The sequence below is a fragment of the Anarhichas minor genome, unplaced genomic scaffold (genome assembly GCF_050575085.1).
Source record: "Anarhichas minor isolate MPS153535 unplaced genomic scaffold, ASM5057508v1 ptg000017l, whole genome shotgun sequence".
Taxonomy (NCBI): Eukaryota; Metazoa; Chordata; class Actinopteri; order Perciformes; family Anarhichadidae; genus Anarhichas; species Anarhichas minor.
In genome coordinates, this window is record NW_027466463.1 from 8,205,111 (window position 1) to 8,277,199 (window position 72,089).

At 46.4% G+C, this 72,089-nt stretch overlaps 1 protein-coding gene and 4 long non-coding RNA genes across 5 annotated transcripts in view; all 5 read right to left on the reverse strand.

Annotated features, from left to right (window-relative positions):
* Positions 1 to 727: 727 nt before the first annotated feature.
* Positions 728 to 2,060, reverse strand: LOC142951232 (uncharacterized). The gene is made up of 3 exons (XR_012954556.1): positions 1,919 to 2,060; positions 1,447 to 1,799; positions 728 to 1,054 (listed from the first exon to the last, which is right to left on the reverse strand). It is a non-coding gene; the product is annotated as an uncharacterized LOC142951232 (long non-coding RNA).
* Positions 2,061 to 12,562: 10,502 nt separating this feature from the next.
* Positions 12,563 to 13,936, reverse strand: LOC142951242 (uncharacterized). The gene is made up of 3 exons (XR_012954561.1): positions 13,754 to 13,936; positions 13,282 to 13,634; positions 12,563 to 12,889 (listed from the first exon to the last, which is right to left on the reverse strand). It is a non-coding gene; the product is annotated as an uncharacterized LOC142951242 (long non-coding RNA).
* A 10,406-nt stretch (positions 13,937 to 24,342) lies between these two features.
* On the reverse strand, positions 24,343 to 25,675 carry LOC142951233 (uncharacterized). Its single transcript, XR_012954557.1, has 3 exons — positions 25,534 to 25,675; positions 25,062 to 25,414; positions 24,343 to 24,669 (listed from the first exon to the last, which is right to left on the reverse strand). It is a non-coding gene; the product is annotated as an uncharacterized LOC142951233 (long non-coding RNA).
* A 40,428-nt stretch (positions 25,676 to 66,103) lies between these two features.
* Positions 66,104 to 67,291, reverse strand: LOC142951245 (uncharacterized). The gene is made up of 3 exons (XR_012954564.1): positions 67,109 to 67,291; positions 66,637 to 66,989; positions 66,104 to 66,244 (listed from the first exon to the last, which is right to left on the reverse strand). It is a non-coding gene; the product is annotated as an uncharacterized LOC142951245 (long non-coding RNA).
* A 4,458-nt stretch (positions 67,292 to 71,749) lies between these two features.
* LOC142951263 (aconitate hydratase, mitochondrial-like) overlaps positions 71,750 to 72,089 on the reverse strand; it is a 10,564-nt gene continuing 10,224 nt past the window's right edge. The window contains exon 18 of the mRNA XM_076092758.1: positions 71,750 to 72,089. This exon is cut by the window's right edge and continues 1,277 nt beyond it. The gene's annotated coding sequence lies outside the window, so the exon portion shown is untranslated.

The window sequence follows — 72,089 nt, forward strand, 5'->3', positions numbered from 1 at the left end:
ACAGAATCAAATCCCAGGATGCACTTTGTCCGACCCCATTCGTCTTCCCTTCCCCAGAGACATAAGGAAACCAAAATATCATTAAAAAAAGTTTTATTCAATTGGGAGATGACTATAAAAGATGAACAGCTTCCAACCCAACACACTCTCAAGATTTTTTTACAAAAGTAAAAGTCTGGCCAAAACAATTTATTCTGATTTACAGTACTTCAAATTTTGCATTTTTACTCTACATGTATTCATCTGCTATAGTTACGAGTTACTTTTATGTCACAATAAAAAAGACTGTCTATCGCCATCAGCCACCGTCATTAGAATCAAATGTATCCTCTAAGGCTTCATAACAAGCCATCCTTATAGTTATTATAAAATAAAATAAATCATATAACATAGAATGCAATAAAATGTCATAGTATAGTGTGCCATAAAACTGCCAAAACATAATGAGTCATAAAAAATGTCAGTCATTATTAACATGGCTAGAGAAGACTCGTCAGTCCGTTGTTCTTGTTGAACCACACAAAGACTACAATACACATTGCATTCTTGCAGAGATCACACAAACCCAACAACAGCAAGGTTTAGTTTGGACCTGTCAGCATCTTATTCACAGAATTATCGTTATGTTAATTAAAAAGTGTTGACCAGCTGCGGCTAAAAGTGAAAAGCTACCTCAATGTTTAGTCCACTAATCCTTGTTAATAATCAAAAGACATGAAGAACAGTTTCACTTTGATGGAACATTGGAACATTTGCATTTATTGTTGAATAGAATACATAGAGCATAGTATTTGCATTTCAAAGTTTTATTGTTATTTTCAAATTTACATTTCAAACTTTATTTGTAAATTTGAACCAAACACACCAGATTAACTGGCATGTGTGGTCCGTGGGAGGAAACCCACGCAGACATGGAAGAACAGAGGTGTTGATTTACCTTCTATACCTTTGAGTTACTATGAACCCTAAAGCTATAGAGGCAGGTGTTCTCCATGTGTCCCCAGTTGCTGGTGATCTGTAGCTTCACATATCTGAAGACCCCTATGTCTGGATTCTGGTCAGAGACAAGAGAGAGAAATGGATAAAGGGAGTCAGGCAATGTAACAGAGACACAAATGAAAGGATAGGACATCAGCGATAAAGAAGACATTTTGTTTTAATTCCAGATGTTCCTGGCATCTGTGTTGACCACATGGTCTTTGCATGTTTGTAATCTATAGTATTAATAGCAGCTCCACCTCTATCTCTAATAGTTAGTTTAACTACAGCTTGCAGCCATTAACATGGCAGGACGAGGTTTCATCCTCAGAAGAACAATGAATAGTTAAAGCTAATCTCTGTTTATTAAGCTTGTTGTGGAGAAATCTGGTAACCTCACAATGTTTTTGAATGTGACCGAATAACACGTTCATGGATGCTGTTCTGTCTAACTTATATCATACTCACGGGCAGTTCAAAGGTCTGAAGTGCTGCGCTGTCCTGATCGTAAACCAGTGTCCCCAGGTAGGTGCCTTCCTCATCCGTGGTGCTCATTCCCTGGAAGAGACAGAAAAGAAACGGAGATGAGCGGAGCCTTTTGTTGTGTATGACATGTCGAGGATGATGACAGAAAATGTCTGACTTACGTAGATTGAAAATTCCCTCGGTGCTCTTGAAATGTGTCCATCGGGGGACTGGCTCTTTGGGATGTGGCCGAGTGTCACGTGAGTGATGGAGACTGGGTGCGACAGGGAGACGAATAAATGCCCTTGGCTGCCTGCAAAGGACCAGCATTGTCCTGGAAGCAACGGTGACTGTCCCTAAGGGGGAGAGAATTTCATTTTGCAACTGTTACCTCCATGTTCTTTGATATTAAATACCAGAAGTTTCAAAAGTGTAATTACAAGACACTGTAAAGCAATGTGGCTGTAACTCCTACCTGGATCACTCTTCGTTGTGCTTTGGATAAATAGCACCCGAAGAATAGTCGATCCAATATTCCAGCTCCTTTGTTGCAATATGTGTCCGACGATAAGTGACGTAAAACTCTGGCTCCTGCATGCACACAAGTAAAGGACACACGTACAAAGTTAGAAATCAACCTCCGAACAAGTTCCACAATAAAGCACATGTATGAATAGTGATGAGACGATGATGAAGATGATGACGATGGCTCACCTAGCGATTCTAAGGCAAAGTTTGCCATCGTGTCTGCCACGGGAACAAGCGTGTTCGTCCACTGTTTGAGCATCTGCACCTCCTGCTGGACCTCTTTCAGTTGAATACACGTGTGTGTGTACTGTGTGAATCCTGAGGGACACAAAGCACTAAGTTAAGAAATGTCAGTTTCAGTACTGGTGATACTTTGTGTCCTTTCAGTACTGGTGATACTTTGTGTCCTTTCAGTACTGGTGATACGGTGTGACCTGTATCTAGTGAAGATACTTCTTGTCCTTTCAGTACTGGTGATACTTTGTGTCCTTTCAGTACTGGTGATACTTTGTGTCCTTTCAGTACTGGTGATACTTTGTGACCTGTATCTAGTGAAGATACTTCTTGTCCTTTCAGTACTGGTGATACTTTGTGTCCTTTCAGTACTGGTGATACTTTGTGTCCTTTCAGTACTGGTGATACTTTGTGACCTGTATCTAGTGAAGATACTTCTTGTCCTTTCAGTACTGGTGATACTTTGTGTCCTTTCAGTACTGGTGATACTTTGTGTCCTTTCAGTACTGGTGATACTTTGTGACCTGTATCTAGTGAAGATACTTCTTGTCCTTTCAGTACTGGTGATACTTTGTGTCCTTTCAGTACTGGTGATACTTTGTGACCTGTATCTAGTGAAGACACTTGGTGTCCTGTCAGTAGTGTTGATACTCTGTGATCTTAGTTGGTTGGCAATAGACTCGTGGTGACCCGTTGATTCCTGGTCCATGGCAGTGTCTGTAGAGTCGTTCTCATTCATTGACTCAAGAGGATCTGCAGAGTCCATATGATATTGGCCCCTGCCGTGACCTTTCCTCCTCCGAAAGACCCTGAAAGATGCGACAGATGTTAGTAAGACTCATTCATGTGAAGATTTATACAATGCTAACTCCACAGCATACGTACAAGACACAATATGTGCACACAAACTTACCTGTACAAGTTCTCCCTGTAGGAAAGGGTTGGAGTTCCCTCCTCTGTGTAATAGCCAACCTCCTGCAGACGAACACTTTTCCTCAACACGGCTGGAAAAGGGTAGAAAGTGTGGTATATTTTCAGGCCTTGCATATTTTCAGGCCTTGAACGATACAGCGAAGACCCCAAGTAGAGTTGTCTTAGATGAAAACCAGATGTGCAGGAGACCAGGGGCAGAAGTGGGGATGTGTAGAATCAGGAGGCCACATACATTCTCTTACGTTCCGCCCAGATGTTGCATGACATGTACCCTATATAAAGATGAAGCGAGAGCCCTAAAGGCGGGGACTTTCGGATTCGACTTGAGACCTCCGGACGATCTAGACGTCCGTAATGGCATGTGTTGCTTGTTTGTAATAAACTTTATTATACCAGCAAGAACAGTGTCCACGGAGCATCCTTCCTCATCACTTCAACAGACCTGTCGCATGCAAGACACGACATAGATGGCGGCACGAACAGATCGGCAATGATCTGGCAGTTTCCCGACGACTTCACATACGGTGAGCTCTCTCGATTGAATGCTGGTCATTAATTGGGGCTGTTATGTGGAATTGTTAGGTGGAGTTGCTTGGACACACCGTAAATTAAGAACCTTCTTGTTATGGACATGTCCTGTTGATTTGATGTTTAAAGTGAGGCTCCGTGCTAAATTTAATGAAAAAAAAAAAAGGGGGAAGATGAAAAAGGAAAAAGGAAAATAAATAGTTTAGAATAGCTTCATGGTAACGAATAAGGTGGGCTAAATAGTATCGTGCAAGATTAATGAAGAGGGGCCCTCAACTTCTTAACGGTAAGACACATGCATATTAGTCACGGCGTAACGATGGCTCTGACATAGTCCGGAAGAGGATACTGACCTGATCCTATACACATGAAAGAATACATGCTCTAGGCAGATAGGAGAAATAAATAATTAAATAAATAAATAGAAAACTTGGCAACTGATTGACCAGTTAATGCATTTAATTAATTAATGGCATATGGTTGTTTGGTCTAACCTCTGCTGATAATTGCAGATGTCCATTTTTGTCATTGTGCGTTGTTTTGTTCTGATCTGTGCTGTGGTGTACATCAATATGGTGACTGTCTGATGATTTGAGCTGAATAGTGATTGATTGATTGATTGGATAATTGATTGATTTGTTGATTGATTGGTTTGTTAATTTGTTAATTGATTAATTTGTTAATTGGATAATTGGTTAATGTGTTAATTGTGCAATTGCTAATTGGCTACTTTGTAATTGGTTAATTGGTTAAGTGATACTTGGTTAATTGGTTAATTTGATAATTGGTTAATTGGATAATTGGTTAATTGAAGGGGGAAGTAATCTAAATAGCCTTGAGTAGTTTTAATTGTAGCAATTAATTCTTAAAGTACAAATAACGGAAAATAAGAGGAAGTCATTATAATGGGGAAAAAGAATACTAAAAATCCAAAGGTAATCACTCCTGTTGAAGTGGTACAGAAGAATAATCCTCTAATTAGAGGCATTGCAAACATTGCAAAAATATCGGAAAAATGGCATAAACGCTGGCCTGAAATTGACCAACCATGGCCAGTGGAGGGGACTCTTAACCCAGATGTAATTAAAATTGATTTAGACTTGTATCAACATACAAGGCAGAGCAAAAGAAGGAAAAAAAAAGAGAAAACGCAAGGAGAAGAGGCAAGTGGAGCTTGGCATTCTCCAGTTGTTTGAAAAAGAGAGGACAGAGAGCAAACGAAGAGGGAACGTACAGAGAAGGAGCAGAAAGAAAAGGAGAAGAGAGAGAAAGCACAAAAGACAGGGAGAGAAGAGAGTATGAGAAAGAGCGAAAAGAGAGAGAGCTGAAAGAGAGGGATAGAAGGAAAGAGAGAGCAAAGTGAAAAAGAGAAACAGGATAGAGAGAGCAAAGTGAAAGGGAGAAACAGGATAGAGAGAGCAAAGTGAAAGGGAGAGGGAGAAGGAGAGAACAGATAAAGAGAGAGAAAAGAGAGAAAGGGAGTGTATAAAGGATGAAATGCCAAACGAGAGTGTTCACCAATTATTGATGACAACAGAGACTGAAGCTTCTACAGTATGTTGGATCGGAAATCTTAATGAAGATTTTCTTGAGCCAGTTAAGTTGTGGGAAAAGTTTATCATCGTAAATATGCCCGACGCGAAGCTTCCAGAGTATCCATTTCACTGCACGCTCAAGTATTTCAAAAAAGATGCTCAAGGATACGCAGAAGAATGGTTGAGTCAACAACCAAAACAAGTTCAACTAAATTCGGGCTGTATAATTTTGGGACCACAAGGAGCAGCTATGAAGATACACAGAAATGACTATTTGGACAAAGAGTTTGATATCGAGAAGAGTGTGCCACATGTGACCTTGTGGGTGTGTGAAGAACATACGCCGAAGCAAGTGGGAGAAATGATGGCGGAGGCAGAAGAAGCTGTTTTTACACCCGTAACAGAGAATCTTGCCATCTGGAAGAGCGAGGATCAGAGGTTCATTAAGATCATGATCTCTGCTCAAGGACAAGGACAGCCACATGCTGTGCGAATGACACATGAGCCAGTCTGCAGTACTAAGATGGACTCAGACCCAATGAGAGAAGAGATGCTAAAACAAGTTCCAGGAGGTTTGTGGGCTCGGCATAGTACTGATATTGGACTTGTGAAGTCAGCTCAACCAGTAAGAGTTGAACTCCGACCAGGAGTCAAACCACCTTGGAAGAACCAGTATCCACTGAGTGAAGAGGCAATCCGAGGAATTGAACCACAGATTGAAGGACTTTTGAAGGCAGGTGTTTTAAGAATAACACAGGACCCGCAGAGCAACACGCCTTTGTTGCCAATAAAGAAGCCAGATAATTCATATCGCCTGACACATGACTTAAGAGCGGTCAATGAAGTGGTGGTTGATTTTCAAGCAGAAGTACCGGATCCACATACTTTGTTAGCCCAACTTCCGCCAAATGCGACACATTTCACAGTGTTAGATTTATGTGGTGCGTTTTTCAGTGTTCCACTTAGTAGGGAAAGCCAAAGCTTATTCGGGTTCACGTACAATGGACAATCTTATGAGTATGAGAGACTGCCACAAGGGTTCAAACATAGTCCTCACATTTTCAATAAAATAGTGAAAGATGATTTGGAGGGAATAGAGCAGGTATTAACAAGTAATGTAATTCAATATGTGGACGACATCATCATTTGTTCACCGGATGAGGAGACATGTCATAAGGACTCAACTAAATTGCTACAAATACTGGCAGAGAAGGGTCACAAGGCCTCTCTGAAGAAACTGCAGTATTGTAAGGAGAAGGTAACTTATTTGGGTCAAACAATAACGCAGGGACACAGAAGCATCTCTGAGAGTCATGTGGAGGCTATTCGCAAGGCTCCAAAACCCAGAACAGTTCGAGAGATGATGACATTTCTTGGTATTGCAGGATATTCTTCAGCATGGGTTGAGGATTATGCTAGCTTGACAGGGCCATTGAGAGCTATGATTAAAGATACTGGGAATGCTAAGCTACACTGTAATCTGTCCTTTACACGATGGCCTTTTGGCATTTGAAACGGAAAAAAAATAAAAAATAAAAAGCCAAGTTCTTATGTAGAGAGGTCATAAGCAGGTGGGGACTTCCAGATCGAATATCCTCAGACAATGGGAAAGAGTTTGTGGATAAGACGGTGAAATTGATTTTGAAAAAACTTGGAATTAAACAGCGTCTTGGTGCAATCTATCATCTGCAAAGTCAAGGGATGTGCGAAAGAATGAATGGTGTTCTGAAAAATCGTATTGTCAAAATATGCCAGCAAACGGGTTCCAGAAACAACTAAGAATATTCATACAACTACTCAGACTACTACTCTAGCTATGTGATGTTTTGTTTGTGTACGCTGTTGTTGACCTTTGCAAAGGCAATGATAATTAGGTGGGTTGGAGTTGTGCTACCCGGCGATCAAACTCTGATGCCATTATTACACGAAGCTGACACGGACATGGATGAGGATGACGCAATAAAGATCGAAGTGGTGGAGGAATATCCATTTTGAATATCTCATGATTATCATCCTATTATTTACCTCTGTTATTGCTTGCGTAGTTCGTAGTGTTGATTTTTTTTTGCTCTTTCGAGACTTTGTTTAGTCTCGAAGGGGGGGGGGGTATGGAAACAAATGAACAAAATGATTAATGGACATTATGAGTTATAATCTCACAGTTTACTTATAGAAGTGTTATTATTTGGTGTTTGATGTGTTAATGTGTATCTGTTCTGTATGCAAAAGATACTGGCCTTCTTTTCTTTCATTCTAGAACATATTGGGGGAAGACCACTGTGAGGGTGATGGATTGTCAGGGACTCCGATGGGCTGAATGGATTCAGACACTTCAAACATGAAAACATGAAACCGCAGGTCCTTCCTGCTGCTGTCAGGCTGCACAACCACCTGTGCTCCCAGTTGACCACACGAGAAAAATCTGTGCTGTATAAATATTCCGTGCAATAAAAAAAAAAAATGAGTCTGTATATATAATATTTTTAGTTATTGTGGATTTTTACTTGTTTAATATTAGTTACCATTTATACTTGTTTTTACTATGTCTCTTGTTTCCACCATTTACTATGCTGCTGTAATCCTGTACATTTTTCCACTGCGGGACTACAGTACATAATCAAATCCCAGGATACACTTTGTCAGACCCCACTCTTCTTCCCCTGCCCAGAGAAATAAGGAAACCAAAATATCATTAAAGTTTTATTCAAACGGATAGAAAAGTACGTACAAGCAGAAAGATGCTACTGTTTAGCTGAGGCTAAACGTTGCCCTTGGCCATCAGGCCGCCGTCGGCCAGGAGGGAGCCGTTGCCCTTGGACACCAGGCCGCCGCCGGCCAGGAGGGAGCCGTTGCCCTTGGACACCAGGCCGCCGCCGGCCAGGAGGGAGCCGTTGCCCTTGGACACCAGGCCGCCGTCGGCCAGGAGGGAGCCGTTGCCCTTGGACACCAGGCCGCCGTCGGCCAGGAGGGAGCCGTTGCCCTTGGACACCAGGCCGCCGTCGGCCAGGAGGGAGCCGTTGCCCTTGGACACCAGGCCGCCGTCGGCCAGGAGGGAGCCGTTGCCCTTGGACACCAGGCCGCCGTCGGCCAGGAGGGAGCCGTTGCCCTTGGACACCAGGCCGCCGTCGGCCAGGAGGGAGCCGTTGCCCTTGGACACCAGGCCGCCGTCGGCCAGGAGGGAGCCGTTGCCCTTGGACACCAGGCCGCCGTCGGCCAGGAGGGAGCCGTTGCCCTTGGACACCAGGCCGCCGTCGGCCAGGAGGGAGCCGTTGCCCTTGGACACCAGGCCGCCCTCGGCCAGGAGGGAGCCGTTGCCCTTGGACATCAGGCCGCCCTCGGCCAGGAGGGAGCCGTTGCCCTTGGACATCAGGCCGCCCTCGGCCAGCAGGGAGCCGTTGCCCTTGGACATCAGGCCGCCCTCGGCCAGCAGGGAGCCGTTGCCCTTGGACATCAGGCCGCCGCCGGCCAGGAGGGAGCCATTGCTTTCAACAATAACTTTTAGGTAGAGAGCTAATGCCTCAACATCCACTTCATTGGCTTCCACTGTCACTGAAATAAAGACATTGGATTAATAAATTAAAATCTAAGAAGTGATTTTCAACTTCTCTAGACTTTTACAGTGCTTTGAGAATTCTCAGTTCTTCAACTTAAAAACAAACGCTTGCTCTTAATATTTGGCTTTAAAATATACATGTTTTACTACAACACGACAGTACATACACCTCTCACGGTGTCCAATGATAAATACGCAGCAACTGTATAACTGAAATCTTATGGGCAATATAGCTTAGACATTTTTTTGGAATCCAAACACCAAAAGACAGACAAAGCATTAATGAAAACACCAGGAACCTGAGCCGTACACAAACTTGCATTTTTGCAATAGGGTCAAGCAGAACCTGCTCACCTTTTTTATACTTTCGCACAGACATGGCCTCATGTGAATAGTGAAGTGTAAGGGCCTTCTTTATGGAGAGGTCATTGGGAGGCAGATCTAAAGTACAAAAGAAATTTGGTGTCAGGAAGGAGCTCAGAAAATCTCAAATATTAAAATAGTCACCAATATTCTCACCCCTCATTCTCCTCTGTAGCCCATTAGCGCTGCTTTCAGTTGAGCCACCAACAGGCAAACAAGAGCCTATGGACACAGTGGTTTCTGTTAATCAAATGTTTTTGCTGTTTGATTGCACATAAGACAAACTTGTCACTGCTAAATGGCATTTCAGGAATTAAGAAATTAACATACTTTGCTATACTCAACAACCAATTTATTGAATACAAGCTTCAAACAGAACAAATATAAATACCTTTGGTAAGCCAGACAGTCAGCATACAAATAAACAAGGCCCAAAAAGCTCCCATCGCTTCAGTCACCAACAGAAAATGCTACCTGTGCCACATGGCAGGTTAAATAACCCCATTGTGCAGTTATCACAGCTGTTACTGATCAGCTCTAATTGGCTTTCTCTTCAGAGAGTCAGTGCTAGTTGAGATGCAGCCCTTTCCTGTGAAAAATATTATACAATCTATCAGATCATAAAACTCTGAGAATGTTGTATTTATGAATTTGATGAGTTTTTTGTTGTATGTTAAGGAGCAATCATCATTTTAAATACAATCTCGCTTTATGTCCACACTGACAATGCTCCATGAATGGGGAAAATGGAAGATTTCAAAGATACCCCTCATTTTCAGACAACTAATTGCAATGAAGGTTGTATTTGGGTGATAACTATAAAAGATGAACAGCTTCAAACCCAACACACTCAAGATGTTTTTACAAAAGGAAAAGTTTGGCCAAAACAATTTATTCTGATTTACAGTACTTCAAATTTTGCATTTTTACTCTACATGTATTCATCTGCTATAGTTACTAGTTACTTTTATGTCACAATTAATACAGGAAAATAAGACATTCCACAGCTGAAATTGAAAATATTCAGCTTCGCCTGGAAAAATGCACTTTCATTGATAAAAGGTTATTGTAATAATGTAGCTATCTCCCTAAAACTTTCCCAAGTCATAGCATAACTGATCAGTAGTTATTAAAAAAAGGTTAAAGTGGAATGAAGTGGAATAAAGTGAATAATAAGAGGTTTTAGTCAGGCGAGGTCATCATTTTCGAACCAGCTGTTGCTGCTCTTACATTGTACTTTTATACACTATATAACTATATATTTCACTTTCTTTATCACTCATATGATTCAATACATCCAAATACAGATAATAGGAATCATATTCATATTCATAACATCATCAGAGCCAGTTTTGGCTGTCATCTGTAGGATTTTCTCATTTCATGTGTGTGTATGTGGCTGCATGGCAGCCTATCCTCGGTCGATTTCCAAAAACAACCCCTCGTTCGACGCGTCATAGTCTCAGGAAGACCTGTGTCGAGTTTGGTGGCGATCGGCAAAAGTTTTCATACAATAAAGTTGCCAGAAGTGACGCGTGTACCCCGGCGGAAATTTCCGGTCGCAGGCAGTCTGACCACTCGCCCAAGCCTGCTTGACCGCTCTTATTCTGGAAACAAGTCGGAAGTCAACAGTATGCAGTTGGCAGCAATGACTACAGCTTTGGAACGGAAATTCGGCGACGTTATTATCCATATTTTCATAAAACTTGGGCGCATACCTACGATTTTTGTCGGCGGAGGGCAGCACGAAGGTACGTTTGATCACTCACAACTGTTTAGTGTTTCTACGGATCGTGAAACAGAAGTTAGTTACGTGTTCCGCCACGTGTGCTAATGCTAATAAATGCATTGCATGACTTGGTAGCCGTTAGCATGAGGGTACAAACATTGATTTACTGTACTCATAACGCCGATTTCGGGCCAGGATTTGGTGCTTTTATGCCACGGTATTTTTCTGCTTATGTGAGTACCCTATAGCTGTGTTGGTAGTGTGTCAGAAGTGACTTATATGATGTTTTTGCCCATACGTTGCTCTTTCATCGAAAAAAAAAAAATAATTAGCCACATACATGCTACTGGCTAATAATCATGCTATTTTCCGCATTTGAGTTTGAGGGGTTCTGAGCCCGAGAAGCCCAAATGGTCTCCCCTCGGGCTAAAAAGGTTAAAAAAAGACTATCACCATCAGCCACCGTCATTAGAATCAAATGTATCCTCTGGACATTGGATACATGTAGCTAATTCCATAGCAATCCACCTGATAGATGTTGAGAGGCACAATGCCGCTAGCGTTAAGCTATATGTGTTATCAACTTATAAAATATGATGTATTATAGATATTATAACCCTGCACACCCACGGAGGTGTTTGCAGTTATTGTGTCCGATTAGAGCTACAAATGTTGAAGGAGCACAAAGCTATTCTGGGATTCATGTGAGGTCACCAATCTCCATGTACAAGCTTTGGGGCTCTCTTTCTGTATGTGCTGAAGATAAGATTTGAAGCTGCAGGCCTTTAAGGTCAGTAAGCACAGTGACACCTGTGCTCCCAGTTGACCACACAAGAAAAATCTGTATATATAATATTTTTACTTGTTTAATACTAGTTACCATTTATAATTCTTTTTACTATGTCTCTTGTTTGCACCATTTACTATGCTGCTGTAATCCTGTACATTTTTCCACTGCGGGACTACAGTACAGAATCAAATCCCAGGATGCACTTTGTCCGACCCCATTCGTCTTCCCTTCCCCAGAGACATAAGGAAACCAAAATATCATTAAAAAAAGTTTTATTCAATTGGGAGATGACTATAAAAGATGAACAGCTTCCAACCCAACACACTCTCAAGATTTTTTTACAAAAGTAAAAGTCTGGCCAAAACAATTTATTCTGATTTACAGTACTTCAAATTTTGCATTTTTACTCTACATGTATTCATCTGCTATAGTTACGAGTTACTTTTATGTCACAATAAAAAAGACTGTCTATCGCCATCAGCCACCGTCATTAGAATCAAATGTATCCTCTAAGGCTTCATAACAAGCCATCCTTATAGTTATTATAAAATAAAAGAAATCATATAACATAGAATGCAATAAAATGTCATAGTATAGTGTGCCATAAAACTGCCAAAACATAATGAGTCATAAAAAATGTCAGTCATTATTAACATGGCTAGAGAAGACTCGTCAGTCCGTTGTTCTTGTTGAACCACACAAAGACTACAATACACATTGCACTCTGGTGTTACAGTGGATGTTCTTGCAGAGATCACACAAACCCAACAACAGCAAGGTTTAGTTTGGACCTGTCAGCATCTTATTCACAGAATTATCGTTATGTTAATTAAAAAGTGTTGACCAGCTGCGGCTAAAAGTGAAAAGCTACCTCAATGTTTAGTCCACTAATCCTTGTTAATAATCAAAAGACATGAAGAACAGTTTCACTTTGATGGAACATTGGAACATTTGCATTTATTGTTGAATAGAATACATAGAGCATAGTATTTGCATTTCAAAGTTTTATTGTTATTTTCAAATTTACATTTCAAACTTTATTTGTAAATTTGAACCAAACACACCAGATTAACTGGCATGTGTGGTCCGTGGGAGGAAACCCACGCAGACATGGAAGAACAGAGGTGTTGATTTACCTTCTATACCTTTGAGTTACTATGAACCCTAAAGCTATAGAGGCAGGTGTTCTCCATGTGTCCCCAGTTGCTGGTGATCTGTAGCTTCACATATCTGAAGACCCCTATGTCTGGATTCTGGTCAGAGACAAGAGAGAGAAATGGATAAAGGGAGTCAGGCAATGTAACAGAGACACAAATGAAAGGATAGGACATCAGCGATAAAGAACACATTTTGTTTTAATTCCAGATGTTCCTGGCATCTGTGTTGACCACATGGTCTTTGCATGTTTGTAATCTATAGTATTAATAGCAGCTCCACCTCTATCTCTAATAGTTAGTTTAACTACAGCTTGCAGCCATTAACATGGCAGGACGAGGTTTCATCCTCAGAAGAACAATAAATAGTTAAAGCTAATCTCTGTTTATTAAGCTTGTTGTGGAGAAATCTGGTAACCTCACAATGTTTTTGAATGTGACCGAATAACACGTTCATGGATGCTGTTCTGTCTAACTTATATCATACTCACGGGCAGTTCAAAGGTCTGAAGTGCTGCGCTGTCCTGATCGTAAACCAGTGTCCCCAGGTAGGTGCCTTCCTCATCCGTGGTGCTCATTCCCTGGAAGAGACAGAAAAGAAACGGAGATGAGCGGAGCCTTTTGTTGTGTATGACATGTCGAGGATGATGACAGAAAATGTCTGACTTACGTAGATTGAAAATTCCCTCGGTGCTCTTGAAATGTGTCCATCGGGGGACTGGCTCTTTGGGATGTGGCCGAGTGTCACGTGAGTGATGGAGACTGGGTGCGACAGGGAGACGAATAAATGCCCTTGGCTGCCTGCAAAGGACCAGCATTGTCCTGGAAGCAACGGTGACTGTCCCTAAGGGGGAGAGAATTTCATTTTGCAACTGTTACCTCCATGTTCTTTCATATTAAATACCAGAAGTTTCAAAAGTGTAATTACAGGACACTGTAAAGCAATGTGGCTGTAACTCCTACCTGGATCACTCTTCGTTGTGCTTTGGATAAATAGCACCCGAAGAATAGTCGATCCAATATTCCAGCTCCTTTGTTGCAATATGTGTCCGACGATAAGTGACGTAAAACTCTGGCTCCTGCATGCACACAAGTAAAGGACACACGTACAAAGTTAGAAATCAACCTCCGAACAAGTTCCACAATAAAGCACATGTATGAATAGTGATGAGACGATGATGAAGATGATGACGATGGCTCACCTAGCGATTCTAAGGCAAAGTTTGCCATCGTGTCTGCCACGGGAACAAGCGTGTTCGTCCACTGTTTGAGCATCTGCACCTCCTGCTGGACCTCTTTCAGTTGAATACACGTGTGTGTGTACTGTGTGAATCCTGAGGGACACAAAGCACTAAGTTAAGAAATGTCAGTTTCAGTACTGGTGATACTTTGTGTCCTTTCAGTACTGGTGATACTTTGTGTCCTTTCAGTACTGGTGATACGGTGTGACCTGTATCTAGTGAAGATACTTCTTGTCCTTTCAGTACTGGTGATACTTTGTGTCCTTTCAGTACTGGTGATACTTTGTGTCCTTTCAGTACTGGTGATACTTTGTGACCTGTATCTAGTGAAGATACTTCTTGTCCTTTCAGTACTGGTGATACTTTGTGTCCTTTCAGTACTGGTGATACTTTGTGTCCTTTCAGTACTGGTGATACTTTGTGACCTGTATCTAGTGAAGATACTTCTTGTCCTTTCAGTACTGGTGATACTTTGTGTCCTTTCAGTACTGGTGATACTTTGTGACCTGTATCTAGTGAAGATACTTCTTGTCCTTTCAGTACTGGTGATACTTTGTGTCCTTTCAGTACTGGTGATACTTTGTGACCTGTATCTAGTGAAGACATTTGGTGTCCTGTCAGTAGTGTTGATACTCTGTGATCTTAGTTGGTTGGCAATAGACTCGTGGTGACCCGTTGATTCCTGGTCCATGGCAGTGTCTGTAGAGTCGTTCTCATTCATTGACTCAAGAGGATCTGCAGAGTCCATATGATATTGGCCCCTGCCGTGACCTTTCCTCCTCCGAAAGACCCTGAAAGATGCGACAGATGTTAGTAAGACTCATTCATGTGAAGATTTATACAATGCTAACTCCACAGCATACGTACAAGACACAATATGTGCACACAAACTTACCTGTACAAGTTCTCCCTGTAGGAAAGGGTTGGAGTTCCCTCCTCTGTGTAATAGCCAACCTCCTGCAGACGAACACTTTTCCTCAACACGGCTGGAAAAGGGTAGAAAGTGTGGTATATTTTCAGGCCTTGCATATTTTCAGGCCTTGAACGATACAGCGAAGACCCCAAGTAGAGTTGTCTTAGATGAAAACCAGATGTGCAGGAGACCAGGGGCAGAAGTGGGGATGTGTAGAATCAGGAGGCCACATACATTCTCTTACATTCCGCCCAGATGTTGCATGACATGTACCCTATATAAAGATGAAGCGAGAGCCCTAAAGGCGGGGACTTTCGGATTCGACTTGAGACCTCCGGACGATCTAGACGTCCGTAATGGCATGTGTTGCTTGTTTGTAATAAACTTTATTATACCAGCAAGAACAGTGTCCACGGAGCATCCTTCCTCATCACTTCAACAGACCTGTCGCATGCAAGACACGACATAGATGGCGGCACGAACAGATCGGCAATGATCTGGCAGTTTCCCGACGACTTCACATACGGTGAGCTCTCTCGATTGAATGCTGGTCATTAATTGGGGCTGTTATGTGGAATTGTTAGGTGGAGTTGCTTGGACACACCGTAAATTAAGAACCTTCTTGTTATGGACATGTCCTGTTGATTTGATGTTTAAAGTGAGGCTCCGTGCTAAATTTAATGAAAAAAAAAAAAGGGGGAAGATGAAAAAGGAAAAAGGAAAATAAATAGTTTAGAATAGCTTCATGGTAACGAATAAGGTGGGCTAAATAGTATCGTGCAAGATTAATGAAGAGGGGCCCTCAACTTCTTAACGGTAAGACACATGCATATTAGTCACGGCGTAACGATGGCTCTGACATAGTCCGGAAGAGGATACTGACCTGATCCTATACACATGAAAGAATACATGCTCTAGGCAGATAGGAGAAATAAATAATTAAATAAATAAATAGAAAACTTGGCAACTGATTGACCAGTTAATGCATTTAATTAATTAATGGCATATGGTTGTTTGGTCTAACCTCTGCTGATAATTGCAGATGTCCATTTTTGTCATTGTGCGTTGTTTTGTTCTGATCTGTGCTGTGGTGTACATCAATATGGTGACTGTCTGATGATTTGAGCTGAATAGTGATTGATTGATTGATTGGATAATTGATTGATTTGTTGATTGATTGGTTTGTTAATTTGTTAATTGATTAATTTGTTAATTGGATAATTGGTTAATGTGTTAATTGTTCAATTGCTAATTGGCTAATTTGTAATTGGTTAATTGGTTAAGTGATACTTGGTTAATTTGATAATTGGTTAATTGGATAATTGGTTAATTGAAGGGGGAAGTAATCTAAATAGCCTTGAGTAGTTTTAATTGTAGCAATTAATTCTTAAAGTACAAATAACGGAAAATAAGAGGAAGTCATTATAATGGGGAAAAAGAATACTAAAAATCCAAAGGTAATCACTCCTGTTGAAGTGGTACAGAAGAATAATCCTCTAATTAGAGGCATTGCAAACATTGCAAAAATATCGGAAAAATGGCATAAACGCTGGCCTGAAATTGACCAACCATGGCCAGTGGAGGGGACTCTTAACCCAGATGTAATTAAAATTGATTTAGACTTGTATCAACATACAAGGCAGAGCAAAAGAAGGAAAAAAAAAGAGAAAACGCAAGGAGAAGAGGCAAGTGGAGCTTGGCATTCTCCAGTTGTTTGAAAAAGAGAGGACAGAGAGCAAACGAAGAGGGAACGTACAGAGAAGGAGCAGAAAGAAAAGGAGAAGAGAGAGAAAGCACAAAAGACAGGGAGAGAAGAGAGTATGAGAAAGAGCGAAAAGAGAGAGAGCTGAAAGAGAGGGATAGAAGGAAAGAGAGAGCAAAGTGAAAAAGAGAAACAGGATAGAGAGAGCAAAGTGAAAGGGAGAAACAGGATAGAGAGAGCAAAGTGAAAGGGAGAGGGAGAAGGAGAGAACAGATAAAGAGAGAGAAAAGAGAGAAAGGGAGTGTATAAAGGATGAAATGCCAAACGAGAGTGTTCACCAATTATTGATGACAACAGAGACTGAAGCTTCTACAGTATGTTGGATCGGAAATCTTAATGAAGATTTTCTTGAGCCAGTTAAGTTGTGGGAAAAGTTTATCATCGTAAATATGCCCGACGCGAAGCTTCCAGAGTATCCATTTCACTGCACGCTCAAGTATTTCAAAAAAGATGCTCAAGGATACGCAGAAGAATGGTTGAGTCAACAACCAAAACAAGTTCAACTAAATTCGGGCTGTATAATTTTGGGACCACAAGGAGCAGCTATGAAGATACACAGAAATGACTATTTGGACAAAGAGTTTGATATCGAGAAGAGTGTGCCACATGTGACCTTGTGGGTGTGTGAAGAACATACGCCGAAGCAAGTGGGAGAAATGATGGCGGAGGCAGAAGAAGCTGTTTTTACACCCGTAACAGAGAATCTTGCCATCTGGAAGAGCGAGGATCAGAGGTTCATTAAGATCATGATCTCTGCTCAAGGACAAGGACAGCCACATGCTGTGCGAATGACACATGAGCCAGTCTGCAGTACTAAGATGGACTCAGACCCAATGAGAGAAGAGATGCTAAAACAAGTTCCAGGAGGTTTGTGGGCTCGGCATAGTACTGATATTGGACTTGTGAAGTCAGCTCAACCAGTAAGAGTTGAACTCCGACCAGGAGTCAAACCACCTTGGAAGAACCAGTATCCACTGAGTGAAGAGGCAATCCGAGGAATTGAACCACAGATTGAAGGACTTTTGAAGGCAGGTGTTTTAAGAATAACACAGGACCCGCAGAGCAACACGCCTTTGTTGCCAATAAAGAAGCCAGATAATTCATATCGCCTGACACATGACTTAAGAGCGGTCAATGAAGTGGTGGTTGATTTTCAAGCAGAAGTACCGGATCCACATACTTTGTTAGCCCAACTTCCGCCAAATGCGACACATTTCACAGTGTTAGATTTATGTGGTGCGTTTTTCAGTGTTCCACTTAGTAGGGAAAGCCAAAGCTTATTCGGGTTCACGTACAATGGACAATCTTATGAGTATGAGAGACTGCCACAAGGGTTCAAACATAGTCCTCACATTTTCAATAAAATAGTGAAAGATGATTTGGAGGGAATAGAGCAGGTATTAACAAGTAATGTAATTCAATATGTGGACGACATCATCATTTGTTCACCGGATGAGGAGACATGTCATAAGGACTCAACTAAATTGCTACAAATACTGGCAGAGAAGGGTCACAAGGCCTCTCTGAAGAAACTGCAGTATTGTAAGGAGAAGGTAACTTATTTGGGTCAAACAATAACGCAGGGACACAGAAGCATCTCTGAGAGTCATGTGGAGGCTATTCGCAAGGCTCCAAAACCCAGAACAGTTCGAGAGATGATGACATTTCTTGGTATTGCAGGATATTCTTCAGCATGGGTTGAGGATTATGCTAGCTTGACAGGGCCATTGAGAGCTATGATTAAAGATACTGGGAATGCTAAGCTACACTGTAATCTGTCCTTTACACGATGGCCTTTTGGCATTTGAAACGGAAAAAAAATAAAAAATAAAAAGCCAAGTTCTTATGTAGAGAGGTCATAAGCAGGTGGGGACTTCCAGATCGAATATCCTCAGACAATGGGAAAGAGTTTGTGGATAAGACGGTGAAATTGATTTTGAAAAAACTTGGAATTAAACAGCGTCTTGGTGCAATCTATCATCTGCAAAGTCAAGGGATGTGCGAAAGAATGAATGGTGTTCTGAAAAATCGTATTGTCAAAATATGCCAGCAAACGGGTTCCAGAAACAACTAAGAATATTCATACAACTACTCAGACTACTACTCTAGCTATGTGATGTTTTGTTTGTGTACGCTGTTGTTGACCTTTGCAAAGGCAATGATAATTAGGTGGGTTGGAGTTGTGCTACCCGGCGATCAAACTCTGATGCCATTATTACACGAAGCTGACACGGACATGGATGAGGATGACGCAATAAAGATCGAAGTGGTGGAGGAATATCCATTTTGAATATCTCATGATTATCATCCTATTATTTACCTCTGTTATTGCTTGCGTAGTTCGTAGTGTTGATTTTTTTTTGCTCTTTCGAGACTTTGTTTAGTCTCGAAGGGGGGGGGGGGTATGGAAACAAATGAACAAAATGATTAATGGACATTATGAGTTATAATCTCACAGTTTACTTATAGAAGTGTTATTATTTGGTGTTTGATGTGTTAATGTGTATCTGTTCTGTATGCAAAAGATACTGGCCTTCTTTTCTTTCATTCTAGAACATATTGGGGGAAGACCACTGTGAGGGTGATGGATTGTCAGGGACTCCGATGGGCTGAATGGATTCAGACACTTCAAACATGAAAACATGAAACCGCAGGTCCTTCCTGCTGCTGTCAGGCTGCACAACCACCTGTGCTCCCAGTTGACCACACGAGAAAAATCTGTGCTGTATAAATATTCCGTGCAATAAAAAAAAAAAATGAGTCTGTATATATAATATTTTTAGTTATTGTGGATTTTTACTTGTTTAATATTAGTTACCATTTATACTTGTTTTTACTATGTCTCTTGTTTCCACCATTTACTATGCTGCTGTAATCCTGTACATTTTTCCACTGCGGGACTACAGTACATAATCAAATCCCAGGATACACTTTGTCAGACCCCACTCTTCTTCCCCTGCCCAGAGAAATAAGGAAACCAAAATATCATTAAAGTTTTATTCAAACGGATAGAAAAGTACGTACAAGCAGAAAGATGCTACTGTTTAGCTGAGGCTAAACGTTGCCCTTGGCCATCAGGCCGCCGTCGGCCAGGAGGGAGCCGTTGCCCTTGGACACCAGGCCGCCGCCGGCCAGGAGGGAGCCGTTGCCCTTGGACACCAGGCCGCCGCCGGCCAGGAGGGAGCCGTTGCCCTTGGACACCAGGCCGCCGTCGGCCAGGAGGGAGCCGTTGCCCTTGGACACCAGGCCGCCGTCGGCCAGGAGGGAGCCGTTGCCCTTGGACACCAGGCCGCCGTCGGCCAGGAGGGAGCCGTTGCCCTTGGACACCAGGCCGCCGTCGGCCAGGAGGGAGCCGTTGCCCTTGGACACCAGGCCGCCGTCGGCCAGGAGGGAGCCGTTGCCCTTGGACACCAGGCCGCCGTCGGCCAGGAGGGAGCCGTTGCCCTTGGACACCAGGCCGCCGTCGGCCAGGAGGGAGCCGTTGCCCTTGGACACCAGGCCGCCGTCGGCCAGGAGGGAGCCGTTGCCCTTGGACACCAGGCCGCCGTCGGCCAGGAGGGAGCCGTTGCCCTTGGACACCAGGCCGCCCTCGGCCAGGAGGGAGCCGTTGCCCTTGGACATCAGGCCGCCCTCGGCCAGGAGGGAGCCGTTGCCCTTGGACATCAGGCCGCCCTCGGCCAGCAGGGAGCCGTTGCCCTTGGACATCAGGCCGCCCTCGGCCAGCAGGGAGCCGTTGCCCTTGGACATCAGGCCGCCGCCGGCCAGGAGGGAGCCATTGCTTTCAACAATAACTTTTAGGTAGAGAGCTAATGCCTCAACATCCACTTCATTGGCTTCCACTGTCACTGAAATAAAGACATTGGATTAATAAATTAAAATCTAAGAAGTGATTTTCAACTTCTCTAGACTTTTACAGTGCTTTGAGAATTCTCAGTTCTTCAACTTAAAAACAAACGCTTGCTCTTAATATTTGGCTTTAAAATATACATATTTTACTACAACACGACAGTACATACACCTCTCACGGTGTCCAATGATAAATACGCAGCAACTGTATAACTGAAATCTTATGGGCAATATAGCTTAGACATTTTTTTGGAATCCAAACACCAAAAGACAGACAAAGCATTAATGAAAACACCAGGAACCTGAGCCGTACACAAACTTGCATTTTTGCAATAGGGTCAAGCAGAACCTGCTCACCTTTTTTATACTTTCGCACAGACATGGCCTCATGTGAATAGTGAAGTGTAAGGGCCTTCTTTATGGAGAGGTCATTGGGAGGCAGATCTAAAGTACAAAAGAAATTTGGTGTCAGGAAGGAGCTCAGAAAATCTCAAATATTAAAATAGTCACCAATATTCTCACCCCTCATTCTCCTCTGTAGCCCATTAGCGCTGCTTTCAGTTGAGCCACCAACAGGCAAACAAGAGCCTATGGACACAGTGGTTTCTGTTAATCAAATGTTTTTGCTGTTTGATTGCACATAAGACAAACTTGTCACTGCTAAATGGCATTTCAGGAATTAAGAAATTAACATACTTTGCTATACTCAACAACCAATTTATTGAATACAAGCTTCAAACAGAACAAATATAAATACCTTTGGTAAGCCAGACAGTCAGCATACAAATAAACAAGGCCCAAAAAGCTCCCATCGCTTCAGTCACCAACAGAAAATGCTACCTGTGCCACATGGCAGGTTAAATAACCCCATTGTGCAGTTATCACAGCTGTTACTGATCAGCTCTAATTGGCTTTCTCTTCAGAGAGTCAGTGCTAGTTGAGATGCAGCCCTTTCCTGTGAAAAATATTATACAATCTATCAGATCATAAAACTCTGAGAATGTTGTATTTATGAATTTGATGAGTTTTTTGTTGTATGTTAAGGAGCAATCATCATTTTAAATACAATCTCGCTTTATGTCCACACTGACAATGCTCCATGAATGGGGAAAATGGAAGATTTCAAAGATACCCCTCATTTTCAGACAACTAATTGCAATGAAGGTTGTATTTGGGTGATAACTATAAAAGATGAACAGCTTCAAACCCAACACACTCAAGATGTTTTTACAAAAGGAAAAGTTTGGCCAAAACAATTTATTCTGATTTACAGTACTTCAAATTTTGCATTTTTACTCTACATGTATTCATCTGCTATAGTTACTAGTTACTTTTATGTCACAATTAATACAGGAAAATAAGACATTCCACAGCTGAAATTGAAAATATTCAGCTTCGCCTGGAAAAATGCACTTTCATTGATAAAAGGTTATTGTAATAATGTAGCTATCTCCCTAAAACTTTCCCAAGTCATAGCATAACTGATCAGTAGTTATTAAAAAAAGGTTAAAGTGGAATGAAGTGGAATAAAGTGAATAATAAGAGGTTTTAGTCAGGCGAGGTCATCATTTTCGAACCAGCTGTTGCTGCTCTTACATTGTACTTTTATACACTATATAACTATATATTTCACTTTCTTTATCACTCATATGATTCAATACATCCAAATACAGATAATAGGAATCATATTCATATTCATAACATCATCAGAGCCAGTTTTGGCTGTCATCTGTAGGATTTTCTCATTTCATGTGTGTGTATGTGGCTGCATGGCAGCCTATCCTCGGTCGATTTCCAAAAACAACCCCTCGTTCGACGCGTCATAGTCTCAGGAAGACCTGTGTCGAGTTTGGTGGCGATCGGCAAAAGTTTTCATACAATAAAGTTGCCAGAAGTGACGCGTGTACCCCGGCGGAAATTTCCGGTCGCAGGCAGTCTGACCACTCGCCCAAGCCTGCTTGACCGCTCTTATTCTGGAAACAAGTCGGAAGTCAACAGTATGCAGTTGGCAGCAATGACTACAGCTTTGGAACGGAAATTCGGCGACGTTATTATCCATATTTTCATAAAACTTGGGCGCATACCTACGATTTTTGTCGGCGGAGGGCAGCACGAAGGTACGTTTGATCACTCACAACTGTTTAGTGTTTCTACGGATCGTGAAACAGAAGTTAGTTACGTGTTCCGCCACGTGTGCTAATGCTAATAAATGCATTGCATGACTTGGTAGCCGTTAGCATGAGGGTACAAACATTGATTTACTGTACTCATAACGCCGATTTCGGGCCAGGATTTGGTGCTTTTATGCCACGGTATTTTTCTGCTTATGTGAGTACCCTATAGCTGTGTTGGTAGTGTGTCAGAAGTGACTTATATGATGTTTTTGCCCATACGTTGCTCTTTCATCGAAAAAAAAAAAAAATTAGCCACATACATGCTACTGGCTAATAATCATGCTATTTTCCGCATTTGAGTTTGAGGGGTTCTGAGCCCGAGAAGCCCAAATGGTCTCCCCTCGGGCTAAAAAGGTTAAAAAAAGACTATCACCATCAGCCACCGTCATTAGAATCAAATGTATCCTCTGGACATTGGATACATGTAGCTAATTCCATAGCAATCCACCTGATAGATGTTGAGAGGCACAATGCCGCTAGCGTTAAGCTATATGTGTTATCAACTTATAAAATATGATGTATTATAGATATTATAACCCTGCACACCCACGGAGGTGTTTGCAGTTATTGTGTCCGATTAGAGCTACAAATGTTGAAGGAGCACAAAGCTATTCTGGGATTCATGTGAGGTCACCAATCTCCATGTACAAGCTTTGGGGCTCTCTTTCTGTATGTGCTGAAGATAAGATTTGAAGCTGCAGGCCTTTAAGGTCAGTAAGCACAGTGACACCTGTGCTCCCAGTTGACCACACAAGAAAAATCTGTATATATAATATTTTTACTTGTTTAATACTAGTTACCATTTATAATTCTTTTTACTATGTCTCTTGTTTGCACCATTTACTATGCTGCTGTAATCCTGTACATTTTTCCACTGCGGGACTACAGTACAGAATCAAATCCCAGGATGCACTTTGTCCGACCCCATTCGTCTTCCCTTCCCCAGAGACATAAGGAAACCAAAATATCATTAAAAAAAGTTTTATTCAATTGGGAGATGACTATAAAAGATGAACAGCTTCCAACCCAACACACTCTCAAGATTTTTTTACAAAAGTAAAAGTCTGGCCAAAACAATTTATTCTGATTTACAGTACTTCAAATTTTGCATTTTTACTCTACATGTATTCATCTGCTATAGTTACGAGTTACTTTTATGTCACAATAAAAAAGACTGTCTATCGCCATCAGCCACCGTCATTAGAATCAAATGTATCCTCTAAGGCTTCATAACAAGCCATCCTTATAGTTATTATAAAATAAAATAAATCATATAACATAGAATGCAATAAAATGTCATAGTATAGTGTGCCATAAAACTGCCAAAACATAATGAGTCATAAAAAATGTCAGTCATTATTAACATGGCTAGAGAAGACTCGTCAGTCCGTTGTTCTTGTTGAACCACACAAAGACTACAATACACATTGCATTCTTGCAGAGATCACACAAACCCAACAACAGCAAGGTTTAGTTTGGACCTGTCAGCATCTTATTCACAGAATTATCGTTATGTTAATTAAAAAGTGTTGACCAGCTGCGGCTAAAAGTGAAAAGCTACCTCAATGTTTAGTCCACTAATCCTTGTTAATAATCAAAAGACATGAAGAACAGTTTCACTTTGATGGAACATTGGAACATTTGCATTTATTGTTGAATAGAATACATAGAGCATAGTATTTGCATTTCAAAGTTTTATTGTTATTTTCAAATTTACATTTCAAACTTTATTTGTAAATTTGAACCAAACACACCAGATTAACTGGCATGTGTGGTCCGTGGGAGGAAACCCACGCAGACATGGAAGAACAGAGGTGTTGATTTACCTTCTATACCTTTGAGTTACTATGAACCCTAAAGCTATAGAGGCAGGTGTTCTCCATGTGTCCCCAGTTGCTGGTGATCTGTAGCTTCACATATCTGAAGACCCCTATGTCTGGATTCTGGTCAGAGACAAGAGAGAGAAATGGATAAAGGGAGTCAGGCAATGTAACAGAGACACAAATGAAAGGATAGGACATCAGCGATAAAGAAGACATTTTGTTTTAATTCCAGATGTTCCTGGCATCTGTGTTGACCACATGGTCTTTGCATGTTTGTAATCTATAGTATTAATAGCAGCTCCACCTCTATCTCTAATAGTTAGTTTAACTACAGCTTGCAGCCATTAACATGGCAGGACGAGGTTTCATCCTCAGAAGAACAATGAATAGTTAAAGCTAATCTCTGTTTATTAAGCTTGTTGTGGAGAAATCTGGTAACCTCACAATGTTTTTGAATGTGACCGAATAACACGTTCATGGATGCTGTTCTGTCTAACTTATATCATACTCACGGGCAGTTCAAAGGTCTGAAGTGCTGCGCTGTCCTGATCGTAAACCAGTGTCCCCAGGTAGGTGCCTTCCTCATCCGTGGTGCTCATTCCCTGGAAGAGACAGAAAAGAAACGGAGATGAGCGGAGCCTTTTGTTGTGTATGACATGTCGAGGATGATGACAGAAAATGTCTGACTTACGTAGATTGAAAATTCCCTCGGTGCTCTTGAAATGTGTCCATCGGGGGACTGGCTCTTTGGGATGTGGCCGAGTGTCACGTGAGTGATGGAGACTGGGTGCGACAGGGAGACGAATAAATGCCCTTGGCTGCCTGCAAAGGACCAGCATTGTCCTGGAAGCAACGGTGACTGTCCCTAAGGGGGAGAGAATTTCATTTTGCAACTGTTACCTCCATGTTCTTTGATATTAAATACCAGAAGTTTCAAAAGTGTAATTACAAGACACTGTAAAGCAATGTGGCTGTAACTCCTACCTGGATCACTCTTCGTTGTGCTTTGGATAAATAGCACCCGAAGAATAGTCGATCCAATATTCCAGCTCCTTTGTTGCAATATGTGTCCGACGATAAGTGACGTAAAACTCTGGCTCCTGCATGCACACAAGTAAAGGACACACGTACAAAGTTAGAAATCAACCTCCGAACAAGTTCCACAATAAAGCACATGTATGAATAGTGATGAGACGATGATGAAGATGATGACGATGGCTCACCTAGCGATTCTAAGGCAAAGTTTGCCATCGTGTCTGCCACGGGAACAAGCGTGTTCGTCCACTGTTTGAGCATCTGCACCTCCTGCTGGACCTCTTTCAGTTGAATACACGTGTGTGTGTACTGTGTGAATCCTGAGGGACACAAAGCACTAAGTTAAGAAATGTCAGTTTCAGTACTGGTGATACTTTGTGTCCTTTCAGTACTGGTGATACTTTGTGTCCTTTCAGTACTGGTGATACGGTGTGACCTGTATCTAGTGAAGATACTTCTTGTCCTTTCAGTACTGGTGATACTTTGTGTCCTTTCAGTACTGGTGATACTTTGTGTCCTTTCAGTACTGGTGATACTTTGTGACCTGTATCTAGTGAAGATACTTCTTGTCCTTTCAGTACTGGTGATACTTTGTGTCCTTTCAGTACTGGTGATACTTTGTGTCCTTTCAGTACTGGTGATACTTTGTGACCTGTATCTAGTGAAGATACTTCTTGTCCTTTCAGTACTGGTGATACTTTGTGTCCTTTCAGTACTGGTGATACTTTGTGTCCTTTCAGTACTGGTGATACTTTGTGACCTGTATCTAGTGAAGATACTTCTTGTCCTTTCAGTACTGGTGATACTTTGTGTCCTTTCAGTACTGGTGATACTTTGTGACCTGTATCTAGTGAAGACACTTGGTGTCCTGTCAGTAGTGTTGATACTCTGTGATCTTAGTTGGTTGGCAATAGACTCGTGGTGACCCGTTGATTCCTGGTCCATGGCAGTGTCTGTAGAGTCGTTCTCATTCATTGACTCAAGAGGATCTGCAGAGTCCATATGATATTGGCCCCTGCCGTGACCTTTCCTCCTCCGAAAGACCCTGAAAGATGCGACAGATGTTAGTAAGACTCATTCATGTGAAGATTTATACAATGCTAACTCCACAGCATACGTACAAGACACAATATGTGCACACAAACTTACCTGTACAAGTTCTCCCTGTAGGAAAGGGTTGGAGTTCCCTCCTCTGTGTAATAGCCAACCTCCTGCAGACGAACACTTTTCCTCAACACGGCTGGAAAAGGGTAGAAAGTGTGGTATATTTTCAGGCCTTGCATATTTTCAGGCCTTGAACGATACAGCGAAGACCCCAAGTAGAGTTGTCTTAGATGAAAACCAGATGTGCAGGAGACCAGGGGCAGAAGTGGGGATGTGTAGAATCAGGAGGCCACATACATTCTCTTACGTTCCGCCCAGATGTTGCATGACATGTACCCTATATAAAGATGAAGCGAGAGCCCTAAAGGCGGGGACTTTCGGATTCGACTTGAGACCTCCGGACGATCTAGACGTCCGTAATGGCATGTGTTGCTTGTTTGTAATAAACTTTATTATACCAGCAAGAACAGTGTCCACGGAGCATCCTTCCTCATCACTTCAACAGACCTGTCGCATGCAAGACACGACATAGATGGCGGCACGAACAGATCGGCAATGATCTGGCAGTTTCCCGACGACTTCACATACGGTGAGCTCTCTCGATTGAATGCTGGTCATTAATTGGGGCTGTTATGTGGAATTGTTAGGTGGAGTTGCTTGGACACACCGTAAATTAAGAACCTTCTTGTTATGGACATGTCCTGTTGATTTGATGTTTAAAGTGAGGCTCCGTGCTAAATTTAATGAAAAAAAAAAAAGGGGGAAGATGAAAAAGGAAAAAGGAAAATAAATAGTTTAGAATAGCTTCATGGTAACGAATAAGGTGGGCTAAATAGTATCGTGCAAGATTAATGAAGAGGGGCCCTCAACTTCTTAACGGTAAGACACATGCATATTAGTCACGGCGTAACGATGGCTCTGACATAGTCCGGAAGAGGATACTGACCTGATCCTACACACATGAAAGAATACATGCTCTAGGCAGATAGGAGAAATAAATAATTAAATAAATAAATAGAAAACTTGGCAACTGATTGACCAGTTAATGCATTTAATTAATTAATGGCATATGGTTGTTTGGTCTAACCTCTGCTGATAATTGCAGATGTCCATTTTTGTCATTGTGCGTTGTTTTGTTCTGATCTGTGCTGTGGTGTACATCAATATGGTGACTGTCTGATGATTTGAGCTGAATAGTGATTGATTGATTGATTGGATAATTGATTGATTTGTTGATTGATTGGTTTGTTAATTTGTTAATTGATTAATTTGTTAATTGGATAATTGGTTAATGTGTTAATTGTGCAATTGCTAATTGGCTACTTTGTAATTGGTTAATTGGTTAAGTGATACTTGGTTAATTGGTTAATTTGATAATTGGTTAATTGGATAATTGGTTAATTGAAGGGGGAAGTAATCTAAATAGCCTTGAGTAGTTTTAATTGTAGCAATTAATTCTTAAAGTACAAATAACGGAAAATAAGAGGAAGTCATTATAATGGGGAAAAAGAATACTAAAAATCCAAAGGTAATCACTCCTGTTGAAGTGGTACAGAAGAATAATCCTCTAATTAGAGGCATTGCAAACATTGCAAAAATATCGGAAAAATGGCATAAACGCTGGCCTGAAATTGACCAACCATGGCCAGTGGAGGGGACTCTTAACCCAGATGTAATTAAAATTGATTTAGACTTGTATCAACATACAAGGCAGAGCAAAAGAAGGAAAAAAAAAGAGGAGAAAACGCAAGGAGAAGAGGCAAGTGGAGCTTGGCATTCTCCAGTTGTTTGAAAAAGAGAGGACAGAGAGCAAACGAAGAGGGAACGTACAGAGAAGGAGCAGAAAGAAAAGGAGAAGAGAGAGAAAGCACAAAAGACAGGGAGAGAAGAGAGTATGAGAAAGAGCGAAAAGAGAGAGAGCTGAAAGAGAGGGATAGAAGGATAGAGAGAGCAAAGTGAAAAAGAGAAACAGGATAGAGAGAGCAAAGTGAAAGGGAGAGGGAGAAGGAGAGAACAGATAAAGAGAGAGAAAAGAGAGAAAGGGAGTGTATAAAGGATGAAATGCCAAACGAGAGTGTTCACCAATTATTGATGACAACAGAGACTGAAGCTTCTACAGTATGTTGGATCGGAAATCTTAATGAAGATTTTCTTGAGCCAGTTAAGTTGTGGGAAAAGTTTATCATCGTAAATATGCCCGACGCGAAGCTTCCAGAGTATCCATTTCACTGCACGCTCAAGTATTTCAAAAAAGATGCTCAAGGATACGCAGAAGAATGGTTGAGTCAACAACCAAAACAAGTTCAACTAAATTCGGGCTGTATAATTTTGGGACCACAAGGAGCAGCTATGAAGATACACAGAAATGACTATTTGGACAAAGAGTTTGATATCGAGAAGAGTGTGCCACATGTGACCTTGTGGGTGTGTGAAGAACATACGCCGAAGCAAGTGGGAGAAATGATGGCGGAGGCAGAAGAAGCTGTTTTTACACCCGTAACAGAGAATCTTGCCATCTGGAAGAGCGAGGATCAGAGGTTCATTAAGATCATGATCTCTGCTCAAGGACAAGGACAGCCACATGCTGTGCGAATGACACATGAGCCAGTCTGCAGTACTAAGATGGACTCAGACCCAATGAGAGAAGAGATGCTAAAACAAGTTCCAGGAGGTTTGTGGGCTCGGCATAGTACTGATATTGGACTTGTGAAGTCAGCTCAACCAGTAAGAGTTGAACTCCGACCAGGAGTCAAACCACCTTGGAAGAACCAGTATCCACTGAGTGAAGAGGCAATCCGAGGAATTGAACCACAGATTGAAGGACTTTTGAAGGCAGGTGTTTTAAGAATAACACAGGACCCGCAGAGCAACACGCCTTTGTTGCCAATAAAGAAGCCAGATAATTCATATCGCCTGACACATGACTTAAGAGCGGTCAATGAAGTGGTGGTTGATTTTCAAGCAGAAGTACCGGATCCACATACTTTGTTAGCCCAACTTCCGCCAAATGCGACACATTTCACAGTGTTAGATTTATGTGGTGCGTTTTTCAGTGTTCCACTTAGTAGGGAAAGCCAAAGCTTATTCGGGTTCACGTACAATGGACAATCTTATGAGTATGAGAGACTGCCACAAGGGTTCAAACATAGTCCTCACATTTTCAATAAAATAGTGAAAGACGATTTGGAGGGAATAGAGCAGGTATTAACAAGTAATGTAATTCAATATGTGGACGACATCATCATTTGTTCACCGGATGAGGAGACATGTCATAAGGACTCAACTAAATTGCTACAAATACTGGCAGAGAAGGGTCACAAGGCCTCTCTGAAGAAACTGCAGTATTGTAAGGAGAAGGTAACTTATTTGGGTCAAACAATAACGCAGGGACACAGAAGCATCTCTGAGAGTCATGTGGAGGCTATTCGCAAGGCTCCAAAACCCAGAACAGTTCGAGAGATGATGACATTTCTTGGTATTGCAGGATATTCTTCAGCATGGGTTGAGGATTATGCTAGCTTGACAGGGCCATTGAGAGCTATGATTAAAGATACTGGGAATGCTAAGCTACACTGTAATCTGTCCTTTACACGATGGCCTTTTGGCATTTGAAACGGAAAAAAAAATAAAAAATAAAAAGCCAAGTTCTTATGTAGAGAGGTCATAAGCAGGTGGGGACTTCCAGATCGAATATCCTCAGACAATGGGAAAGAGTTTGTGGATAAGACGGTGAAATTGATTTTGAAAAAACTTGGAATTAAACAGCGTCTTGGTGCAGTCTATCATCTGCAAAGTCAAGGGATGTGCGAAAGAATGAATGGTGTTCTGAAAAATCGTATTGTCAAAATATGCCAGCAAACGGGTTCCAGAAACAACTAAGAATATTCATACAACTACTCAGACTACTACTCTAGCTATGTGATGTTTTGTTTGTGTACGCTGTTGTTGACCTTTGCAAAGGCAATGATAATTAGGTGGGTTGGAGTTGTGCTACCCGGCGATCAAACTCTGATGCCATTATTACACGAAGCTGACACGGACATGGATGAGGATGACGCAATAAAGATCGAAGTGGTGGAGGAATATCCATTTTGAATATCTCATGATTATAATCCTATTATTTACCTCTGTTATTGCTTGCGTAGTTTGTAGTGTTGATTTTGTTTTGCTCTTTCGAGACTTTGTTTAGTCTCGAAGGGGGGGGGGGTTATGGAAACAAATGAACAAAATGATTAATGGACATTATGAGTTATAATCTCACAGTTTACTTATAGAAGTGTTATTATTCGGTGTTTGATGTGTTAATGTGTATCTGTTCTGTATGCAAAAGATACTGGCCTTCTTTTCTTTCATTCTAGAACATATTGGGGGAAGACCACTGTGAGGGTGGTGGATTGTCAGGGACTCCGATGGGCTGAATGGATTCAGACACTTCAAACATGAAAACATGAAAATCTGAAGGACTCTGAACGTGGACTGGCGATACAACATCCAGATTCAAGACATCTTCGATACTACACCTGAGTCACGGCTGCTGAGAAAACTGCAGCGTTATACAGTCTTATGTCTTCACTGAAATGTTACATTAGTATTATTAAAAATGAATTTTCGTCTTTGTATATTAAATGCTTGGGAAATGATGGCTTCTAAATATAATGGGACCTCGGATGTTTTCTTTTTCTCGATGTTTAGGGACAGTGGGGTAGGCAGGAAAAGGTCCATAGAAAGGTGCGATGGGTCGACCAGCCTGACTTTGGACATTGTTTTGTTTTGATTTGCTGAGTGTTCCATATGTATTTGTTTAAGTCATTTCCTTACACAAATTGCTAAATTTCTCATTTCAGTGTTTTGGAGTATTACTTATGGTTGCCTTGGCAGAGGGACCGTGAGAGAATTTTCCTGTTTACATTGTTTAATGGATATTTCAAGAAAAATTAGCTGCCTAACAGGTTTTTCACTCTCACTTTTATATACTCCGTACCGTTGCTTTAATGTTAAAAAAGGACGGGTTGTTAATTTTGTCATGATCATACACTTGTATGTCTCTTCTGTTATTTTTTCGAGACTTTGTGTAAGTCTCGAAGGGGGGAATATGTGGTATATTTTCAGGCCTTGCATATTTTCAGGCCTTGAACGATACAGCGAAGACCCCAAGTGCAGTTGTCTTAGATGAAAACCAGATGTGCAGGAGACCAGGGGCAGAAGGGGGGATGTGTAGAATCAGGAGGCCACATACATTCTCTTACGTTCCGCCCAGATGTAAACATGACATGTACCCTATATAAAGATGAAGCGAGCGCCCTAGAAGCGGGGACTTTCGGATTCGACTTGAGACCTCCGGACGATCTAGACGTCCGTAATGGCATGTGTTGCTTGTTTGTAATAAACTTTATTATACCAGCAAGAACAGTGTCCACGGAGCATCCTTCCTCATCACTTCAACAGACCTGTCGCATGCAAGACACGACAAAAGACAGAGAGGTGAATAGTCAGCAACACACAATGACGCAGCCAGAGACTTTTTTACGACAAATGGTGTATATTGTCACTATGAACAATAACGTAATGGAATTAATGACAGCTAGGAAATGCAATTAACAGCATACAGTATGTGCATTCGCCTTCCTTCTTCCTATGAGTAATACACAGCTAGAAGGTACATTAAACTATATAATACTAACATGAATAAAAACAAAAATAGGATAAAAGTATTGACATGTTTGTTGACTTGTACTGCCTGATCTTTCATGCTCTCTTCTTGATTGGCTTGTACACAAACATATTGCACAGAGAGTGAGTGACAGACGGACAAGTCAAGGCTTAAAGCGGTTCAGTCTCAAGTTTTAAGACATTTCATATGTCAAGTGTGCAGCATTGCTGGTAACTTACCTGTTCTTTGTGTGGTGGAAAAGCCCTGGACTGTTTGAGGCTTTGTTTTCGTTCAAATTATGAACTTCTGTAAATGCTGCACATGAAGACGGAACCTAGCAACTGTGGAATTCTTCACGTCCATTTTGTTCACGTGCGTTCTTAAGGTCACATCTCACCTCTGACCTCTGCAATGTAAAGTTGCATCCACTCAGCCCGCAAAAGGCCTGAGATCAAGTCCACTTTTGCTTTAATTAACGGACACACACGCACAGACATCAGCAAAAAAAAAACATATTCACTCTTTTACAGATTAAAATGCTCATCAAAGTGTGTAACATGTCAGAATAAATTCACACCACTGGGTTTCTACAGATCTTCTATTTGTTTTCTGTTCACTGTTTGTATGAAGCCTAATATAATTTGTTCATTAAATACTCGTAGTCATCACACAGCAGCAGAGTCCATGAGTGCGTCTCCAGTTCTTTGCATGCAGGCGTCATGCGGACTGAAATCTTTATTATTCTAACTCAAGCGTTCTTCTGGTTAAAGCTAGGAGCTTGTATGAGTCCCATAGAACTCTATAATCATGCAGGAGAGAGATATTCATATATATCAAAACAAGTTGCCCACATTAACTCCACTTGAAGACTTTGCACTTTACTCTTATGTTAATGATGGATTTAAAGTGTTATGTCGTGCATGTGATGGTGGATTACGGTTAGAAAAATTCACGCGAGACTGGTGTAAAAATCATCAATCATGGACATTTATTCTTGCAAGAAGGAACAGAGTTGAAACACAAACAAGTTGTCTCATCAAGGCGGCTCAAAGGTCTGCCTCTGAGCTCCAAACATTTATACTTGTAAACCAGTGGTGGGCCGTCAGGGCCTGCAAGGCCTAAACAGAATCACAAAGCTATATCTATTTTATAATTTAATATTTTTTCTTGTCATTAAGATGGTGATGGTGGGTCCCACAGCCAGACCAGCTGAGAACCACATTCATGATAAGACATCTGCCACTAAGGAAAACACACACACACACACACACACACTGCGCTCACACAGCATTATTATCACCAAGTCTGGTACAACACTTTAAACAATTTGTTCTAGCCTTAGGGTCACTTTCTCATAATCAGTAAGTCATGGTAGCAAATCAACAAGGCGTAAGTATTGACGCCTCTACAGGTTTATTATGGCTTATTTAGGGTAAACAGCTTGAGATGTTCTTTCGACCGTCAGCTGCTTCTTGATAGTCTTAACATTTGCTGAGAGACCTAGTGCGAGTGAAAGTTCACACAAGCAAAGAGTTTTAAACACTTACAGAGGACATGAGCTTCTGTTTAAAGGCATAACATGCACTGATTATTAAATGCATAGTAATTAGTCATTTCGATTTTTCCCCAACAATTACCATTAAGCAAAACACCTGAGTGGGCCTTCCACTAAGACCTAATATTGTGGACTTTGTTGTCTTTTAGAGAATCCCCGTTTTATGATTTCTATTATTTTTGTTTCTATTGGCCTCCTGGTGCATATTTCTAAATAAGGTTGTGTGTAATCAGATTAGTCCAGGAGTCCTGGTTGGGTTCTGGGTTTGAGGGCAACACATGGCCCCTTTGGAATAAGATAAAGAAGAGAGAGAGGCTCTTCAGACTGGTTTGTCTTGCATCTCAGTTGATCAGTGCAATCAAGGCCAGGGCATTTGCTTGCTGCATTGCATTGCTAAATGGCATTTCAGAAATTAACATACCTAAATTTTGCTATACTCAACGACCAATTTATTGAATACAAGCTTCAAACAGAACAAATACAAATACCTTTGGTAAGCCAGACAGTCAGCATACAAATAAACAAGGCCCAAAAAGCTCCCATCGCTTCAGTCACCAACAGAAAATGCTGCCTGTGCCACATGGCAGGTTAAATAACCCCATTGTGCAGTTATCACAGCTGTTACTGATCAGCTCTAATTGGCTTTCTCTTCAGAGAGTCAGTGCTAGTTGAGATGCAGCCCTTTCCTGTGAAAAATATTATACAATCTATCAGATCATAAAACTCTGAGAATGTTGTTTTATTTATTTTTTGATGAATTTGATGAGTTTTTTGTTGTATGTTAAGGAGCAATCATCATTTAAATACAATCTCGCTTTATGTCCACACTGACAATGCTCCATGAATGGGGAAAATGGAAGATTTCAAAGATACCCCTCCTTTTCAGACAACTAGTTGCAATGAAGGTTGTATTTGGGCTATAACTATAAAAGATGAACAGCTTCAAACCCAACACACTCAAGATGTTTTTACAAAAGGAAAAGTTTGGCCAAAACAATTTATTCTGATTTACAGTACTTCAAATTTTGCATTTTTACTCTACATGTATTCATCTGCTATAGTTACTAGTTACTTTTATGTCACAATAAAAAAAGACTATCACCATCAGCCACCGTCATTAGAATCAAATGTATCATCTCTGGACATTGGATACATGTAGCTAATTCCATAGCAATCCACCTGATAGATGTTGAGAGGCACAATGCCGCTAGAGTTAAGCTATATGTGTTATCAACTTATAAAATATGATGTATTATAGATATTATAACCCTGCACACCGACGGAGGTGTTTGCAGTTATTGTGTCCGATTAGAGCTACAAATGTTGAAGGAGCACAAAGCTATTCTGGGATTCATGTGAGGTCACCAATCTCCATGTACAAGCTTTGGGGCTCTCTTTCTGTATGTGCTGAAGATAAGATTTGAAGCTGCAGGCCTTTAAGGTCAGTAAGCACAGTGACACCTGTGCTCCCAGTTGACCACACAAGAAAAATCTGTATATATATAATATTTTTACTTGTTTAATACTCGTTATCATTTATAATTCTTTTTACTATGTCTCTTGTTTGCACCATTTACTATGCTGCTGTAATCCTGTACATTTTTCCACTGCGGGACTACAGTACAGAATCAAATCCCAGGATGCACTTTGTCCGACCCCATTCGTCTTCCCTTCCCCAGAGACATAAGGAAACCAAAATATCATTAAAAAAAGTTTTATTCAAAACGGATAGAAAAGTATGGACGAGCAGAAAGACGCTACTGTTTAGCTACCGCCGTCGGCCAGCAGGGAGCCGTTGCCCTTGGACGTCAGGCCGCCGTCGGCCAGCAGGGAGCCGTTGCCCTTGGACGTCAGGCCGCCGTCGGCCAGCAGGGAGCCGTTGCCCTTGGACGTCAGGCCGCCGTCGGCCAGCAGGGAGCCGTTGCCCTTGGACGTCAGGCCGCCGTCGGCCAGCAGGGAGCCGTTGCCCTTGGACGTCAGGCCGCCGTCGGCCAGCAGGGAGCCGTTGCCCTTGGACGTCAGGCCGCCGTCGGCCAGCAGGGAGCCGTTGCCCTTGGACGTCAGGCCGCCGTCGGCCAGCAGGGAGCCGTTGCCCTTGGACGTCAGGCCGCCGTCGGCCAGGAGGGAGCCGTTGCCCTTGGACGTCAGGCCGCCGTCGGCCAGGAGGGAGCCGTTGCCCTTGGACGTCAGGCCGCCGTCGGCCAGGAGGGAGCCGTTGCCCTTGGACGTCAGGCCGCCGTCGGCCAGGAGGGAGCCGTTGCCCTTGGACGTCAGGCCGCCGTCGGCCAGGAGGGAGCCGTTGCCCTTGGACGTCAGGCCGCCGTCGGCCAGGAGGGAGCCGTTGCCCTTGGACGTCAGGCCGCCGTCGGCCAGGAGGGAGCCGTTGCCCTTGGACGTCAGGCCGCCGTCGGCCAGGAGGGAGCCGTTGCCCTTGGACTTCAGGCCGCCGTCGGCCAGGAGGGAGCCGTTGCCCTTGGACGTCAGGCCGCCGTCGGCCAGGAGGGAGCCGTTGCCCTTGGACGTCAGGCCGCCGTCGGCCAGGAGGGAGCCGTTGCCCTTGGACGTCAGGCCGCCGTCGGCCAGGAGGGAGCCGTTGCCCTTGGACGTCAGGCCGCCGTCGGCCAGGAGGGAGCCGTTGCCCTTGGACGTCAGGCCGCCGTCGGCCAGGAGGGAGCCGTTGCCCTTGGACATCAGGACGCCGTCGGCCAGGAGGGAGCCGTTGCCCTTGGACATCAGGCCGCCGTCGGCCAGGAGGGAGCCGTTGCCCTTGGACATCAGGACGCCGTCGGCCAGGAGGGAGCCGTTGCCCTTGGACATCAGGACGCCGTCGGCCAGGAGGGAGCCGTTGCTTTCAACAACAACCTTTAGGTAGAGAGCTGATGCCGCAACATCCACTTCATTGGCTTCCACCGTCACTGAAATAAAGACATTCGATTAATAAATTAAAATCTAAGAAGTGATTTTCAACTTCTGCTTTGAGAATTATCTGTTCTTCAACTGAAAAACAAACACTTGCTCTTAATATTTGGCTTTAAAGCTTTAAAATATATATGTTTTACTACAACACTACATGCACTTCTCACGGTGTCCAATGATAAATACGCAGCAACTGTATACCTGAAATCTTATAGTCAATGTAGCTTAGACATTTTTCTGGAATCCAAACACCAAAAGCATTTATGAAAACTTAACTAACCACATTATGACACCAGGAACCTGAGACGTACACAAACTTGCATTTTTCCAATAGCGTTAAGCAGAACCTGCTCACCTTTTTTATACTTTCGCACAGACATGGCCTCATGCGAATAGTGAAGTGTAAGGGCCTTCTTAATGGAGAGGTCATTGGGAGGCAGATCTAAAGTACAAAAGAAATTTGGGGTGATGAAGGAGCTCAGAAAATCTCAAATGTTAAAATAGTCACCAATATTCTCACCTCTCATTCTCCTCTGTAGCCCATTAGCGCTGCTTTCAGTTGAGCCACCAACAGGCAAACAAGAGCCTATGGACACAGTGGTTTCTGTTAATCAAATGTTTTTGCTGTTTGATTGCACATAAGACAAACTTGTCACTGCTAAATGGCATTTCAGAAATTAACATACCTAAATTTTGCTATACTCAACGACCAATTTATTGAATACAAGCTTCAAACAGAACAAATACAAATACCTTTGGTAAGCCAGACAGTCAGCATACAAATAAACAAGGCCCAAAAAGCTCCCATCGCTTCAGTCACCAACAGAAAATGCTGCCTGTGCCACATGGCAGGTTAAATAACCCCATTGTGCAGTTATCACAGCTGTTACTGATCAGCTCTAATTGGCTTTCTCTTCAGAGAGTCAGTGCTAGTTGAGATGCAGCCCTTTCCTGTGAAAAATATTATACAATCTATCAGATCATAAAACTCTGAGAATGTTGTTTTATTTATTTTTTGATGAATTTGATGAGTTTTTTGTTGTATGTTAAGGAGCAATCATCATTTAAATACAATCTCGCTTTATGTCCACACTGACAATGCTCCATGAATGGGGAAAATGGAAGATTTCAAAGATACCCCTCCTTTTCAGACAACTAGTTGCAATGAAGGTTGTATTTGGGCTATAACTATAAAAGATGAACAGCTTCAAACCCAACACACTCAAGATGTTTTTACAAAAGGAAAAGTTTGGCCAAAACAATTTATTCTGATTTACAGTACTTCAAATTTTGCATTTTTACTCTACATGTATTCATCTGCTATAGTTACTAGTTACTTTTATGTCACAATAAAAAAAGACTATCACCATCAGCCACCGTCATTAGAATCAAATGTATCATCTCTGGACATTGGATACATGTAGCTAATTCCATAGCAATCCACCTGATAGATGTTGAGAGGCACAATGCCGCTAGAGTTAAGCTATATGTGTTATCAACTTATAAAATATGATGTATTATAGATATTATAACCCTGCACACCGACGGAGGTGTTTGCAGTTATTGTGTCCGATTAGAGCTACAAATGTTGAAGGAGCACAAAGCTATTCTGGGATTCATGTGAGGTCACCAATCTCCATGTACAAGCTTTGGGGCTCTCTTTCTGTATGTGCTGAAGATAAGATTTGAAGCTGCAGGCCTTTAAGGTCAGTAAGCACAGTGACACCTGTGCTCCCAGTTGACCACACAAGAAAAATCTGTATATATATAATATTTTTACTTGTTTAATACTCGTTATCATTTATAATTCTTTTTACTATGTCTCTTGTTTGCACCATTTACTATGCTGCTGTAATCCTGTACATTTTTCCACTGCGGGACTACAGTACAGAATCAAATCCCAGGATGCACTTTGTCCGACCCCATTCGTCTTCCCTTCCCCAGAGACATAAGGAAACCAAAATATCATTAAAAAAAGTTTTATTCAAAACGGATAGAAAAGTATGGACGAGCAGAAAGACGCTACTGTTTAGCTACCGCCGTCGGCCAGCAGGGAGCCGTTGCCCTTGGACGTCAGGCCGCCGTCGGCCAGCAGGGAGCCGTTGCCCTTGGACGTCAGGCCGCCGTCGGCCAGCAGGGAGCCGTTGCCCTTGGACGTCAGGCCGCCGTCGGCCAGCAGGGAGCCGTTGCCCTTGGACGTCAGGCCGCCGCCGGCCAGGAGGGAGCCGTTGCCCTTGGACGTCAGGCCGCCGCCGGCCAGGAGGGAGCCGTTGCCCTTGGACGTCAGGCCGCCGCCGGCCAGGAGGGAGCCGCCGGCCAGGAGGGAGCCGTTGCCCTTGGACGTCAGGCCGCCGCCGGCCAGGAGGGAGCCGTTGCCCTTGGACGTCAGGCCGCCGCCCGCCAGGAGGGAGCCGTTGCCCTTGGACGTCAGGCCGCCGCCCTTGGACGTAGGCCGCCGCCCTTGGACGTCAGGCCGCCGCCCTTGGACGTCAGGCCGCCGCCCTTGGACATCAGGCCGCCGCCCTTGGACATCAGGCCGCCGCCCTTGGACATCAGGCCGCCGCCCTTGGACATCAGGCTGCCGCCGTCGGCCAGGAGGGAGCCGTTGCCCTTGGACATCAGGCCGCCGTCGGCCAGGAGGGAGCCGTTGCCCTTGGACATCAGGCCGCCGTCGGCCAGGAGGGAGCCGTTGCCCTTGGACATCAGGACGCCGTCGGCCAGGAGGGAGCCGTTGCCCTTGGACATCAGGACGCCGTCGGCCAGGAGGGAGCCGTTGCCCTTGGACATCAGGACGCCGTCGGCCAGGAGGGAGCCGTTGCCCTTGGACATCAGGACGCCGTCGGCCAGGAGGGAGCCGTTGCTTTCAACAACAACCTTTAGGTAGAGAGCTGATGCCGCAACATCCACTTCATTGGCTTCCACCGTCACTGAAATAAAGACATTCGATTAATAAATTAAAATCTAAGAAGTGATTTTCAACTTCTGCTTTGAGAATTATCTGTTCTTCAACTGAAAAACAAACACTTGCTCTTAATATTTGGCTTTAAAGCTTTAAAATATATATGTTTTACTACAACACTACATGCACTTCTCACGGTGTCCAATGATAAATACGCAGCAACTGTATACCTGAAATCTTATAGTCAATGTAGCTTAGACATTTTTCTGGAATCCAAACACCAAAAGCATTAATGAAAACTTAACTAACCACATTATGACACCAGGAACCTGAGACGTACACAAACTTGCATTTTTCCAATAGCGTTAAGCAGAACCTGCTCACCTTTTTTATACTTTCGCACAGACATGTACATGTCCACACTGACAATGCTCCATGAATGGGGAAAATGGAAGATTTCAAAGATACCCCTCCTTTTCAGACAACTAGTTGCAATGAAGGTTGTATTTGGGCTATAACTATAAAAGATGAACAGCTTCAAACCCAACACACTCAAGATGTTTTTACAAAAGGAAAAGTTTGGCCAAAACAATTTATTCTGATTTACAGTACTTCAAATTTTGCATTTTTACTCTACATGTATTCATCTGCTATAGTTACTAGTTACTTTTATGTCACAATAAAAAAAGACTATCACCATCAGCCACCGTCATTAGAATCAAATGTATCATCTCTGGACATTGGATACATGTAGCTAATTCCATAGCAATCCACCTGATAGATGTTGAGAGGCACAATGCCGCTAGAGTTAAGCTATATGTGTTATCAACTTATAAAATATGATGTATTATAGATATTATAACCCTGCACACCGACAGAGATGTTTGCAGTTATTGTGTCCGATTAGAGCTACAAATGTTGAAGGAGCACAAAGCTATTCTGGGATTCATGTGAGGTCACCAATCTCCATGTACAAGCTTTGGGGCTCTCTTTCTGTATGTGCTGAAGATAAGATTTGAAGCTGCAGGCCTTTAAGGTCAGTAAGCACAGTGACACCTGTGCTCCCAGTTGACCACACAAGAAAAATCTGTATATATATATATAATATTTTTACTTGTTTAATACTCGTTATCATTTATAATTCTTTTTACTATGTCTCTTGTTTGCACCATTTACTATGCTGCTGTAATCCTGTACATTTTTCCACTGCGGGACTACAGTACAGAATCAAATCCCAGGATGCACTTTGTCCGACCCCATTCGTCTTCCCTTCCCCAGAGACATAAGGAAACCAAAATATCATTAAAAAAAGTTTTATTCAAAACGGATAGAAAAGTATGGACGAGCCGTTGCCCTTGGACGTCAGGCCGCCGTCGGCCAGCAGGGAGCCGTTGCCCTTGGACGTCAGGCCGCCGTCGGCCAGCAGGGAGCCGTTGCCCTTGGACGTCAGGCCGCCGTCGGCCAGCAGGGAGCCGTTGCCCTTGGACGTCAGGCCGCCGTCGGCCAGGAGGGAGCCGTTGCCCTTGGACGTCAGGCCGCCGTCGGCCAGGAGGGAGCCGTTGCCCTTGGACGTCAGGCCGCCGTCGGCCAGGAGGGAGCCGTTGCCCTTGGACGTCAGGCCGCCGTCGGCCAGGAGGGAGCCGTTGCCCTTGGACGTCAGGCCGCCGTCGGCCAGGAGGGAGCCGTTGCCCTTGGACGTCAGGCCGCCGTCGGCCAGGAGGGAGCCGTTGCCCTTGGACGTCAGGCCGCCGTCGGCCAGGAGGGAGCCGTTGCCCTTGGACGTCAGGCCGCCGTCGGCCAGGAGGGAGCCGTTGCCCTTGGACGTCAGGCCGCCGTCGGCCAGGAGGGAGCCGTTGCCCTTGGACGTCAGGCCGCCGTCGGCCAGGAGGGAGCCGTTGCCCTTGGACGTCAGGCCGCCGTCGGCCAGGAGGGAGCCGTTGCCCTTGGACTTCAGGCCGCCGTCGGCCAGGAGGGAGCCGTTGCCCTTGGACGTCAGGCCGCCGTCGGCCAGGAGGGAGCCGTTGCCCTTGGACTTCAGGCCGCCGTCGGCCAGGAGGGAGCCGTTGCCCTTGGACTTCAGGCCGCCGTCGGCCAGGAGGGAGCCGTTGCCCTTGGACGTCAGGCCGCCGTCGGCCAGGAGGGAGCCGTTGCCCTTGGACGTCAGGCCGCCGTCGGCCAGGAGGGAGCCGTTGCCCTTGGACGTCAGGCCGCCGTCGGCCAGGAGGGAGCCGTTGCCCTTGGACGTCAGGCCGCCGTCGGCCAGGAGGGAGCCGTTGCCCTTGGACGTCAGGCCGCCGTCGGCCAGGAGGGAGCCGTTGCCCTTGGACGTCAGGCCGCCGTCGGCCAGGAGGGAGCCGTTGCCCTTGGACGTCAGGACGCCGTCGGCCAGGAGGGAGCCGTTGCCCTTGGACTTCAGGACGCCGTCGGCCAGGAGGGAGCCGTTGCCCTTGGACGTCAGGACGCCGTCGGCCAGGAGGGAGCCGTTGCCCTTGGACGTCAGGACGCCGTCGGCCAGGAGGGAGCCGTTGCCCTTGGACGTCAGGACGCCGTCGGCCAGGAGGGAGCCGTTGCCCTTGGACGTCAGGACGCCGTCGGCCAGGAGGGAGCCGTTGCCCTTGGACGTCAGGACGCCGTCGGCCAGGAGGGAGCCGTTGCCCTTGGACGTCAGGACGCCGTCGGCCAGGAGGGAGCCGTTGCCCTTGGACGTCAGGCCGCCGTCGGCCAGCAGGGAGCCGTTGCCCTTGGACGTCAGGCCGCCGTCGGCCAGCAGGGAGCCGTTGCCCTTGGACGTCAGGCCGCCGTCGGCCAGCAGGGAGCCGTTGCCCTTGGACGTCAGGCCGCCGTCGGCCAGCAGGGAGCCGTTGCCCTTGGACGTCAGGCCGCCGTCGGCCAGGAGGGAGCCGTTGCCCTTGGACGTCAGGCCGCCGTCGGCCAGGAGGGAGCCGTTGCCCTTGGACGTCAGGCCGCCGTCGGCCAGCAGGGAGCCGTTGCCCTTGGACGTCAGGCCGCCGTCGGCCAGGAGGGAGCCGTTGCCCTTGGACGTCAGGCCGCCGTCGGCCAGGAGGGAGCCGTTGCCCTTGGACGTCAGGCCGCCGTCGGCCAGGAGGGAGCCGTTGCCCTTGGACGTCAGGCCGCCGTCGGCCAGGAGGGAGCCGTTGCCCTTGGACGTCAGGCCGCCGTCGGCCAGGAGGGAGCCGTTGCCCTTGGACGTCAGGCCGCCGTCGGCCAGGAGGGAGCCGTTGCCCTTGGACGTCAGGCCGCCGTCGGCCAGGAGGGAGCCGTTGCCCTTGGACGTCAGGCCGCCGTCGGCCAGGAGGGAGCCGTTGCCCTTGGACGTCAGGCCGCCGTCGGCCAGGAGGGAGCCGTTGCCCTTGGACGTCAGGCCGCCGTCGGCCAGGAGGGAGCCGTTGCCCTTGGACGTCAGGCCGCCGTCGGCCAGGAGGGAGCCGTTGCCCTTGGACTTCAGGCCGCCGTCGGCCAGGAGGGAGCCGTTGCCCTTGGACGTCAGGCCGCCGTCGGCCAGGAGGGAGCCGTTGCCCTTGGACTTCAGGCCGCCGTCGGCCAGGAGGGAGCCGTTGCCCTTGGACTTCAGGCCGCCGTCGGCCAGGAGGGAGCCGTTGCCCTTGGACGTCAGGCCGCCGTCGGCCAGGAGGGAGCCGTTGCCCTTGGACGTCAGGCCGCCGTCGGCCAGGAGGGAGCCGTTGCCCTTGGACGTCAGGCCGCCGTCGGCCAGGAGGGAGCCGTTGCCCTTGGACGTCAGGCCGCCGTCGGCCAGGAGGGAGCCGTTGCCCTTGGACGTCAGGCCGCCGTCGGCCAGGAGGGAGCCGTTGCCCTTGGACGTCAGGCCGCCGTCGGCCAGGAGGGAGCCGTTGCCCTTGGACGTCAGGACGCCGTCGGCCAGGAGGGAGCCGTTGCCCTTGGACGTCAGGACGCCGTCGGCCAGGAGGGAGCCGTTGCCCTTGGACTTCAGGACGCCGTCGGCCAGGAGGGAGCCGTTGCCCTTGGACGTCAGGACGCCGTCGGCCAGGAGGGAGCCGTTGCCCTTGGACGTCAGGACGCCGTCGGCCAGGAGGGAGCCGTTGCCCTTGGACGTCAGGACGCCGTCGGCCAGGAGGGAGCCGTTGCCCTTGGACGTCAGGACGCCGTCGGCCAGGAGGGAGCCGTTGCCCTTGGACGTCAGGACGCCGTCGGCCAGGAGGGAGCCGTTGCCCTTGGACGTCAGGCCGCCGTCGGCCAGCAGGGAGCCGTTGCCCTTGGACGTCAGGCCGCCGTCGGCCAGCAGGGAGCCGTTGCCCTTGGACGTCAGGCCGCCGTCGGCCAGCAGGGAGCCGTTGCCCTTGGACGTCAGGCCGCCGTCGGCCAGCAGGGAGCCGTTGCCCTTGGACGTCAGGCCGCCGTCGGCCAGGAGGGAGCCGTTGCCCTTGGACGTCAGGCCGCCGTCGGCCAGGAGGGAGCCGTTGCCCTTGGACGTCAGGCCGCCGTCGGCCAGGAGGGAGCCGTTGCCCTTGGACGTCAGGCCGCCGTCGGCCAGGAGGGAGCCGTTGCCCTTGGACGTCAGGCCGCCGTCGGCCAGGAGGGAGCCGTTGCCCTTGGACGTCAGGCCGCCGTCGGCCAGGAGGGAGCCGTTGCCCTTGGACTTCAGGCCGCCGTCGGCCAGGAGGGAGCCGTTGCCCTTGGACTTCAGGCCGCCGTCGGCCAGGAGGGAGCCGTTGCCCTTGGACTTCAGGCCGCCGTCGGCCAGGAGGGAGCCGTTGCCCTTGGACGTCAGGCCGCCGTCGGCCAGGAGGGAGCCGTTGCCCTTGGACGTCAGGCCGCCGTCGGCCAGGAGGGAGCCGTTGCCCTTGGACGTCAGGCCGCCGTCGGCCAGGAGGGAGCCGTTGCCCTTGGACTTCAGGACGCCGTCGGCCAGGAGGGAGCCGTTGCCCTTGGACGTCAGGACGCCGTCGGCCAGGAGGGAGCCGTTGCCCTTGGACTTCAGGACGCCGTCGGCCAGGAGGGAGCCGTTGCCCTTGGACATCAGGACGCCGTCGGCCAGGAGGGAGCCGTTGCCCTTGGACATCAGGACGCCGTCGGCCAGGAGGGAGCCGTTGCCCTTGGACATCAGGCCGCCGTCGGCCAGGAGGGAGCCGTTGCCCTTGGACATCAGGACGCCGTCGGCCAGGAGGGAGCCGTTGCCCTTGGACATCAGGACGCCGTCGGCCAGGAGGGAGCCGTTGCCCTTGGACATCAGGACGCCGTCGGCCAGGAGGGAGCCGTTGCTTTCAACAACAACCTTTAGGTAGAGAGCTGATGCCGCAACATCCACTTCATTGGCTTCCACCGTCACTGAAATAAAGACATTCGATTAATAAATTAAAATCTAAGAAGTGATTTTCAACTTCTGCTTTGAGAATTATCTGTTCTTCAACTGAAAAACAAACACTTGCTCTTAATATTTGGCTTTAAAGCTTTAAAATATATATGTTTTACTACAACACTACATGCACTTCTCACGGTGTCCAATGATAAATACGCAGCAACTGTATACCTGAAATCTTATAGTCAATGTAGCTTAGACATTTTTCTGGAATCCAAACACCAAAAGCATTTATGAAAACTTAACTAACCACATTATGACACCAGGAACCTGAGACGTACACAAACTTGCATTTTTCCAATAGCGTTAAGCAGAACCTGCTCACCTTTTTTATACTTTCGCACAGACATGGCCTCATGCGAATAGTGAAGTGTAAGGGCCTTCTTAATGGAGAGGTCATTGGGAGGCAGATCTAAAGTACAAAAGAAATTTGGGGTGATGAAGGAGCTCAGAAAATCTCAAATGTTAAAATAGTCACCAATATTCTCACCTCTCATTCTCCTCTGTAGCCCATTAGCGCTGCTTTCAGTTGAGCCACCAACAGGCAAACAAGAGCCTATGGACACAGTGGTTTCTGTTAATCAAATGTTTTTGCTGTTTGATTGCACATAAGACAAACTTGTCACTGCTAAATGGCATTTCAGAAATTAACATACCTAAATTTTGCTATACTCAACGACCAATTTATTGAATACAAGCTTCAAACAGAACAAATACAAATACCTTTGGTAAGCCAGACAGTCAGCATACAAATAAACAAGGCCCAAAAAGCTCCCATCGCTTCAGTCACCAACAGAAAATGCTGCCTGTGCCACATGGCAGGTTAAATAACCCCATTGTGCAGTTATCACAGCTGTTACTGATCAGCTCTAATTGGCTTTCTCTTCAGAGAGTCAGTGCTAGTTGAGATGCAGCCCTTTCCTGTGAAAAATATTATACAATCTATCAGATCATAAAACTCTGAGAATGTTGTATTTATGAATTTGATGAGTTTTTTGTTGTATGTTAAGGAGCAATCATCATTTAAATACAATCTTACTTTATGTCCACACTGACAATGCTCCATGAATGGGGAAAATGGAAGATTTCAAAGATACCCCTCCTTTTCAGACAACTAGTTGCAATGAAGGTTGTATTTGGGTGATAACTATAAAAGATGAACAGCTTCAAACCCAACACACTCAAGATGTTTTTACATAAGGAAAAGTTTGGCCAAAACAATTTATTCTGATTTACAGTACTTCAAATTTTGCATTTTTACTCTACATGTATTCATCTGCTATAGTTACTAGTTACTTTTATGTCACAATAAAAAAAGACTATCACCATCAGCCACCGTCATTAGAATCAAATGTATCATCTCTGGACATTGGATACATGTAGCTAATTCCATAGCAATCCACCTGATAGATGTTGAGAGGCACAATGCCGCTAGAGTTAAGCTATATGTGTTATCAACTTATAAAATATGATGTATTATAGATATTATAACCCTGCACACCCACGGAGGTGTTTGCAGTTATTGTGTCCGATTAGAGCTACAAATGTTGAAGGAGCACAAAGCTATTCTGGGATTCATGTGAGGTCACCAATCTCCATGTACAAGCTTTGGGGCTCTCTTTCTGTATGTGCTGAAGATAAGATTTGAAGCTGCAGGCCTTTAAGGTCAGTAAGCACAGTGACACCTGTGCTCCCAGTTGACCACACAAGAAAAATCTGTATATATATATATAATATTTTTACTTGTTTAATACTCGTTATCATTTATAATTCTTTTTACTATGTCTCTTGTTTGCACCATTTACTATGCTGCTGTAATCCTGTACATTTTTCCACTGCGGGACTACAGTACAGAATCAAATCTCAGGATGCACTTTGTCCGACCCCATTCGTCTTCCCTTCCCCAGAGACATAAGGAAACCAAAATATCATTAAAAAAAGTTTTATTCAAAACGGATAGAAAAGTATGGACGAGCAGAAAGACGCTACTGTTTAGCTACCGCCGTCGGCCAGCAGGGAGCCGTTGCCCTTGGACGTCAGGCCGCCGTCGGCCAGCAGGGAGCCGTTGCCCTTGGACGTCAGGCCGCCGTCGGCCAGCAGGGAGCCGTTGCCCTTGGACGTCAGGCCGCCGTCGGCCAGCAGGGAGCCGTTGCCCTTGGACGTCAGGCCGCCGTCGGCCAGCAGGGAGCCGTTGCCCTTGGACGTCAGGCCGCCGTCGGCCAGGAGGGAGCCGTTGCCCTTGGACGTCAGGCCGCCGTCGGCCAGGAGGGAGCCGTTGCCCTTGGACGTCAGGCCGCCGTCGGCCAGGAGGGAGCCGTTGCCCTTGGACGTCAGGCCGCCGTCGGCCAGGAGGGAGCCGTTGCCCTTGGACGTCAGGCCGCCGTCGGCCAGGAGGGAGCCGTTGCCCTTGGACGTCAGGCCGCCGTCGGCCAGGAGGGAGCCGTTGCCCTTGGACGTCAGGCCGCCGTCGGCCAGGAGGGAGCCGTTGCCCTTGGACGTCAGGCCGCCGTCGGCCAGGAGGGAGCCGTTGCCCTTGGACTTCAGGCCGCCGTCGGCCAGGAGGGAGCCGTTGCCCTTGGACTTCAGGCCGCCGTCGGCCAGGAGGGAGCCGTTGCCCTTGGACTTCAGGCCGCCGTCGGCCAGGAGGGAGCCGTTGCCCTTGGACTTCAGGCCGCCGTCGGCCAGGAGGGAGCCGTTGCCCTTGGACTTCAGGACGCCGTCGGCCAGGAGGGAGCCGTTGCCCTTGGACTTCAGGACGCCGTCGGCCAGGAGGGAGCCGTTGCCCTTGGACTTCAGGACGCCGTCGGCCAGGAGGGAGCCGTTGCCCTTGGACATCAGGACGCCGTCGGCCAGGAGGGAGCCGTTGCCCTTGGACATCAGGACGCCGTCGGCCAGGAGGGAGCCGTTGCCCTTGGACATCAGGCCGCCGTCGGCCAGGAGGGAGCCGTTGCCCTTGGACATCAGGACGCCGTCGGCCAGGAGGGAGCCGTTGCCCTTGGACATCAGGACGCCGTCGGCCAGGAGGGAGCCGTTGCCCTTGGACTTCAGGACGCCGTCGGCCAGGAGGGAGCCGTTGCCCTTGGACTTCAGGACGCCGTCGGCCAGGAGGGAGCCGTTGCCCTTGGACGTCAGGACGCCGTCGGCCAGGAGGGAGCCGTTGCCCTTGGACGTCAGGACGCCGTCGGCCAGGAGGGAGCCGTTGCCCTTGGACGTCAGGACGCCGTCGGCCAGGAGGGAGCCGTTGCCCTTGGACGTCAGGACGCCGTCGGCCAGGAGGGAGCCGTTGCCCTTGGACGTCAGGACGCCGTCGGCCAGGAGGGAGCCGTTGCCCTTGGACTTCAGGCCGCCGTCGGCCAGGAGGGAGCCGTTGCCCTTGGACGTCAGGCCGCCGTCGGCCAGGAGGGAGCCGTTGCCCTTGGACGTCAGGCCGCCGTCGGCCAGGAGGGAGCCGTTGCCCTTGGACTTCAGGCCGCCGTCGGCCAGGAGGGAGCCGTTGCCCTTGGACTTCAGGCCGCCGTCGGCCAGGAGGGAGCCGTTGCCCTTGGACTTCAGGCCGCCGTCGGCCAGGAGGGAGCCGTTGCCCTTGGACTTCAGGCCGCCGTCGGCCAGGAGGGAGCCGTTGCCCTTGGACTTCAGGCCGCCGTCGGCCAGGAGGGAGCCGTTGCCCTTGGACTTCAGGCCGCCGTCGGCCAGGAGGGAGCCGTTGCCCTTGGACGTCAGGCCGCCGTCGGCCAGGAGGGAGCCGTTGCCCTTGGACGTCAGGCCGCCGTCGGCCAGGAGGGAGCCGTTGCCCTTGGACTTCAGGCCGCCGTCGGCCAGGAGGGAGCCGTTGCCCTTGGACGTCAGGCCGCCGTCGGCCAGGAGGGAGCCGTTGCCCTTGGACGTCAGGCCGCCGTCGGCCAGGAGGGAGCCGTTGCCCTTGGACTTCAGGACGCCGTCGGCCAGGAGGGAGCCGTTGCCCTTGGACTTCAGGACGCCGTCGGCCAGGAGGGAGCCGTTGCCCTTGGACTTCAGGACGCCGTCGGCCAGGAGGGAGCCGTTGCCCTTGGACTTCAGGACGCCGTCGGCCAGGAGGGAGCCGTTGCCCTTGGACATCAGGACGCCGTCGGCCAGGAGGGAGCCGTTGCCCTTGGACATCAGGCCGCCGTCGGCCAGGAGGGAGCCGTTGCCCTTGGACATCAGGACGCCGTCGGCCAGGAGGGAGCCGTTGCCCTTGGACATCAGGACGCCGTCGGCCAGGAGGGAGCCGTTGCCCTTGGACATCAGGACGCCGTCGGCCAGGAGGGAGCCGTTGCTTTCAACAACAACCTTTAGGTAGAGAGCTGATGCCGCAACATCCACTTCATTGGCTTCCACCGTCACTGAAATAAAGACATTCGATTAATAAATTAAAATCTAAGAAGTGATTTTCAACTTCTGCTTTGAGAATTATCTGTTCTTCAACTGAAAAACAAACACTTGCTCTTAATATTTGGCTTTAAAGCTTTAAAATATATATGTTTTACTACAACACTACATGCACTTCTCACGGTGTCCAATGATAAATACGCAGCAACTGTATACCTGAAATCTTATAGTCAATGTAGCTTAGACATTTTTCTGGAATCCAAACACCAAAAGCATTTATGAAAACTTAACTAACCACATTATGACACCAGGAACCTGAGACGTACACAAACTTGCATTTTTCCAATAGCGTTAAGCAGAACCTGCTCACCTTTTTTATACTTTCGCACAGACATGGCCTCATGCGAATAGTGAAGTGTAAGGGCCTTCTTAATGGAGAGGTCATTGGGAGGCAGATCTAAAGTACAAAAGAAATTTGGGGTGATGAAGGAGCTCAGAAAATCTCAAATGTTAAAATAGTCACCAATATTCTCACCTCTCATTCTCCTCTGTAGCCCATTAGCGCTGCTTTCAGTTGAGCCACCAACAGGCAAACAAGAGCCTATGGACACAGTGGTTTCTGTTAATCAAATGTTTTTGCTGTTTGATTGCACATAAGACAAACTTGTCACTGCTAAATGGCATTTCAGAAATTAACATACCTAAATTTTGCTATACTCAACGACCAATTTATTGAATACAAGCTTCAAACAGAACAAATACAAATACCTTTGGTAAGCCAGACAGTCAGCATACAAATAAACAAGGCCCAAAAAGCTCCCATCGCTTCAGTCACCAACAGAAAATGCTGCCTGTGCCACATGGCAGGTTAAATAACCCCATTGTGCAGTTATCACAGCTGTTACTGATCAGCTCTAATTGGCTTTCTCTTCAGAGAGTCAGTGCTAGTTGAGATGCAGCCCTTTCCTGTGAAAAATATTATACAATCTATCAGATCATAAAACTCTGAGAATGTTGTATTTATGAATTTGATGAGTTTTTTGTTGTATGTTAAGGAGCAATCATCATTTAAATACAATCTCGCTTTATGTCCACACTGACAATGCTCCATGAATGGGGAAAATGGAAGATTTCAAAGATACCCCTCCTTTTCAGACAACTAGTTGCAATGAAGGTTGTATTTGGGTGATAACTATAAAAGATGAACAGCTTCAAACCCAACACACTCAAGATGTTTTTACAAAAGGAAAAGTTTGGCCAAAACAATTTATTCTGATTTACAGTACTTCAAATTTTGCATTTTTACTCTACATGTATTCATCTGCTATAGTTACTAGTTACTTTTATGTCACAATAAAAAAAGACTATCACCATCAGCCACCGTCATTAGAATCAAATGTATCATCTCTGGACATTGGATACATGTAGCTAATTCCATAGCAATCCACCTGATAGATGTTGAGAGGCACAATGCCGCTAGAGTTAAGCTATATGTGTTATCAACTTATAAAATATGATGTATTATAGATATTATAACCCTGCACACCGACGGAGGTGTTTGCAGTTATTGTGTCCGATTAGAGCTACAAATGTTGAAGGAGCACAAAGCTATTCTGGGATTCATGTGAGGTCACCAATCTCCATGTACAAGCTTTGGGGCTCTCTTTCTGTATGTGCTGAAGATAAGATTTGAAGCTGCAGGCCTTTAAGGTCAGTAAGCACAGTGACACCTGTGCTCCCAGTTGACCACACAAGAAAAATCTGTATATATAATATTTTTACTTGTTTAATACTCGTTATCATTTATAATTCTTTTTACTATGTCTCTTGTTTGCACCATTTACTATGCTGCTGTAATCCTGTACATTTTTCCACTGCGGGACTACAGTACAGAATCAAATCCCAGGATGCACTTTGTCCGACCCCATTCGTCTTCCCTTCCCCAGAGACATAAGGAAACCAAAATATCATTAAAAAAAGTTTTATTCAAAACGGATAGAAAAGTATGGACGAGCAGAAAGACGCTACTGTTTAGCTACCGCCGTCGGCCAGCAGGGAGCCGTTGCCCTTGGACGTCAGGCCGCCGTCGGCCAGCAGGGAGCCGTTGCCCTTGGACGTCAGGCCGCCGTCGGCCAGCAGGGAGCCGTTGCCCTTGGACGTCAGGCCGCCGCCGGCCAGGAGGGAGCCGTTGCCCTTGGACGTCAGGCCGCCGCCGGCCAGGAGGGAGCCGTTGCCCTTGGACGTCAGGCCGCCGCCGGCCAGGAGGGAGCCGTTGCCCTTGGACGTCAGGCCGCCGCCGGCCAGGAGGGAGCCGCCGGCCAGGAGGGAGCCGTTGCCCTTGGACGTCAGGCCGCCGCCGGCCAGGAGGGAGCCGTTGCCCTTGGACGTCAGGCCGCCGCCCGCCAGGAGGGAGCCGTTGCCCTTGGACGTCAGGCCGCCGCCCTTGGACGTAGGCCGCCGCCCTTGGACGTCAGGCCGCCGCCCTTGGACGTCAGGCCGCCGCCCTTGGACATCAGGCCGCCGCCCTTGGACATCAGGCCGCCGCCCTTGGACATCAGGCCGCCGCCCTTGGACATCAGGCTGCCGCCGTCGGCCAGGAGGGAGCCGTTGCCCTTGGACATCAGGCCGCCGTCGGCCAGGAGGGAGCCGTTGCCCTTGGACATCAGGCCGCCGTCGGCCAGGAGGGAGCCGTTGCCCTTGGACATCAGGACGCCGTCGGCCAGGAGGGAGCCGTTGCCCTTGGACATCAGGACGCCGTCGGCCAGGAGGGAGCCGTTGCCCTTGGACATCAGGACGCCGTCGGCCAGGAGGGAGCCGTTGCCCTTGGACATCAGGACGCCGTCGGCCAGGAGGGAGCCGTTGCTTTCAACAACAACCTTTAGGTAGAGAGCTGATGCCGCAACATCCACTTCATTGGCTTCCACCGTCACTGAAATAAAGACATTCGATTAATAAATTAAAATCTAAGAAGTGATTTTCAACTTCTGCTTTGAGAATTATCTGTTCTTCAACTGAAAAACAAACACTTGCTCTTAATATTTGGCTTTAAAGCTTTAAAATATATATGTTTTACTACAACACTACATGCACTTCTCACGGTGTCCAATGATAAATACGCAGCAACTGTATACCTGAAATCTTATAGTCAATGTAGCTTAGACATTTTTCTGGAATCCAAACACCAAAAGCATTAATGAAAACTTAACTAACCACATTATGACACCAGGAACCTGAGACGTACACAAACTTGCATTTTTCCAATAGCGTTAAGCAGAACCTGCTCACCTTTTTTATACTTTCGCACAGACATGTACATGTCCACACTGACAATGCTCCATGAATGGGGAAAATGGAAGATTTCAAAGATACCCCTCCTTTTCAGACAACTAGTTGCAATGAAGGTTGTATTTGGGCTATAACTATAAAAGATGAACAGCTTCAAACCCAACACACTCAAGATGTTTTTACAAAAGGAAAAGTTTGGCCAAAACAATTTATTCTGATTTACAGTACTTCAAATTTTGCATTTTTACTCTACATGTATTCATCTGCTATAGTTACTAGTTACTTTTATGTCACAATAAAAAAAGACTATCACCATCAGCCACCGTCATTAGAATCAAATGTATCATCTCTGGACATTGGATACATGTAGCTAATTCCATAGCAATCCACCTGATAGATGTTGAGAGGCACAATGCCGCTAGAGTTAAGCTATATGTGTTATCAACTTATAAAATATGATGTATTATAGATATTATAACCCTGCACACCGACGGAGATGTTTGCAGTTATTGTGTCCGATTAGAGCTACAAATGTTGAAGGAGCACAAAGCTATTCTGGGATTCATGTGAGGTCACCAATCTCCATGTACAAGCTTTGGGGCTCTCTTTCTGTATGTGCTGAAGATAAGATTTGAAGCTGCAGGCCTTTAAGGTCAGTAAGCACAGTGACACCTGTGCTCCCAGTTGACCACACAAGAAAAATCTGTATATATATATATAATATTTTTACTTGTTTAATACTCGTTATCATTTATAATTCTTTTTACTATGTCTCTTGTTTGCACCATTTACTATGCTGCTGTAATCCTGTACATTTTTCCACTGCGGGACTACAGTACAGAATCAAATCCCAGGATGCACTTTGTCCGACCCCATTCGTCTTCCCTTCCCCAGAGACATAAGGAAACCAAAATATCATTAAAAAAAGTTTTATTCAAAACGGATAGAAAAGTATGGACGAGCCGTTGCCCTTGGACGTCAGGCCGCCGTCGGCCAGCAGGGAGCCGTTGCCCTTGGACGTCAGGCCGCCGTCGGCCAGCAGGGAGCCGTTGCCCTTGGACGTCAGGCCGCCGTCGGCCAGCAGGGAGCCGTTGCCCTTGGACGTCAGGCCGCCGTCGGCCAGGAGGGAGCCGTTGCCCTTGGACGTCAGGCCGCCGTCGGCCAGGAGGGAGCCGTTGCCCTTGGACGTCAGGCCGCCGTCGGCCAGGAGGGAGCCGTTGCCCTTGGACGTCAGGCCGCCGTCGGCCAGGAGGGAGCCGTTGCCCTTGGACGTCAGGCCGCCGTCGGCCAGGAGGGAGCCGTTGCCCTTGGACGTCAGGCCGCCGTCGGCCAGGAGGGAGCCGTTGCCCTTGGACGTCAGGCCGCCGTCGGCCAGGAGGGAGCCGTTGCCCTTGGACGTCAGGCCGCCGTCGGCCAGGAGGGAGCCGTTGCCCTTGGACGTCAGGCCGCCGTCGGCCAGGAGGGAGCCGTTGCCCTTGGACGTCAGGCCGCCGTCGGCCAGGAGGGAGCCGTTGCCCTTGGACGTCAGGCCGCCGTCGGCCAGGAGGGAGCCGTTGCCCTTGGACTTCAGGCCGCCGTCGGCCAGGAGGGAGCCGTTGCCCTTGGACGTCAGGCCGCCGTCGGCCAGGAGGGAGCCGTTGCCCTTGGACTTCAGGCCGCCGTCGGCCAGGAGGGAGCCGTTGCCCTTGGACTTCAGGCCGCCGTCGGCCAGGAGGGAGCCGTTGCCCTTGGACGTCAGGCCGCCGTCGGCCAGGAGGGAGCCGTTGCCCTTGGACGTCAGGCCGCCGTCGGCCAGGAGGGAGCCGTTGCCCTTGGACGTCAGGCCGCCGTCGGCCAGGAGGGAGCCGTTGCCCTTGGACGTCAGGCCGCCGTCGGCCAGGAGGGAGCCGTTGCCCTTGGACGTCAGGCCGCCGTCGGCCAGCAGGGAGCCGTTGCCCTTGGACGTCAGGCCGCCGTCGGCCAGGAGGGAGCCGTTGCCCTTGGACGTCAGGCCGCCGTCGGCCAGGAGGGAGCCGTTGCCCTTGGACGTCAGGCCGCCGTCGGCCAGGAGGGAGCCGTTGCCCTTGGACGTCAGGCCGCCGTCGGCCAGGAGGGAGCCGTTGCCCTTGGACGTCAGGCCGCCGTCGGCCAGGAGGGAGCCGTTGCCCTTGGACGTCAGGCCGCCGTCGGCCAGGAGGGAGCCGTTGCCCTTGGACTTCAGGCCGCCGTCGGCCAGGAGGGAGCCGTTGCCCTTGGACTTCAGGCCGCCGTCGGCCAGGAGGGAGCCGTTGCCCTTGGACTTCAGGCCGCCGTCGGCCAGGAGGGAGCCGTTGCCCTTGGACGTCAGGCCGCCGTCGGCCAGGAGGGAGCCGTTGCCCTTGGACGTCAGGCCGCCGTCGGCCAGGAGGGAGCCGTTGCCCTTGGACATCAGGACGCCGTCGGCCAGGAGGGAGCCGTTGCTTTCAACAACAACCTTTAGGTAGAGAGCTGATGCCGCAACATCCACTTCATTGGCTTCCACCGTCACTGAAATAAAGACATTCGATTAATAAATTAAAATCTAAGAAGTGATTTTCAACTTCTGCTTTGAGAATTATCTGTTCTTCAACTGAAAAACAAACACTTGCTCTTAATATTTGGCTTTAAAGCTTTAAAATATATATGTTTTACTACAACACTACATGCACTTCTCACGGTGTCCAATGATAAATACGCAGCAACTGTATACCTGAAATCTTATAGTCAATGTAGCTTAGACATTTTTCTGGAATCCAAACACCAAAAGCATTTATGAAAACTTAACTAACCACATTATGACACCAGGAACCTGAGACGTACACAAACTTGCATTTTTCCAATAGCGTTAAGCAGAACCTGCTCACCTTTTTTATACTTTCGCACAGACATGGCCTCATGCGAATAGTGAAGTGTAAGGGCCTTCTTAATGGAGAGGTCATTGGGAGGCAGATCTAAAGTACAAAAGAAATTTGGGGTGATGAAGGAGCTCAGAAAATCTCAAATGTTAAAATAGTCACCAATATTCTCACCTCTCATTCTCCTCTGTAGCCCATTAGCGCTGCTTTCAGTTGAGCCACCAACAGGCAAACAAGAGCCTATGGACACAGTGGTTTCTGTTAATCAAATGTTTTTGCTGTTTGATTGCACATAAGACAAACTTGTCACTGCTAAATGGCATTTCAGAAATTAACATACCTAAATTTTGCTATACTCAACGACCAATTTATTGAATACAAGCTTCAAACAGAACAAATACAAATACCTTTGGTAAGCCAGACAGTCAGCATACAAATAAACAAGGCCCAAAAAGCTCCCATCGCTTCAGTCACCAACAGAAAATGCTGCCTGTGCCACATGGCAGGTTAAATAACCCCATTGTGCAGTTATCACAGCTGTTACTGATCAGCTCTAATTGGCTTTCTCTTCAGAGAGTCAGTGCTAGTTGAGATGCAGCCCTTTCCTGTGAAAAATATTATACAATCTATCAGATCATAAAACTCTGAGAATGTTGTATTTATGAATTTGATGAGTTTTTTGTTGTATGTTAAGGAGCAATCATCATTTAAATACAATCTTACTTTATGTCCACACTGACAATGCTCCATGAATGGGGAAAATGGAAGATTTCAAAGATACCCCTCCTTTTCAGACAACTAGTTGCAATGAAGGTTGTATTTGGGTGATAACTATAAAAGATGAACAGCTTCAAACCCAACACACTCAAGATGTTTTTACATAAGGAAAAGTTTGGCCAAAACAATTTATTCTGATTTACAGTACTTCAAATTTTGCATTTTTACTCTACATGTATTCATCTGCTATAGTTACTAGTTACTTTTATGTCACAATAAAAAAAGACTATCACCATCAGCCACCGTCATTAGAATCAAATGTATCATCTCTGGACATTGGATACATGTAGCTAATTCCATAGCAATCCACCTGATAGATGTTGAGAGGCACAATGCCGCTAGAGTTAAGCTATATGTGTTATCAACTTATAAAATATGATGTATTATAGATATTATAACCCTGCACACCCACGGAGGTGTTTGCAGTTATTGTGTCCGATTAGAGCTACAAATGTTGAAGGAGCACAAAGCTATTCTGGGATTCATGTGAGGTCACCAATCTCCATGTACAAGCTTTGGGGCTCTCTTTCTGTATGTGCTGAAGATAAGATTTGAAGCTGCAGGCCTTTAAGGTCAGTAAGCACAGTGACACCTGTGCTCCCAGTTGACCACACAAGAAAAATCTGTATATATATATATAATATTTTTACTTGTTTAATACTCGTTATCATTTATAATTCTTTTTACTATGTCTCTTGTTTGCACCATTTACTATGCTGCTGTAATCCTGTACATTTTTCCACTGCGGGACTACAGTACAGAATCAAATCCCAGGATGCACTTTGTCCGACCCCATTCGTCTTCCCTTCCCCAGAGACATAAGGAAACCAAAATATCATTAAAAAAAGTTTTATTCAAAACGGATAGAAAAGTATGGACGAGCAGAAAGACGCTACTGTTTAGCTACCGCCGTCGGCCAGCAGGGAGCCGTTGCCCTTGGACGTCAGGCCGCCGTCGGCCAGCAGGGAGCCGTTGCCCTTGGACGTCAGGCCGCCGTCGGCCAGCAGGGAGCCGTTGCCCTTGGACGTCAGGCCGCCGTCGGCCAGGAGGGAGCCGTTGCCCTTGGACGTCAGGCCGCCGTCGGCCAGGAGGGAGCCGTTGCCCTTGGACGTCAGGCCGCCGTCGGCCAGGAGGGAGCCGTTGCCCTTGGACGTCAGGCCGCCGTCGGCCAGGAGGGAGCCGTTGCCCTTGGACGTCAGGCCGCCGTCGGCCAGGAGGGAGCCGTTGCCCTTGGACGTCAGGCCGCCGTCGGCCAGGAGGGAGCCGTTGCCCTTGGACGTCAGGCCGCCGTCGGCCAGGAGGGAGCCGTTGCCCTTGGACGTCAGGCCGCCGTCGGCCAGGAGGGAGCCGTTGCCCTTGGACGTCAGGCCGCCGTCGGCCAGGAGGGAGCCGTTGCCCTTGGACTTCAGGCCGCCGTCGGCCAGGAGGGAGCCGTTGCCCTTGGACTTCAGGCCGCCGTCGGCCAGGAGGGAGCCGTTGCCCTTGGACTTCAGGCCGCCGTCGGCCAGGAGGGAGCCGTTGCCCTTGGACTTCAGGCCGCCGTCGGCCAGGAGGGAGCCGTTGCCCTTGGACTTCAGGACGCCGTCGGCCAGGAGGGAGCCGTTGCCCTTGGACTTCAGGACGCCGTCGGCCAGGAGGGAGCCGTTGCCCTTGGACATCAGGACGCCGTCGGCCAGGAGGGAGCCGTTGCCCTTGGACATCAGGACGCCGTCGGCCAGGAGGGAGCCGTTGCCCTTGGACATCAGGCCGCCGTCGGCCAGGAGGGAGCCGTTGCCCTTGGACATCAGGACGCCGTCGGCCAGGAGGGAGCCGTTGCCCTTGGACATCAGGACGCCGTCGGCCAGGAGGGAGCCGTTGCCCTTGGACTTCAGGACGCCGTCGGCCAGGAGGGAGCCGTTGCCCTTGGACTTCAGGACGCCGTCGGCCAGGAGGGAGCCGTTGCCCTTGGACATCAGGACGCCGTCGGCCAGGAGGGAGCCGTTGCCCTTGGACGTCAGGACGCCGTCGGCCAGGAGGGAGCCGTTGCCCTTGGACGTCAGGACGCCGTCGGCCAGGAGGGAGCCGTTGCCCTTGGACGTCAGGACGCCGTCGGCCAGGAGGGAGCCGTTGCCCTTGGACGTCAGGACGCCGTCGGCCAGGAGGGAGCCGTTGCCCTTGGACGTCAGGACGCCGTCGGCCAGGAGGGAGCCGTTGCCCTTGGACTTCAGGCCGCCGTCGGCCAGGAGGGAGCCGTTGCCCTTGGACGTCAGGCCGCCGTCGGCCAGGAGGGAGCCGTTGCCCTTGGACGTCAGGCCGCCGTCGGCCAGGAGGGAGCCGTTGCCCTTGGACGTCAGGCCGCCGTCGGCCAGGAGGGAGCCGTTGCCCTTGGACGTCAGGCCGCCGTCGGCCAGGAGGGAGCCGTTGCCCTTGGACTTCAGGCCGCCGTCGGCCAGGAGGGAGCCGTTGCCCTTGGACTTCAGGCCGCCGTCGGCCAGGAGGGAGCCGTTGCCCTTGGACTTCAGGCCGCCGTCGGCCAGGAGGGAGCCGTTGCCCTTGGACTTCAGGCCGCCGTCGGCCAGGAGGGAGCCGTTGCCCTTGGACTTCAGGCCGCCGTCGGCCAGGAGGGAGCCGTTGCCCTTGGACTTCAGGCCGCCGTCGGCCAGGAGGGAGCCGTTGCCCTTGGACGTCAGGCCGCCGTCGGCCAGGAGGGAGCCGTTGCCCTTGGACGTCAGGCCGCCGTCGGCCAGGAGGGAGCCGTTGCCCTTGGACTTCAGGCCGCCGTCGGCCAGGAGGGAGCCGTTGCCCTTGGACGTCAGGCCGCCGTCGGCCAGGAGGGAGCCGTTGCCCTTGGACGTCAGGCCGCCGTCGGCCAGGAGGGAGCCGTTGCCCTTGGACTTCAGGACGCCGTCGGCCAGGAGGGAGCCGTTGCCCTTGGACTTCAGGACGCCGTCGGCCAGGAGGGAGCCGTTGCCCTTGGACTTCAGGACGCCGTCGGCCAGGAGGGAGCCGTTGCCCTTGGACTTCAGGACGCCGTCGGCCAGGAGGGAGCCGTTGCCCTTGGACATCAGGACGCCGTCGGCCAGGAGGGAGCCGTTGCCCTTGGACATCAGGCCGCCGTCGGCCAGGAGGGAGCCGTTGCCCTTGGACATCAGGACGCCGTCGGCCAGGAGGGAGCCGTTGCCCTTGGACATCAGGACGCCGTCGGCCAGGAGGGAGCCGTTGCCCTTGGACATCAGGACGCCGTCGGCCAGGAGGGAGCCGTTGCTTTCAACAACAACCTTTAGGTAGAGAGCTGATGCCGCAACATCCACTTCATTGGCTTCCACCGTCACTGAAATAAAGACATTCGATTAATAAATTAAAATCTAAGAAGTGATTTTCAACTTCTGCTTTGAGAATTATCTGTTCTTCAACTGAAAAACAAACACTTGCTCTTAATATTTGGCTTTAAAGCTTTAAAATATATATGTTTTACTACAACACTACATGCACTTCTCACGGTGTCCAATGATAAATACGCAGCAACTGTATACCTGAAATCTTATAGTCAATGTAGCTTAGACATTTTTCTGGAATCCAAACACCAAAAGCATTTATGAAAACTTAACTAACCACATTATGACACCAGGAACCTGAGACGTACACAAACTTGCATTTTTCCAATAGCGTTAAGCAGAACCTGCTCACCTTTTTTATACTTTCGCACAGACATGGCCTCATGCGAATAGTGAAGTGTAAGGGCCTTCTTAATGGAGAGGTCATTGGGAGGCAGATCTAAAGTACAAAAGAAATTTGGGGTGATGAAGGAGCTCAGAAAATCTCAAATGTTAAAATAGTCACCAATATTCTCACCTCTCATTCTCCTCTGTAGCCCATTAGCGCTGCTTTCAGTTGAGCCACCAACAGGCAAACAAGAGCCTATGGACACAGTGGTTTCTGTTAATCAAATGTTTTTGCTGTTTGATTGCACATAAGACAAACTTGTCACTGCTAAATGGCATTTCAGAAATTAACATACCTAAATTTTGCTATACTCAACGACCAATTTATTGAATACAAGCTTCAAACAGAACAAATACAAATACCTTTGGTAAGCCAGACAGTCAGCATACAAATAAACAAGGCCCAAAAAGCTCCCATCGCTTCAGTCACCAACAGAAAATGCTGCCTGTGCCACATGGCAGGTTAAATAACCCCATTGTGCAGTTATCACAGCTGTTACTGATCAGCTCTAATTGGCTTTCTCTTCAGAGAGTCAGTGCTAGTTGAGATGCAGCCCTTTCCTGTGAAAAATATTATACAATCTATCAGATCATAAAACTCTGAGAATGTTGTATTTATGAATTTGATGAGTTTTTTGTTGTATGTTAAGGAGCAATCATCATTTAAATACAATCTCGCTTTATGTCCACACTGACAATGCTCCATGAATGGGGAAAATGGAAGATTTCAAAGATACCCCTCCTTTTCAGACAACTAGTTGCAATGAAGGTTGTATTTGGGTGATAACTATAAAAGATGAACAGCTTCAAACCCAACACACTCAAGATGTTTTTACAAAAGGAAAAGTTTGGCCAAAACAATTTATTCTGATTTACAGTACTTCAAATTTTGCATTTTTACTCTACATGTATTCATCTGCTATAGTTACTAGTTACTTTTATGTCACAATAAAAAAAGACTATCACCATCAGCCACCGTCATTAGAATCAAATGTATCATCTCTGGACATTGGATACATGTAGCTAATTCCATAGCAATCCACCTGATAGATGTTGAGAGGCACAATGCCGCTAGAGTTAAGCTATATGTGTTATCAACTTATAAAATATGATGTATTATAGATATTATAACCCTGCACACCCACGGAGGTGTTTGCAGTTATTGTGTCCGATTAGAGCTACAAATGTTGAAGGAGCACAAAGCTATTCTGGGATTCATGTGAGGTCACCAATCTCCATGTACAAGCTTTGGGGCTCTCTTTCTGTATGTGCTGAAGATAAGATTTGAAGCTGCAGGCCTTTAAGGTCAGTAAGCACAGTGACACCTGTGCTCCCAGTTGACCACACAAGAAAAATCTGTATATATATATAATATTTTTACTTGTTTAATACTCGTTATCATTTATAATTCTTTTTACTATGTCTCTTGTTTGACCCATTTACTATGCTGCTGTAATCCTGTACATTTTTCCACTGCGGGACTACAGTACAGAATCAAATCCCAGGATGCACTTTGTCCGACCCCATTCGTCTTCCCTTCCCCAGAGACATAAGGAAACCAAAATATCATTAAAAAAAGTTTTATTCAAAACGGATAGAAAAGTATGGACGAGCAGAAAGACGCTACTGTTTAGCTACCGCCGTCGGCCAGCAGGGAGCCGTTGCCCTTGGACGTCAGGCCGCCGTCGGCCAGCAGGGAGCCGTTGCCCTTGGACGTCAGGCCGCCGTCGGCCAGGAGGGAGCCGTTGCCCTTGGACGTCAGGCCGCCGTCGGCCAGGAGGGAGCCGTTGCCCTTGGACGTCAGGCCGCCGTCGGCCAGGAGGGAGCCGTTGCCCTTGGACGTCAGGACGCCGTCGGCCAGGAGGGAGCCGTTGCCCTTGGACTTCAGGACGCCGTCGGCCAGGAGGGAGCCGTTGCCCTTGGACATCAGGACGCCGTCGGCCAGGAGGGAGCCGTTGCCCTTGGACATCAGGACGCCGTCGGCCAGGAGGGAGCCGTTGCCCTTGGACATCAGGCCGCCGTCGGCCAGGAGGGAGCCGTTGCCCTTGGACATCAGGACGCCGTCGGCCAGGAGGGAGCCGTTGCCCTTGGACATCAGGACGCCGTCGGCCAGGAGGGAGCCGTTGCCCTTGGACATCAGGACGCCGTCGGCCAGGAGGGAGCCGTTGCTTTCAACAACAACCTTTAGGTAGAGAGCTGATGCCGCAACATCCACTTCATTGGCTTCCACCGTCACTGAAATAAAGACATTCGATTAATAAATTAAAATCTAAGAAGTGATTTTCAACTTCTGCTTTGAGAATTATCTGTTCTTCAACTGAAAAACAAACACTTGCTCTTAATATTTGGCTTTAAAGCTTTAAAATATATATGTTTTACTACAACACTGCATGCACTTCTCACGGTGTCCAATGATAAATACGCAGCAACTGTATACCTGAAATCTTATAGTCAATGTAGCTTAGACATTTTTCTGGAATCCAAACACCAAAAGCATTTATGAAAACTTAACTAACCACATTATGACACCAGGAACCTGAGACGTACACAAACTTGCATTTTTCCAATAGCGTTAAGCAGAACCTGCTCACCTTTTTTATACTTTCGCACAGACATGGCCTCATGCGAATAGTGAAGTGTAAGGGCCTTCTTAATGGAGAGGTCATTGGGAGGCAGATCTAAAGTACAAAAGAAATTTGGGGTGATGAAGGAGCTCAGAAAATCTCAAATGTTAAAATAGTCACCAATATTCTCACCTCTCATTCTCCTCTGTAGCCCATTAGCGCTGCTTTCAGTTGAGCCACCAACAGGCAAACAAGAGCCTATGGACACAGTGGTTTCTGTTAATCAAATGTTTTTGCTGTTTGATTGCACATAAGACAAACTTGTCACTGCTAAATGGCATTTCAGAAATTAACATACCTAAATTTTGCTATACTCAACGACCAATTTATTGAATACAAGCTTCAAACAGAACAAATACAAATACCTTTGGTAAGCCAGACAGTCAGCATACAAATAAACAAGGCCCAAAAAGCTCCCATCGCTTCAGTCACCAACAGAAAATGCTGCCTGTGCCACATGGCAGGTTAAATAACCCCATTGTGCAGTTATCACAGCTGTTACTGATCAGCTCTAATTGGCTTTCTCTTCAGAGAGTCAGTGCTAGTTGAGATGCAGCCCTTTCCTGTGAAAAATATTATACAATCTATCAGATCATAAAACTCTGAGAATGTTGTATTTATGAATTTGATGAGTTTTTTGTTGTATGTTAAGGAGCAATCATCATTTAAATACAATCTCGCTTTATGTCCACACTGACAATGCTCCATGAATGGGGAAAATGGAAGATTTCAAAGATACCCCTCCTTTTCAGACAACTAGTTGCAATGAAGGTTGTATTTGGGTGATAACTATAAAAGATGAACAGCTTCAAACCCAACACACTCAAGATGTTTTTACAAAAGGAAAAGTTTGGCCAAAACAATTTATTCTGATTTACAGTACTTCAAATTTTGCATTTTTACTCTACATGTATTCATCTGCTATAGTTACTAGTTACTTTTATGTCACAATTAAAAAAAGACTATCACCATCAGCCACCGTCATTAGAATCAAATGTATCCTCTGGACATTGGATACATGTAGCTAATTCCATAGCAATCCACCTGATAGATGTTGAGAGGCACAATGCCGCAAGCGTTAAGCTATATGTGTTATCAACTTATAAAATATGATGTATTATAGATATTATAACCCTGCACACCCACGGAGGTGTTTGCAGTTATTGTGTCCGATTAGAGCTACAAATGTTGAAGGAGCACAAAGCTATTCTGGGATTCATGTGAGGTCACCAATCTCCATGTACAAGCTTTGGGGCTCTCTTTCTGTATGTGCTGAAGATAAGATTTGAAGCTGCAGGCCTTTAAGGTCAGTAAGCACAGTGACACCTGTGCTCCCAGTTGACCACACAAGAAAAATCTGTATGTATAATATTTTTACTTGTTTAATACTCGTTATCATTTATAATTCTTTTTACTATGTCTCTTGTTTGCACCATTTACTATGCTGCTGTAATCCTGTACATTTTTCCACTGCGGGACTACAGTACAGAATCAAATCCCAGGATGCACTTTGTCCGACCCCATTCGTCTTCCCTTCCCCAGAGACATAAGGAAACCAAAATATCATTAAAAAAAGTTTTATTCAAAACGGATAGAAAAGTACGGACGAGCAGAAAGACGCTACTGTTTAGCTACCGCCGTCGGCCAGCAGGGAGCCGTTGCCCTTGGACGCCAGGCCGCCGTCGGCCAGCAGGGAGCCGTTGCCCTTGGACGCCAGGCCGCCGTCGGCCAGCAGGGAGCCGTTGCCCTTGGACGCCAGGCCGCCGTCGGCCAGCAGGGAGCCGTTGCCCTTGGACGCCAGGCCGCCGTCGGCCAGGAGGGAGCCGTTGCCCTTGGACGCCAGGCCGCCGTCGGCCAGGAGGGAGCCGTTGCCCTTGGACGCCAGGCCGCCGTTGCCCTTGGACGCGAGGCCGCCGTTGCCCTTGGACGCGAGGCCGCCGTTGCCCTTGGACGCGAGGCCGCCGTTGCCCTTGGACGCGAGGCCGCCGTTGCCCTTGGACGCGAGGCCGCCGTTGCCCTTGGACGCGAGGCCGCCGTCGGCCAGCAGGGAGCCGTTGCCCTTGGACGCGAGGCCGCCGTCGGCCAGCAGGGAGCCGTTGCCCTTGGACGCGAGGCCGCCGTCGGCCAGCAGGGAGCCGTTGCCCTTGGACGCGAGGCCGCCGTCGGCCAGCAGGGAGCCGTTGCCCTTGGACGCGAGGCCGCCGTCGGCCAGCAGGGAGCCGTTGCCCTTGGACGCGAGGCCGCCGTCGGCCAGCAGGGAGCCGTTGCCCTTGGACATCAGGCCGTCGCCGGCCGGGAGGGAGCCGTTGCCCTTGGACATCAGGCCGTCGCCGGCCGGGAGGGAGCCGTTGCCCTTGGACATCAGGCCGTCGCCGGCCGGGAGCCGTTGCCCTTGGACATCAGGCCGTCGCCGGCCGGGAGGGAGCCGTTGCCCTTGGACATCAGGCCGTCGCCGGCCGGGAGGGAGCCGTTGCCCTTGGACATCAGGGCGCCGCCGGCCAGGAGGGAGCCGTTGCTTTCAACAATAACTTTTAGGTAGAGAGCTGATGCCTCAACATCCACTTCATTGGCTTCCACTGTCACTGAAATAAAGACATTGGATTAATAAATTCAAATCTAAGAAATGATTTTCAACTTCTCTAGACTTTTACAGTGCTTTGAGAATTCTCAGTTCTTCAACTTAAAAACAAACGCTTGCTCTTAATATTTGGCTTTAAAGATTTAAAATATACATGTTTTACAACAACACGACAGTACATACACCTCTCACGGTGTCCAATGATAAATACGCAGCAACTGTATAACTGAAATCTTATGGGCAATGTAGCTTAGACATTTTTTTGGAATCCAAACACCAAAAGACAGACAAAGCATTAATGAAAACAAGCCATCCTTATAGTTATTATAAAATAAAAGAAATCATATAACATAGAATGCAGTGTGCCATAAAACTGCCAAAACATAATGAGTCATAAAAAATGTCATAGTCATTAACATGGCTAGAGAAGACTCGTCAGTCCGTTGTTCTTGTTGAACCACACAAAGACTACAATACACATTGCACTCTGGTGTTACAGTGGATGTTCTTGCAGAGATCACACAAACCCAACAACAGCAAGGTTTAGTTTGGACCTGTCAGCATCTTATTCACAGAATTATCGTTATGTTAATTAAAAAGTGTTGACCAGCTGCGGCTAAAAGTGAAAAGCTACCTCAATGTTTAGTCCACTAATCCTTGTTAATAATCAAAAGACATGAAGAACAGTTTCACTTTGATGGAACATTGGAACATTTGCATTTATTGTTGAATAGAATACATAGAGCATAGTATTCGCATTTCAAAGTTTTATTGTTATTTTCAAATTTACATTTCAAACTTTATTTGTAAATTTGAACCAAACACACCAGATTAACTGGCATGTGTGGTCCGTGGGAGGAAACCCACGCAGACATGGAAGAACAGAGGTGTTGATTTACCTTCTATACCTTTGAGTTACTATGAACCCTAAAGCTATAGAGGCAGGTGTTCTCCATGTGTCCCCAGTTGCTGGTGATCTGTAGCTTCACATATCTGAAGACCCCTATGTCTGGATTCTGGTCAGAGACAAGAGAGAGAAATGGATAAAGAGAGTCAGGCAATGTAACAGAGACACAAATGAAAGGATAGGACATCAGCGATAAAGAAGACATTTTGTTTTAATTCCAGATGTTCCTGGCATCTGTGTTGACCACATGGTCTTTGCATGTTTGTAATCTATAGTATTAATAGCAGCTCCACCTCTATCTCTAATAGTTAGTTTAACTACAGCTTGCAGCCATTAACATGGCAGGACGAGGTTTCATCCTCAGAAGAACAATAAATAGTTAAAGCTAATCTCTGTTTATTAAGCTTGTTGTGGAGAAATCTGGTAACCTCACAATGTTTTTGAATGTGACCGAATAACACGTTCATGGATGCTGTTCTGTCTAACTTATATCATACTCACGGGCAGTTCAAAGGTCTGAAGTGCTGCGCTGTCCTGATCGTAAACCAGTGTCCCCAGGTAGGTGCCTTCCTCATCCGTGGTGCTCATTCCCTGGAAGAGACAGAAAAGAAACGGAGATGAGCGGAGCCTTTTGTTGTGTATGACATGTCGAGGATGATGACAGAAAATGTCTGACTTACGTAGATTGAAAATTCCCTCGGTGCTCTTGAAATGTGTCCATCGGGGGACTGGCTCTTTGGGATGTGGCCGAGTGTCACGTGAGTGATGGAGACTGGGTGCGACAGGGAGACGAATAAATGCCCTTGGCTGCCTGCAAAGGACCAGCATTGTCCTGGAAGCAACGGTGACTGTCCCTAAGGGGGAGAGAATTTCATTTTGCAACTGTTACCTCCATGTTCTTTCATATTAAATACCAGAAGTTTCAAAAGTGTAATTACAGGACACTGTAAAGCAATGTGGCTGTAACTCCTACCTGGATCACTCTTCGTTGTGCTTTGGATAAATAGCACCCGAAGAATAGTCGATCCAATATTCCAGCTCCTTTGTTGCAATATGTGTCCGACGATAAGTGACGTAAAACTCTGGCTCCTGCATGCACACAAGTAAAGGACACACGTACAAAGTTAGAAATCAACCTCCGAACAAGTTCCACAATAAAGCACATGTATGAATAGTGATGAGACGATGATGAAGATGATGACGATGGCTCACCTAGCGATTCTAAGGCAAAGTTTGCCATCGTGTCTGCCACGGGAACAAGCGTGTTCGTCCACTGTTTGAGCATCTGCACCTCCTGCTGGACCTCTTTCAGTTGAATACACGTGTGTGTGTACTGTGTGAATCCTGAGGGACACAAAGCACTAAGTTAAGAAATGTCAGTTTGATGTGGGGAATGAAATAAAACCAGCTGACCCAGGATTTACATGTATACTAGAAATGATTGTGGCAAAAAGTTTAAAATCACTCACCAACAGCAAGAAGAAGCAGGAGCAGGAACCATGGGATCATCTGTGTCCTGTCAGTAGTGTTGATACTCGGTGTCCTGTCACTGGTGATGATACGGTGTGACCTGTATCTAGTGAAGACACTTGGTGTCCTGTCAGTGGTGTTGATACTCTGTGATCTTAGTTGGTTGGCAATAGACTCGTGGTGACCCGTTGATTCCTGGTCCATGGCAGTGTCTGTAGAGTCGTTCTCATTCATTGACTCAAGAGGATCTGCAGAGTCCATATGATATTGGCCCCTGCCGTGACCTTTCCTCCCCCGAAAGACCCTGAAAGATGCGACAGATGTTAGTAAGACTCATTCATGTGAAGATTTATACAATGCTAACTCCACAGCATACGTACAAGACACAATATGTGCACACAAACTTACCTGTACAAGTTCTCCCTGTAGGAAAGGGTTGGAGTTCCCTCCTCTGTGTAATAGCCAACCTCCTGCAGACGAACACTTTTCCTCAACACGGCTGGAAAAGGGTAGAAAGACAGAGAGGTGAATAGTCAGCAACACACAATGACGCAGCCAGAGACTTTTTTACGACAAATGGTGTATATTGTCACTATGAACAATAACGTAATGGAATTAATGACAGCTAGGAAATGCAATTAACAGCATACAGTATGTGCATTCGCCTTCCTTCTTCCTATGAGTAATACACAGCTAGAAGGTACATTAAACTATATAATACTAACATGAATAAAAACAAAAATAGGATAAAAGTATTGACATGTTTGTTGACTTGTACTGCCTGATCTTTCATGCTCTCTTCTTGATTGGCTTGTACACAAACATATTGCACAGAGAGTGAGTGACAGACGGACAAGTCAAGGCTTAAAGCGGTTCAGTCTCAAGTTTTAAGACATTTCATATGTCAAGTGTGCAGCATTGCTGGTAACTTACCTGTTCTTTGTGTGGTTTGAGGCTTTGTTTTCGTTCAAATTATGAACTTCTGTAAATGCTGCACATGAAGACGGAACCTAGCAACTGTGGAATTCTTCACGTCCATTTTGTTCACGTGCGTTCTTAAGGTCACATCTCACCTCTGACCTCTGCAATGTAAAGTTGCATCCACTCAGCCCGCAAAAGGCCTGAGATCAAGTCCACTTTTGCTTTACCTTTTAAGGACGAGAGCCCCCTTTAAAGGGGGCGGGGGGGTGGTGTACATGTGTACAATTCACTTTTGCGAAAGGAATAAAATAATAAAACAATAAATAAAAAGAACCTGTGTAACAAAGAGATTCTGGGCGAAACAACCATGGGAGCCATTTTACACACTGCAAAACACAATTATACATGAACTAAGATCATATCTGGAAGATATCTAGAAGATTTGCCACAAATTTGGCCAAAAATTGACGAACTGTGCTCTTTGGATGATCTCTCATCACGAAGCACGGATCGCACATGGTGGATGAGCACATCTAGCAGGCTCGTGATTCGACCCGGAAACGCACAGCGGCGTCCAAATTACTCTCTTTCAAACCGCTCAAAAGTTATGGGTATGCATGCCAACATCAGCCACAGGTCACGAGAAAAATAATTGGGTAAAAAAACTTACGTTTTGACGGTTTTGGCGATGAAAAACGGATTTATTCCAGCGGATTTCGGAGCAGCTCTGTCCTCCATGTTGTGCTGCATGCCTGTGAGTGAGATCAATGCGCTGGCGGAATGAATGACAAAATGGCAGACGATTCTGTGGGGTGGAGCAATCCATGTAGAGAGGGGGGTTTGCCCTGCATTTTGCGATTTTTAGTCAGTAAAGAGAAACGGAGATTCTCCAACACCCCCGCATGGCTCCCGTTGGACTATCCCACATCTAAAATGGTCTCACACTTGTAAATCGGCCGATCACAGGCCTTACCAGTGTCACATAGACACACATTATGAGCCAGTTATTGTTATGAATGACAGATATGACACATCATAACTGCTCAAAATTATTCAAAATGGTATCAAACTGATTTATTAGGATTATTGAACACTCAGTGATAAGAAAAGTGAATATATAGTTAATATTTAGTTATATAGTATATAAAATTAGAATACAGCAATGCAACTGCTGCTTCCAAAAATGAGAATTTTGCATGCCTTTGCTTGGTTTATGCTTTTTTTTTATGCTGGCCTGCTTTACTCAATCAAAGTCAAATCAGTTTAGAGACTGTAAAACCTGTTGTGCTATGACTTTGGCTATGCCATTAACATTTTTAGGCCTTATTTCAAGTAATATTTTAGACACAAGTGCTTTTTTTCAGGCGAAACTGCAACTTTTTCAATTTGAGCTGTGCCATATGTGAAAATATGTTATTAACCAGTAACATATACACAATATTTACACATATCAGCACATCTTCCAAGTGTTACCTGTATTATACAATCAAACAATTATTAAAATAGACCTTGTAGTTGCAGAAATACACTCTCTTTAGTATGGGTATGCAATTTTCGACCAGAGGCCTAAAAATAGGGCCAGTCTTAAAGAGGTTTTAATTAACGGACACACACGCACAGACATCAGCAAAAAAAAACATATTCACTCTTTTACAGATTAAAATGCTCATCAAAGTGTGTAACATGTCAGAATAAATTCACACCACTGGGTTTCTACAGATCTTCTATTTGTTTTCTGTTCACTGTTTGTATGAAGCCTAATATAATTTGTTCATTAAATACTCGTAGTCATCACACAGCAGCAGAGTCCATGAGTGCGTCTCCAGTTCTTTGCATGCAGGCGTCATGCGGACTGAAATCTTTATTATTCTAACTCAAGCGTTCTTCTGGTTAAAGCTAGGAGCTTGTATGAGTCCCATAGAACTCTATAATCATGCAGGAGAGAGATATTCATATATATCAAAACAAGTTGCCCACATTAACTCCACTTGAAGACTTTGCACTTTACTCTTATGTTAATGATGGATTTAAAGTGTTATGTCGTGCATGTGATGGTGGATTACTGTTAGAAAAATTCACGCGAGACTGGTGTAAAAATCATCAATCATGGACATTTATTCTTGCAAGAAGGAACAGAGTTGAAACACAAACAAGTTGTCTCATCAAGGCGGCTCAAAGGTCTGCCTCTGAGCTCCAAACATTTATACTTGTAAACCAGTGGTGGGCCGTCAGGGCCTGCAAGGCCTAAACAGAATCACAAAGCTATATCTATTTTATAATTTAATATTTTTTCTTGTCATTAAGATGGTGATGGTGGGTCCCACAGCCAGACCAGCTGAGAACCACATTCATGATAAGACATCTGCCACTAAGGAAAACACACACACACACACACACACACACACTGCGCTCACACAGCATTATTATCACCAAGTCTGGTACAACACTTTAAACAATTTGTTCTAGCCTTAGGGTCACTTTCTCATAATCAGTAAGTCATGGTAGCAAATCAACAAGGCGTAAGTATTGACGTCTCTACAGGTTTATTATGGCTTATTTAGGGTAAACAGCTTGAGATGTTCTTTCGACCGTCAGCTGCTTCTTGATAGTCTTAACATTTGCTGAGAGACCTAGTGCGAGTGAAAGTTCACACAAGCAAAGAGTTTTAAACACTTACAGAGGACATGAGCTTCTGTTTAAAGGCATAACATGCACTGATTATTAAATGCATAGTAATTAGTCATTTCGATTTTTCCCCAACAATTACCATTAAGCAAAACACCTGAGTGGGCCTTCCACTAAGACCTAATATTGTGGACTTTGTTGTCTTTTAGAGAATCCCCGTTTTATGATTTCTATTATTTTTGTTTCTATTGGCCTCCTGGTGCATATTTCTAAATAAGGTTGTGTGTAATCAGATTAGTCCAGGAGTCCTGGTTGGGTTCTGGGTTTGAGGGCAACACATGGCCCCTTTGGAATAAGATAAAGAAGAGAGAGAGGCTCTTCAGACTGGTTTGTCTTGCATCTCAGTTGATCAGTGCAATCAAGGCCAGGGCATTTGCTTGCTGCATTTGCACAGACATGCACTACTCTATGTATTCAGCCTGAGCCTGTGTCAGGCCGTACCTTTTGACAGATGTGCCCCGGTTGTGGACTTACCATAACTGTATATTTCTAACCGTAGACAGACTGTAGTCACATCACTGGAGCCAACGTAAATGAATCAGATCTTTGATTTTTTTTAATTTTACAACAGATTGGTATTTCTGTTATAAAGAAAACATCTGGGAGAAAAATAACACTTGAATGTACACGTAACCAAAAACACTTGACATACAGTCGGTTAGAGGAAGATAGTGGTGTAATCCTTCATCTGGTTCACCTCTTGATGCATTCAGTTTGCAGGGACCGGGACGGGAAATACAGTATAAATAAATACAAAAACACATCCGGTGTCTGATCCGTTGCAATGATCACCTTGTTGAGGTTAATTATATCCACAGAGCAGCAAAACGGGCTGACACGGTGATCTGGGGTTCTTATGTGTTGCCACGTCACTGAAT